The sequence below is a fragment of the Drosophila miranda genome, chromosome 4, assembly GCF_003369915.1.
Source record: "Drosophila miranda strain MSH22 chromosome 4, D.miranda_PacBio2.1, whole genome shotgun sequence".
Classification (NCBI taxonomy): Eukaryota; Metazoa; Arthropoda; class Insecta; order Diptera; family Drosophilidae; genus Drosophila; species Drosophila miranda.
The window spans coordinates 22,505,629-22,563,164 of NC_046677.1; the positions used below are offsets into that span (position 1 = coordinate 22,505,629).

The 57,536-nt window shown below is 41.4% G+C and overlaps 8 protein-coding genes and 1 pseudogene across 9 annotated transcripts; 3 read left to right on the forward strand and 6 right to left on the reverse strand.

Moving 5' to 3' along the window:
- The first annotated feature begins 236 nt into the window (after positions 1-236).
- Positions 237-37,270, forward strand: LOC108163703 (probable G-protein coupled receptor CG31760). The gene is made up of 14 exons (XM_017299143.2): positions 237-281; positions 4,412-4,636; positions 19,241-19,794; positions 21,474-21,660; positions 29,509-29,713; positions 29,773-30,187; positions 30,247-30,545; positions 30,690-30,843; positions 33,897-34,006; positions 34,066-34,210; positions 34,276-34,484; positions 35,395-35,644; positions 35,707-35,894; positions 35,952-37,270. The coding sequence occupies exons 3-14, from the start codon at positions 19,261-19,263 to the stop codon at positions 35,992-35,994; spliced, it is 2,739 nt and encodes a 912-aa protein (XP_017154632.1). The 5' UTR covers positions 237-281; positions 4,412-4,636; positions 19,241-19,260; the 3' UTR covers positions 35,995-37,270.
- On the reverse strand, positions 25,735-26,176 carry LOC108163706 (mitochondrial import inner membrane translocase subunit Tim8-like). Its single transcript, XM_017299147.2, has one exon. It carries the CDS (start codon positions 26,149-26,151, stop codon positions 25,897-25,899), a length of 255 nt encoding a protein of 84 aa, XP_017154636.1. The 5' UTR covers positions 26,152-26,176; the 3' UTR covers positions 25,735-25,896.
- On the forward strand, positions 30,973-33,877 carry LOC108163704. 2 transcript variants are annotated; one of them, XM_017299145.2, is made up of 3 exons: positions 30,973-32,934; positions 32,994-33,028; positions 33,113-33,877. In XM_017299145.2, the coding sequence occupies exons 1-3, from the start codon at positions 31,581-31,583 to the stop codon at positions 33,815-33,817; spliced, it is 2,094 nt and encodes a 697-aa protein (XP_017154634.1). In that variant the 5' UTR covers positions 30,973-31,580; the 3' UTR covers positions 33,818-33,877. The 2 variants fall into 2 exon arrangements, with proteins under 2 accessions (XP_017154634.1, XP_017154633.1); XM_017299144.2 differs by having other exon boundaries at positions 31,001-32,934; positions 32,994-33,877.
- Positions 37,271-38,632: 1,362 nt separating the features above from the next.
- On the reverse strand, positions 38,633-39,046 carry LOC117188758 (male accessory gland serine protease inhibitor-like). The gene is made up of 2 exons (XM_033393095.1): positions 38,935-39,046; positions 38,633-38,878 (listed from the first exon to the last, which is right to left on the reverse strand). Exons 1-2 carry the CDS (start codon positions 39,002-39,004, stop codon positions 38,670-38,672), a joined length of 279 nt encoding a protein of 92 aa, XP_033248986.1. The 5' UTR covers positions 39,005-39,046; the 3' UTR covers positions 38,633-38,669.
- A 134-nt stretch (positions 39,047-39,180) lies between these two features.
- On the reverse strand, positions 39,181-40,141 carry LOC108163705. Its single transcript, XM_033393094.1, has 3 exons — positions 39,981-40,141; positions 39,685-39,870; positions 39,181-39,617 (listed from the first exon to the last, which is right to left on the reverse strand). Exons 1-3 carry the CDS (start codon positions 40,030-40,032, stop codon positions 39,388-39,390), a joined length of 468 nt encoding a protein of 155 aa, XP_033248985.1. The 5' UTR covers positions 40,033-40,141; the 3' UTR covers positions 39,181-39,387.
- Positions 40,142-40,407: 266 nt separating this feature from the next.
- LOC108163980 lies at positions 40,408-41,419 on the forward strand. The gene is made up of 2 exons (XM_017299541.2): positions 40,408-40,601; positions 40,689-41,419. Exons 1-2 carry the CDS (start codon positions 40,541-40,543, stop codon positions 41,081-41,083), a joined length of 456 nt encoding a protein of 151 aa, XP_017155030.1. The 5' UTR covers positions 40,408-40,540; the 3' UTR covers positions 41,084-41,419.
- On the reverse strand, positions 41,092-43,239 carry LOC108161277 (annotated as a pseudogene).
- A 2,242-nt stretch (positions 43,240-45,481) lies between these two features.
- LOC117188835 lies at positions 45,482-45,852 on the reverse strand (the record flags this gene model as incomplete). The annotated part of the gene is made up of 1 exon (XM_033393295.1): positions 45,482-45,852. A coding segment is annotated over one exon (225 nt), but the record flags the coding sequence as incomplete, so codon positions are not given.
- A 1,822-nt stretch (positions 45,853-47,674) lies between these two features.
- Positions 47,675-50,536, reverse strand: LOC108162170. The gene is made up of 3 exons (XM_017296762.2): positions 50,379-50,536; positions 49,450-49,620; positions 47,675-48,028 (listed from the first exon to the last, which is right to left on the reverse strand). The coding sequence occupies exons 1-3, from the start codon at positions 50,431-50,433 to the stop codon at positions 47,823-47,825; spliced, it is 432 nt and encodes a 143-aa protein (XP_017152251.1). The 5' UTR covers positions 50,434-50,536; the 3' UTR covers positions 47,675-47,822.
- Between the last annotated feature and the right edge of the window lie 7,000 nt (positions 50,537-57,536).

The window sequence follows — 57,536 nt, forward strand, 5'->3', positions numbered from 1 at the left end:
TCTCTCTCTATCCCCTCGCCCTGGCCCAAGCCATGGCAAATTGTGCGAGGACTCTGGCAAGTGAAATCAAATCAAACTGATAACAGCCACATCGCCAGCAGGCCAGCCAGGCAGTGCGTGCCTGCGAGAGCGAGAGCGAGAGAGAGAGATGGGACACGAAGGAAACCCGAGAGAGCGCAAAAGCACGAAACGGACTTTTCGTGGGGCTCTGCAGCCGTGGATAACGGAACAGTTCGTGGCGGAGTTGCGAAAGCGTCGGTTGTGCGACACCAAACATAACGGTACTTATCGGTGGAACAACTCTGTCTCCCTCTAGCTCTCCTCTGTGTGGGTGTGTGCTGTGTGTGGGTGGGAAGCCTGTTTTGTTCGAATGAAAAGCGACGGTCCCGTGCGGGCGCCATCAGCTAATTTCAATTAAAAAAAAAACCCCTCAACCAATTAGCCTTGAAAAACAGGCAACAAAAAATACAAAATAAAATGACTAAAAACTCAAAATCAAAAGAATTCAAGCCAGGACTTGGCCGCCGTTGAATAACCATCGAGAAGAGCCGCGAAGAGTAGACCAGAGCCGGGCAGGCTGCGCAGTTTGGCGCCGTGTGGGCGTCTGCCCCAAAAGTCTAAGAAATAAAACCGAAAGGACCTGTGAATATAAAAGAAATACATAAATCCCACCTAGACAGCAGCGTGGCGGTGTGCCGTCCGTCTGCCCCTTCGAGCTTTTTTTACCGGTTGTTGTTGCCGCTTCGGCGATGCCAAGAGTTCGATGATGAGTGGATGTTGTCGACATTTCAGTGGGGCAATTTCGTGTTTGTTGTGCAAGGAAGAAGTTCCCTGGCTAGCTGGGGGGGGGGCACAGATCTCAATCTGTCCAGAGATCGAACTGTGACGAGACTGAAGCGAAGGCTCCAGGCAGCAGAGGGAAGGACAGGCTTCCGCGACTTCGATGTGGAGGCATTTCTGTGGGGTATTTTGGGGGCTTGTTGGGTAAGGAAGAAGTTCCCTGGCTGGCTGGGGTACAGATCTAAGATCTCAAATCTCTTCCGGGACTGTAGAGACGGTTCCAGCCAGGAGAGGGACAGACACGTCGACGCTTCGGCGATGTTGAAATTGTGGCATTTCATTGGGTTTCATTGGTGTATTTTCGAGTTTGTTTGGAAGCCTTGAAAGCCACTGTTTATCATCAGCAGGATCCTGCTTAAATATGATATCAATTCGATTACATTTTCTTAGTATTTTCTAAATATTATGCGGTACATAAATTATAGTCTTTGGAGCTCCTTGAAATGTCTTACTAAAATGTCTGTGGAATGTTTGTTCTTCAAATATTTTTCTCTTTGAATTGAAATGTCTTTCTCTCAAAAATACTTGCTGCAATTTGTCATTAAAATGGTCTCTGAACCGCTTGAGACCTTAGGTTAAATCTCTCTTTCTTGGCCATCATTTATTTAATTTTTTTATCTGCTCTGCATTCATTTTTCATTTCCTACCATTTTATTGCATTTTCATCTTCTGCTCTTTTATTGCTTTAGTTGAAGTTTTTCTTTGCTTTCTTTGCTTGAAGATTTTTTCATTTCCTCTATTTTGTATATCTTAGATATTTTTTCTTTAAAGGAACTTGTTTTTCATTTCCCGCTCACGACTTTGTTGACATTGCAATATTCACCTTTTAGGGTAATATATATTATTATTAAATTATATATATTATTCAATTATAAATATTATTCAATTATAAATATTATTATATTATAAATATTACTATATTATAAATATTATTATTTTAAATATTTTATAATTTTCTCACTATTTTAATATAATTTTGTATTCCATTGGCCGAAAGATTTCCTTCCTCTTGAGAATCGACTGTTTAAAGATTATTAAGTTTCTTCGTAGGACTTCTATACAATGCTCTTTACCCTTTACCCTTTCCCCTCCCTTTCTTAACTTTCTTTTTTCGTATTAAAGCCTTGCTCTTTTCAAACATTCTTGGCTTCTGCTTTATCCTTGCATTCCTCCGCTTATTACTTTTCTCTCGGCTTTAATTTGTTTCTCCAACTTTCACTTTATCCTAGTTTGGTGTTTAGTTTGTTCTTCTTCTGTTTTTTTTAATAATCTACTGACTTGTGCAATCCAAAAGTACTTTTTGTGCTTTCTTTTACTCAATAATTGTTGCCTTTTCTTTTGTCTCAGTCCTGGCATTCTCCCATGTCCAGCTTTCCCTTTCTTTACTCGTTCTACTCCTGCTTTTGGGAGCATTAAAGGTGCTTCGTATTCGCCAAAGACAACTTTCTATAGTTTCCACCTCTTGGGGGGAGTCTCTTTCTCCTTTCCTTATCACTTGTTCATGAAAATCAAAGTCCTTCCGTGTGTCCTGTCAATGTCTAGGCCCATCTGTGAGGATTTCTCGCCCTCTCTCTCTCTGGTGCTCTCTCGTGCGTGCGTGTGTGTGTGTGCTGTTGGTGTGGGCGTGAAAAGTTTTCCTTCCGGTTTGAGTTGCGTATTTGGGCGCCATTTTAACTTCCAACTTTTTTTTATTTACTACAAATTGCTTTGCATTTCTGTTCCTCCATTTGTACCGGCTTCTTCTACTTTTCCACTTCTTCTGCGTTTAATGTGCCGTTGGCAATTTGTTAAGAAATAAAATTCCCCCTCCCCTCCCTTTCATGCACCACAGAAGCAATGAAATATTGTAATTAACTTTGCCTCCGGCCGCGGCGGGGCAAACCGAACGGAAATTTTATTCCATTAATGAGGCGGCGGCAACAGGTCCAACTTCCGCCTTGCCTCCCGTTCCTGCTGCTATTAGGATCCTTAATAAGCGACAGTTCACGGCTAATAAATATTCATAAATATTTAAGCTCAGCTGTTGGTAATTCCCTCCCTGCCCTCCCCCCTTCGAGGCCCTTGGCACATTTCACTGTATTTAAAAAGTTCTCTGCTCTATTCGAAAGTTTTCCATCAACTTCCGCTGTCGCCGTGGCCCCCGTTGTCTTCATTATTAACGTTAATACACGCCGAGCTCCTCGGAGATAGCTCCACTGATGCTTAGTTATGGGCAAAGTGCAGCAGTGCCCGAAAGTTGGGAATTAATTGCAAGACTCCGACTCGAGTGCAGGCATGCGATAGCCATCCCATCCCAGTCCGCAAGTGGGCCACACAATGCTGCACTCTCCGGCCATTAGAACTGGTTTGCTTTTTGGTTGGAAATTGGGGTTTAGAAAGCCAAAACTTGGCATTAAATATGCATTTATTGTTGCGGAGTTTTGTTCTCTTTCATTGAAGATTATATTTAATTCTTTTGTATGTTCATTTGGATTTAAGTTGGGTTTATGGATGGTTTAATTAATTTTTAAATATTTAGGGCCAATACAGATTTCGAGCTTAAAATAAAAAAAATACAGACAGTGGCGGAGTAAAACGTAAACTTTTCAGTTTACTACTGTTTTAAGTGCTTTTCCATGGCAATTTTTCAAACGAAAATCAATTTTAACCGATAAACTAATTAATTTTCTATAAGATATGCTTATTTTTGTAAGCATAACCTTTTTGCATTATTTTGTAGAATTAAAAAAAAGCCTATGTTTCTGGCCATATGGGTATTTTATTTTTGTTTTATTTTTATTTTATTTTTAATTTTTTTGGTTAGGGATTTACATTGAGTTCTAGTTCTGTGGAACTGTTCAATATTCCAACCTCCAAAGCTCGTCAAACAACTCAGATTTATAAAAGTAGGAGTTTAACCAAAAAGGAACCACAGAACCTCAGTGGAAAATGCTTAATTTTCCCAACCAAGGCCAATCGCAAGCTGCAAATGAGAAAATCACAAATAAAGGCACCGACTTCCATACGGCGCTTCATTCATCGCATATTGATTCATTTATATCCATATAGTCATATATTTTATCCATTCATTTTCACATGTTTTTCTCCTTTTGTGCAGATACATTTTCCACATACAAAAATTCCACTGATACGTCAAATTATTTCCATAAAAAAAAACCAAAAACATATTAAAGAATTTATCTAAATATCCCTGGAATTGTTTGACCATTTCATTGAAAACTTTTTCATCCGACTAAGCTCTTTTAATCCACTCCACATTTAAATATTGAACAGGCAGAACTTTCTCTCATCTCAAAAACAAATAGAAAATACTTTTAAAATTCGCCAGCACATATTTCGGGTTAAATTTGTGAATATTTAGTAAATGGTAAACCGAATAAACACAGAAAGATAAAGTTGGCTTGAAATAAAGCCAATTTCCGAGATAAAGACCAAATGGGAAAAATCTATGCCCACCCACAGACAGACACACAGATACGAAAGAACACACACAGAGACACAGACGCACAGCGGAAATATATGAAATTTAATTTAAATATTTGTATACAAATTGAACCTAAAATGGGAGCAGGCGGATGGATCCTAAGTAAATGAAATAACGAGAGACAATAAAAGAAAAGTTCAATAAAAAGTGAGTGCGGCAGGAGATGATGAAGTGAAAAGAAGGAAATCGCTGATAACTGAAACAGACACACGCACAAAAAAAAAGGAAAAAGGAAAAAGAAGCTGTGGGAAAAGGCCACACTTTGAGGAAAACACTAAGAAAATTCCGAGTCATGATTTTCGGTTAAAGGAGGTAAGTCCTTCGAAATGGGTAAACATTTTCTTGTGCGTTTCAAAAGCTTTTAGTTTGAACAATTTTATATATCATAAAAAAAATATTTATCAAATAAAAAGGTACTCATTAAGATATGAAAAAACTAATCAAGTAAAATAATTAATTATAAATTAAAAATTTAAATTATTATTAATTATAAATTAAAAAATATTATGATTAATCCAAAATTATGATTAATTCAAAATTATTATTTTTGATTAATAATTATTATTATTAATTATTGATTACAAATTATTATTATTAATTCAAAATTATTATTAATTCAAAATTATTATTAATTCAAAATTATTATTATTAATTTAAAATTATTATTAATTCAAAATTATTATAAATTCCAAATTATTATTAATTAAAAAATATTTATTATTAATTATAATTAAAAAATATATTTAAGCTTAAATTTTTCTTTGGTTTATTCGTTAGTCTCAGAATGAATCAAGAAAACTGATATTTTAATTATATTTAAGCGAAAATTGAGCAATGAGTATCTTAATTAATGAGCTAAAAAATCTCCAATTACTGCCTCAAAAATACTTCTTAAATTTCTTAAAGCCTCCACAAATTTGTGGCATATTCGCCAGCAGAAAAACAAGAAGAAAAAAACACGTGAAACCCAATTTTCATAATTCATTCAGCGGCTCCCCCAAAGGTCCCCAAAGTACAGAATAGATATTCCATTTCATCAGACGTATTAACAAAATGATGCCCAGCCCCAGTCCCTCCGGAGATTTATATTTAGGTTTCTGCATAAAAGTATATACACTTATGTACAGCTGTATATAGGATACAGGGATACATAATTGAATGCGGTTAAATTATTTACTCGATGAATTTTCAGGGCTCGCCTTCTATCGGGGGAGTAGCAGAGTCTTTTAACCGCTTGCTTGGCCTTTAAAGGTCGAAACATTTAATCAAATTAAACGGCGGCTTTAAGGCCGAAGGACTGCCGTCTTTCTCTCGCTCTCTCCTGCCAGGGGACTCGGCCCAGTCCCAGTAAAGTGTGCTGCAAATCCTGCCCATAAATATTTATGTACCTACACGAGTATCTGTGTGGGCTGTTCGTTCACCTTCTCTGCACACTTGAGACTAAACAGGGGGCCCCCCTGTCTGTCCCTGGAAGAGGCATTGAACCAGCCTCTCTGCATATTGGTATGCAACAATCGCCATGGCAACAATGAAATATAAGAAATATTAATAAACATACAAAGGCTGCAGTTTTTAAATTTTCGGTGAGCAATTGTTGATTTCATTTCACCCAATTTATTCGCTTCTAATTGGCAAATCCAATTTGTTTCTGCCACACACGGACACGGTTTTTGTCCACATAATAATTACGAATATTTGCCAGAAAAAATTAGCATACCGCAATTTTCATTTTCATTTTAATTAAATGAAATTCATTAATTATGCCTGTCAGCGGATGAGAGATGATCCACCCAAACAACTGGTAATTCATGAATGAATCCATGTGTGGTGCAGCACAAATTATAGAGTGTGAAACACGCATGAAATTGGATTTGGAAACTTGTTGGCATCGAATTTGGGGATTTCGAGACAAAAACAAAGTAACAACAACAATAGTAGATAGTTGAAATGCCATAACTCGAAGGTCTGTAAGTTAAATTTTCTATAATTCGAACTAAAACGAGGGGCAGCAGCGTTTAGGGGTTTACAGAGAGTGGAAGTCTCCTTAGGTCCAACATTTTTCTCTGGGTAATAGTGGTTCAAATCTATTTAATTGAAGTATTTCCTTTGCCTTTTGAGATCCTTCCCTGATACAATTCCTATATGCAGGCAATATTGAAGCAAACCAAATCCTTTTCATTTGCTATAATTAAACAAAGTCGCTGTCTGTGGGGATTAACAATGTTGTTCGCTCAATGCGCTTTTCCCACATCAATCAGGGCTCTCGATGGCTGACAAAAGGGGGGTTTACTGCGTGGTAGCCGGCAGAAGGGACGTAGAGACATTACATAAGCCTACTTTGGATCGTTATGGGTGTATGTGTGTGGGTGTGTGTGTGTGTGTGTGTGTGTGTGTGCATATACTTATGTGAGACAGTGTTTGTGTTTCTAGTCTGCTTATGTTCTTAGGCCTTATTAGCTGCTTATTCATTTCCAGAGTCCTCGAGTGTGTGTTTTCCTTTGGGGTAGCCCTCCGCCCTCCGCCCCCTGCCCCAACCCCCCCTCTAGCAGAACTGTGGCACTTTCAGGCAAGAGACAAATGAGCAGCGACAGTGACAGCCAGACTATGACAATGACAATAAATATTAATGACCGTCGGAACTAATAGATATTTAAATAAATGTAACACCATGATGGTGTCATTAAATCGGTATTGAATTGTCGATGACCAGAACCACTCCCCCTCGCCCCCCACACCTCGCACAACTACGGCCCTCTTCTCTTGTTGGTTCTCTCTTTATTATGTGTCGATTGTTTTGGCCTAATGACCCATTTGTAGGCGGCTTTATATAATTGCCTTCCGATTGCCCAATAAAGATCCAGACAGTAAAAAAACACAGTACTCCATGGATTGATTGACTTTTGGTAATTAAAGGAAATATGTTTTGGAGTACAATTTGCTCGAAATTGTAATGAAATTTATTCAAAAAGGGATATTAAAATGAGGAATTGAGGAACGGCGACAGAGTGTAAGTTTCTTCTTTAAGAGGAAGACCATATAAGACCATATATTTCCAGTGAATCTTCCATTGGTTACAAATGTATTCACTGTACTTTCTCTCGCGTTAGGACCCACGTTTCCACACAGTGGAGTGCCCCAGGCAATTGTTGGAGAAAGTCAACGTGACCTGCCACAAAAGTGTTCGTTTGAGAAAGGCAACTTTTGTTGGAAACAAACAAAAAGTCACAAAAAGATGGAATCTTTTTTTTCAGACATAATTATTACTGAAATTCAACGAAAACTGACCTCAGCCCTTAATTCACTTGGTATATTTAAGAAAAAAAATTCATTTTATACCTGCTTTACTTCAGATGAGGTCGATAAATATTCTATAAATTCCCAATTGGTTTCCAATATGGTTTATTCCAAATTTTACTTAATATATTTCCAGATCCGTTAATGTTCTACATAACGAATAGAATCAACATCCCAGATTATGCCCTTGGCTCCAATGATTTGTTTATTTGTCTCAAATTGTTTTTGTTAATCCAAAGATCTCAACAAACGATCCTCCCACCAGAATATAGGGAAAATTACCATTTTTTTTTATTTTACCAGCTCAAAATCAAACCGAATTCAACCTGGGGGTCCCCTGCTCAAGCCCTGGATTTTCTTATATTTTTTGTTCCAAGTAAATCATTTTTTACGACCTCATTTTGCGTTGCCACTAGAAGCCCGTAAAGCTTGCATTTTAAGACCTGGTAGAAACGTGGGATATAGAAATAGGATAGGGATAGAAATAGGATAGTGATGATAATGATAACTGATGTGATACCCTACCCTACCCTCAAAGGGCATCCATGGACTTCCCTCTAGAGGCTCTACTTTACCTCCATGGCGGATGCACAGATACAATATACCTTTACACATCACCCTCTAAAAATACCACTAGGCGAAACCGCCGAGGGCTATCTACATATATGGTATTTTTAGCTGCCTTTGAACATTTGAACATTTATTAAAATCCTCTATTAGAGCAATTAAAACTTGTTCGCTGTTTGCTCATCTTTTTTAAGGGTAAAAAATAGTTTTTTAAATTTCATTCACGCTTTGGTCGAAAAGTTTCCAAAACCAGACGAAGTTTGGAGTTTGGTCTCCAACTAAATTCGGCAATTAGAGATGCAAGGGGGGCGGGTGGTGTCCCCCCTGGAAAAGACACTCACAAAATATAACACCTAAGCCGCAGGCTAATGAATAATCCGCGTTGCCCTGCATTTCAACTTTTCTCATTACTCAAATCTATACGTAATGTATCTGTATCTGTGCATCTGTATCCCTATATACTCGTCGTGGGGAACCTAGAGAACGAAGAGAACCAAATAACCGACAAATGGTCTGCCTTGCCCCGAAAATCTGTGAGAAAAAAACGGCTGGGGGCGTGCATTTTTTGTAAACCGCTCGGGCAGATTCATTTGCATCTCTCCCACAGGCTCCCCGCTCCCATGGGCGTGGCTCAGTGGCTCCCTTTGTGCGAAAGTCAAACGCCAAAGAGCTGCTGCAAACAGCAACAAATTTGTGCTCTCATTTTAATTTAGCTTGTATTTTTTTTTTTTCTTTTTCGGAGCACGAAATGCTTTAAAAAGTTCCCAGAGAAAAGCTGCTGTGGCTGCACTTAATGGTCGGAAAAGTGTGTGAAAACTAGGGGCAAAAACTAAGGCAAGGAACGTGCAGTGGGTCGAAAGGGAAATACATGAAATAGTTATTGAAGACCTCGTTTTTTTGGGTGGGTTTTGCTTTATATTTGAAAGGAGGAAGTGAAAGCAAAATTCGCTAGAGTTTTGATCAAAATTTGCTTGCAACATCCTCGGTCCTTTGTTTTCGCTGCTGCTCCTTCCTTCTCGATGGCTCCCCTGTCCCTTGGTATCAACCAGAACCTGCATCTATCTAGGCAGTTCCTTCCTATGTATTATCTTTGGCAAAGTGCGTGGTAGGGTCATCCTTTAGCTTGTGATTGATGCCGTTCAGCTTGGAATTTACCTTCAGTAGAACGTAGACAGACAACATCCAGGGGGTACGAATTTACGTTGGATCTGTGATCTACTGGACGCAGGACGTACCGCAGCTCTGCCTTTTTTCATGGGTGGTACCGAAATAACGAGCTCCAAAACGGATTGTTTTTATTTGAAATCTTATAACGAACACCCAAAACCCGTTCATCCTTGTATAACATCCCGTACAATAGCATTATTCTTAGCCATGCACTCAATAACAATGTGTCCCTTAGCAAGGACATTAAGCTCCCACTTTAGCTCCCATTTTACGACACAATTACCGCCACTTCATCGAACAAAATGCTTAAGCGCCATCAGAGAAAAGAACTATAAAATTTCGAAGTAAAAAAGAAACAGAATAGAGGTTCAAATGGGAGACTAAGTATCCACCAGATGTCCATCTATAAAAGGGAATAAATTAAGCCCCAATATTGAGCTACAATTACGAATGTTCGGTATTGATTGACGAAAAAAGAGTTGTATCAATTTACAGATTTGCAGATACCACAGAAAATCAAGTATCCACTAAACCACGAGTACGTCCCAACTTTCGAAGCCGCACAAAATTTTGCAAACAACCACAAAATCCACTTGAAGAGCGTATCACGAGCGAGAGCGAGGGCTGCAATTGAGTTGCAGCTGCAGCGAAGTGTCATCAAGTTCAGGCATAAAGTTTTACAACCGCAAAAACGGTGGCAGGGTGGCAGGGCACCAGCAACCTTGCAACCTCGCAACCTTGCAACTCCGGGAGTACTATAATTATTGCTAAAGCATCCAAAAGCACACTTAACCACAGTTGCCTGTCATTTCCAAGCACTTGTTTGACATTTAATTACACTAATTTGTATTTGTATCTGTATCTGTATTTGTGTGCCAACTGCAATCGACACGTCGCGGCGCCCCGCCTTCTCCGTTCCCATTGAATTTTCCTCTGGTGAGTTCATCTTATGTGTGGCATATGGCGGGATTGGTTAGAAGAGGGGCAGAAGAGGGGTTAGAAGAGGGGCCAGAAGAGGGCCAGAATCCGTCAGAGAGTATATCTCGGTTTTGGTGGGAGTTTATATAAATTAAACACAAATTAATTGTAGTCTAATATCCGAAGGAATGCAAGAGATACTTTCTTTGTTAAGGGAAATTCTATCTTTGAAAGGCCTTCCGAGTATCTAAGACCCATGCGGTAATACCCAATATCCTTTGACAGTGGTTTCTCGCATAACTCAACCTTGCAGGAATTTTTTAGGATTACAAATGAAAATAAATATCCAACTTTCCGCCTTGCTTGCCACGAACCACCTTATCGCTCGGTATCTCCGGCTTCCCTTTCACTTGCCATCTGCCCAAAGTTTTACGCAGCTAAAAAAATGTAATCTTTATGGCATAAGGGGCAGAGCAGAATGCAATGTCAGGACATGCCATACCCAGCCACTCCGCCAGACACCACCTTGCACTGCCTTCGGGCTAAAGACATCAAACGCAGCTGCTCCTCCTCCTCCTCCTCCTCCTCCTCGAGCTGGCTGCTGCTCTGCGCTGCTCTTGATTCCTCCTCGAGCTGGCTGGCTGCTGCCATTCCAGCTGTTCGTGTCCTTAGTTTCATTTTTTGGGTGGAGCATTCCTTCCGCCATCTTCAAATTGTGTTTTCTAGTGCATTTTTCCGCATGAAGTGCTCGAGAAAAAAAAGACCAAAAAATGGAGGATAAAAACCTACAAAGCAAAGGCAATATTGGACAACATTTGTCAACAGTTTATAAGTACAGCTACAATTTATTGTCTCTATTGTTTCCCGTTTCTACTATCCTGCCTTCTCTTTTTTGCCGCTGGAAATATATTGCTTTTATTTCTGGGGGATTTAAATACCTTTTCATTAATGTTTCTACTGTTTTCTGTAGCTTAAAATTCGTATCTTGCTGCTCTTATGACCCTGTCTTTATTTATTTAGAACAGGGATTTGTGATAAAATAAATATAAATAAATATGAATAAATAAATACAAATAAAAATAAATACAAATAAAAATAAATATAAATTAAAATAAATACAAATAAAAATAAATACAAATAAAAATACAAATAAATAAAAATACAATTAAATAAAAATACAATTAAATAAAAATATAATTAAATAAAAATAAAATTAAATAAAAATACAATTAAATAAAACTACAATTAAATAAAAATACAATTAAATAAAAATAAATATAAATAAATCCACATAAATAAATTAATGATATTTATATAGAGGGGTCTGCTAAGAGTCTAAACAAGAGTTTTTTAATCAAACTTTGACACTTTTCCCATACGGTTGCAGGCCGGTTGTCCTGTTTTCTATTTTCCTGCCGTCACATATAATCGTTGCAACACTTTTGCAGCTGTTTCTGCCCCTTCTGTAGCATGTAGCACACACGCCTGTCTCTTCCACGAGGCGGCTTAACTTATTAAAAAGCCAGAGAAAAAACACTTGCACCTGTCTAAAGTTTCCACCGGCTGCGGCATGTGGCATGATACGAAAGAGTAAACTTTTTCTATGGATATAGGCTAAATTACTTCCTCGTTTGTGGCAGAAACGCAAACAATATTTGAGCTTTCCCTGCTTTCCCGGCTGACGCAACCCTCCCCCCCCCCCCCTGTCCACCCTCCGTCCCCCCTCCTGGTCAGTGGCTTTATTTTTAGATCCTTCGCATACGCCTTTCATCGCATAAACTATCTCTATGCCTTTTGGGACCTTTTCATAAACACGTTTTTATCTGCTTTACACATTTGTGCGTCTCTCCCTCTCCCTCCCTCCCTCCCTCCCTCTCGCAAAATGGGGAAACCGAAAAGGAGGGTCAAGCGTCCTTTAAGCTGCTTTTAGGGGGCGGGTGCTGCCATTAAAAGCTCCCTTTATAACACCCCTCATCCCCCTCCAAATCCCCTGCCCTTCCTATCAGCCGAACAATTGAGAATTTGAGCAACATTCTGCTGATTTTGTGAGTTTTCTTTGTCATTGATTTTCGATCATAATAATTTCATGTGCTTTATGTGGTGGAAAGCAGCCCCCAAACCCGCCCCCGCCCTCGCCCCGCCCCCTCGCCAGAAGGTTTCCCAGGCAATCCATTCGCAATGCATTTATCCCGCACATTCCCGTTTGATGAGTAGATCCCTGTGCTCTGATTTGATTTTTATGATTTTCTGCTTGTCTCCCCTCCCTGCTCCTCCCTCCCTCCCCTACCACAGCTCTGTCTGGCTCCTGGCTTCGTTTATTTCTTATTGTTTGTTTTCTCTTTTATGACTTTATAATGTGGATATTACGCGTACGTGCAGATATAGCGAATATAGCGAATGTATGCATAATTCCGTGATGCGGTAATTTTTATTGAGAAACGGAATCATTCAGAAAGAAAGAAGAAAAAGCAAGGAGGGTAGAGAGACGATGCGGGGGTTGGCAGGGAGTAAAGTGGTGGCAATCGAGTAACAATTGCTAATTTGTAAACATATTTACGATATATTAATTCCACGTTGGTGTAATACTTATATACAGAGAAAAAAGCAGTAAAAACTGAAAAGTTTCGTGTGCGTATGAACATTTGTTACGATTCATTGCTAGAAGGGAAGCAAAGTATGTATGTGTGTGTAGAACCGATTGTGATGCCTACGAAGATCAGCTCGAGATTCATTAAGGCAAGGGCTAACGAGAGCGAGAGAACGAAAAAGAACGACCGAGGGAGAGCGTTAGAGCAGGCTCGGCTGTAGATAAGCCGGGAACGAACGGTGGACAGAGCGCGAGAGAAGCGCACGAACGAAGAAGGTGGATAGAGAGGAGCAAAAGCATATTCGGTAATTATCTGGTACTGTGGGCAGTGCAAATAGCAAAAAATATTCGTTCATTTACGTTACGCTGCACCGCTGGCTATTGTTTAAGGAATTCGTTGACTAATTTCGAGCTGAGCAACCCAAAAAAAAAACATATCTGATCTAAATGTGTTTCGTACATATGTATATCAAATAAATATATTTCTTGAGCTTCAATTAAATTAATTTATATTTTAATTAAATTTATTTCCCACAAATTTAATATAATATATACATATTTATTTTAAAGTGTTTTATATTTCAATGAAATTTTTCCTATTTTAAACTAAATATGGCTGTGTTTCTTCTAGCTCATTAGAGCTCAAGAGACAATATATTTGCATAATATTTAATATTTATTTTAAATATTGCATTTTTCTGTTATTATATTAAAGGCAAAGACTGCGTTTAGCTCTAACCAGAGTTTATATAGATACACTTATGGGACACGAGGGTAGTAGACAAAGAAGGAGGTACTATGGCATTAATAGTTATACCTTAAAAGGCTTAAAGTTACTCCAACTGATATCAAATAATGCCAGATTTATGCATTAAGTTTGCCCGAATATAGGCAGAAACTATTGTAGTTTTTGAAGCCCCTTCTGCTCAGACGAACACTGGGGGTAGCACTGCTTATGTTTGTGCTGAATAGTTAACTAAAATACAAACACATGGCTGAGAACCCAAGAAACTACAGACCTTGGTTAACGTAGGCCATCGTGGGTAAGGTTATCCACGACTCAACGCACATTCCAGCTTACAGTATATCCCTTTTCATGAAACACTGATACTGATAATCGAAAAACCAAACTAATTTGTGTGCGTGTGTGGGTGTGGGTGGGGCGGAAAGTTGATCCATGTCGAATCCAATGTTCAATCAAGTCCAGAACATTATGCAAAACACATGACAGGCAAACGGCAAACAGCTTAAGGAACAACCAACAACCGACCGACTGACAACTTCACTTATTCCAGTCGAGTTGTGACGTTTTGACCCGCAGGCTGAGTGGCTGAGAGGCTGAGAGAGCCCCGATTTGTCCCACTCAAAAGGAGAAACTCAACCAAAAGAAAAGCCGAGTGAAAGGCGTTGAATCGTCTCGTCTCGTTTCGTTCAACGAAAATGAAATGGCCAAAAAAAAAACCGAAAACCGCAGGCAAATCAGAGGCAGAAGGAAACTCATTAAATTAATGCAAGCCTCAGGAGATTTTCCCTCCTCACAGACCACCCCCTAACCCAGAATTCGTGGGAAAAGCCTCTTTAGCGGCGAAAGAAAAATTGTCCCAAAGATTTGAAATGGTTGATAGGCGGGCCCCGAAATGATTGGCAGGACTGGAGCATTAGCCGGCGGCTTAGTTTTCGATAGTGATAGCAGGACAGGGCAGCATTTTGCCAGTAGATTATCCATGCAACATGCAAAGTGGCAACGGGATTTCCATTTCAGATGTCGGCCAACCGAGGAAAGAGGCAGGCCAGATAAACCAATTTGTTGGCAGCTATTAAACGCTTGTCCTTTTCCCAGTCCCAGTCCAGGAAGAGCTCTTCGTCCGAGTCTCTTTTTCTATCTCGTATTTCGTTAAACAAACACCTGACCAGCAAACATTTATGCTCCTACATTTTTGACATTTTCCAAATTGGGAAAACATAAATTCTTGATGCATAAAATAAAAGGGGGGTCCCAGCCAGTCCAAGCCGAAAAATGTAAATGGAAAATACAACAAATGCGACACACGAAAAACCAAAGTAAATATTCTCTGCTGGGCACATGTATAATTACACTAGTCAGCACGAAACAAGCTGCCAGGAAAATAAAAGAACATTTTAGGAAAATGTTAAAGCTTTTGGAAAATTCATTCGTTCATATTTTCATGTTTTAGACATAATGATTTAGAGAGATATTAGGATTTAAATTAGAAATAGATTTACTTTGTAACCATTCGGTTAAAAATGTTTTCTTAAAAGAATATATATATATATTTTTTTTTTTTTTTAAAAAATATTAATAAAAAGTAAATAAACATAAATAAATAAAATACCATAAATAAATAAAATACCATAAATAAATAAAATACCATAAATAAATAAAATACCATAAATAAATAAAATACCATAAATAAATAAAATACCATAAATAAATAAAATACCATAAATAAATAAAATACCATAAATAAATAAAATACTATAAACAAATAAAATACCATAAATAAATTTTCAAAAATAAAATAATTTAAAAAAAAATAAATGACGAAGAAAACAAAAAAAAAATATTGATAATAATTAATAAAAAATTAAAAATTCCAAAGTCTGGTTAAATCGGAATAAAGGACAAAAATTCAATTTAAAATTCTCTGATTCCGCACTCAAATTCTCCCTCTACCTCTCACACAGAGTAGCTTAGCAGTGAATGTACATGTGCCACTTGAACCTTGATTCCCAACGTTTCGACTGATTTTCTCTCGTGCCAAACTAATAATAATAATAATAATCAAAGACCCCCCAATCAAGTGAGAAGAGCTTTATAGTCGCAAAATGAAGAGAGGAAGGCTTACAGCTGAAACGAGTAATCGTTTTCCAATCAACCTCAAGCACAGCACAGCTCGGCACAGACTTTTGCTGATGAGTGTCGTGTGTTGTGTGCATGTTTTGGATGTGCATGCACTGGCAGGAGTACGAGTACGAGTCCTGCTTACTGGTACGTTCTCCTCTCATAACCAACGTCCGACACAGATTTAGAGGGACTTTCGTTTTTGCTCCTGCTACTGCTCGTTCTCCTTCTCCCTGTGATGCTCCTTCTCCGGCTCGTGTTTATTTTTGCTTGCAAATAAAAAGGATCAACAACAGCTGCCCTGCCAGCCCTGTTCAGCAGCAGCAGCATTTTCGCTTACATGTCTCTTTTTCTCCTTCTTTTTTTTTACTGGTTTTTGGGTTGAGTTGACTTCTGTGGGGGTTTATTTGTGAGGGAGCCCCGCACGGCCGCTCTCTGAACCCTTTCACAGCTTCTATGAAGCTCTCCTCCAGCCACAACCCCTCCAGCCAGCCAGCCATCCATCCACTCAATCCTTTGCATATTGTCCATTTTTCTTCAACATCGCTGCCTCTCTGGGTCGGGGGGTATTTTCATATGGTTCGCTGCTTAGTCATGCTCATGATACGCGAAAAACGGCGACTCGTACTCGCACTCGTCCTCGTCTATGGAGGGAGGCAGAATTTTCCAACTGTAAACAATAAATACTCGCACATGGAGCCCCCGCCCCCGCCCCCGCCCCTGCCACTGTGGGTGGAATCATAATGATGCATCATCCTCCTCCTCCTCCTCATCATCATCGTCATAATCCACATGCTGTCGTCGTCAGTCAAGTTCAAATGGCTGGCAAATTTTTTTTGTACACATTTACCATATACCAACAAATGGCTAATACGTCGAGAAGTGGCTTATACGTGGCGTATAGTCCATAGGAGAAATGTACAAAGGATAATGGAGAGTCCGTCTATATGGGAGTTGGGTGGACAAACAAGTTATTGAGGAGGTTATTCAGGAGATACAATTGTTGGAAATGGCTATACCAGATGTTTCTAAATGTCTCTCGCATTTGTTCATATTTTTTTGAGTTGTAGTTTGGAATAGAAAAATCGAAAAAGAAATTTACAAAATCAAGCAATGATTCATTTATTGGAACAAATTATTTTCTTTCTGAAAATCGCAATAGAAAAGCTGTTGAAACAGCTGTGAACTGAAAAGTTGTGCTGTGCCCACACTTGACGAATTATTGACGAATACTGAACTGCTTAACAGATCTTAAAATCACTTCTTATACTTTTTTATATAACTTTAAAATTTTTTATATACCTTTTCATATTTTTATATTTTTTTATATATTTTTATAATTTTTTATATATTTTTATAATTTTTTATATATTTTTATAATTTTTTATATATTTTTATAATTATTTATATATTTTTATAATTTTTTATATATTTTTATAATTTTTTATATATTTTTATAATATTTTATATATTTTTAAACATTTTTTTTTTTAATTTTGTATAAGTTTGTATCAGTTTTTTGTCAATTTGTCAATCAATTTAAACAAGTATTCATTCCAATCTTGTGTTCATATTTGTTCAATCTGAATCTGCATTCAAGAAGATCCTCTGCAAAAAGATGCAGAAGCAACTTTCTAAAAAAAAAATGGCCATACTAAAACGGATAATATGTAGATATTTTAATAATAATTGTACATGACAATTCTGTAGTCTTTCGTCACTATTTTAGACTAAATATTATTTAATTTATAGCAGTATAAATGTCCCTTTAAATTATCTCCCCTTTCCCTTCATTCCCCTACATTTTCGGCAGAACTTGCCACATATTTCACGCATTCTTGCAGACGCCATAAAGCATTTAGGTAAAGTGCAGAAAAATAGAGTGGAGTGGCTTCCAATCGATATCGACTTTATGGCCATACATTTATATTTTTTTTAGCCCGGCCATTATTATACTTTCTTACAAATGGCAGACATTTTTCTGTGAAGCATTGAAAGCACTGCAAATAAAATCGGTCACGAAGCGGTAGACGCAGAATCCCAAGGAGTTACCTCTTTCTGGCAAAAGCAAACACAGAGCCCTCGACTGAAACTTAAATCCCGAACAGAGTCTCCTCCCCCCTCCGTCCCCTCTAATGCCAAATATGTGTCGCATATTTCCCACTTTTCCCCTTTTTTTCTACGCTTTTTATTTGATATTTACATTTCGTTTGCTTTCATTTCAGGGAAAAGTAGAGGTGGAAGTGGAAGTGGAGGGGGGTTGGGGCATGCAAACACTTTCTTGGGCTCTTCGGCTCTTTATCTTTTTTTTTGCTGTATTTTTATGCTTTTATGTCTTTTGTATTTATTTACGAGTTGCCTGATGGTTTTATGTTGAACCAGTTGTGGGCGTCTGCAGGTGTAAGCACAGATACAGATCTGTCGCTGCTTTCACTTTCCTGCCATTGCCTTCTCTCTCTCGCCCTCTCCCTCTCTCTCTCCCTCTGTCTGCCGTATCGGGCAACGCCTCTCCCCGAGAGTCCTTTACCTTTTAGTTTTCTGTTTTTGCATTTGTCTTGAACACACATAAATATTTCAACAACTTATTTATGTGTTGGCTTAATAATTTTCCTGTGCATGTGCTGAAAGCCAAAGTGGACTTCGTGATGAAGGTTAATTGAGCATTCTGTCAATGGCATAGATCCCATGTATCTTAGCAGCTTTTGGGGTTATGCATATTTCATAAAACTTTCGACGCATTTCTGGAATTAATTATGGGGTTTGGGGTTTTCGAAGTTCCGAATCTTTCGTGAATTTATTTTAACGTTACCTATCGATGTAGTATCGGATTAACTCATGATATCCGTGCAGTTGCAGAATCATGAGTGAAGTATTGACTCCGCAAGTAGGCGTCAACATCGGCAGAACCACATTTGTGACTTGTGCCACGTCTTTTTCGATTAATACATCAATGAATGACACATGAATTTAAACAAAAAGTCACCCATGAATTACGATGACTATTAAAAAGATTTTTAAATTGGTTTTAGGAGGGTGGATCGCGTTGGTCCAGCGCCGTTGCCCTGTTACAGCTGCACATACACAAAATATCATTAAAATAGCCTAAAAGTAAAGGCATAATTTATAATATTAAAAAAAAAAAATAATTTAAAAAATATTAAAATATTAAATATTAAATATTAAAAATAAAAATGACATGATTCATGAGTGATAAATACCGAAAATTACAGATATAAATTTATTGATAAGTATCATTAGAATCTAGTGTTTTAATCCTTCATTTACAATCCTTAAACAGTTCCTTATTTCAATATCTTTAATCTTTCATCTTCCATTCATCGTACTTGATTCTCGTACAGAAAAACAATTAGTCTCCGCCGCGTAAACATCTTGTAAGGCAAAAGCAAAAGCAAAAGCAAAATGATTAAAATTACACTTTAAAAGTCGGTAAAGTCGTCTGCAACTACTAATCCCACTCTCTGGCTGTGGCCCCGTTTATCTCTCTCTCTTTCTGTTGCAGTTGCAAATGCAAAAACAACAATGAAATGCTGGCTCAATGCAGGGAGGCGCAAGAAGAGGCAGCAGCAGCAAGAGGGGGCACTGGATGGTGCCGACAGTCGATGGAGAAGAGGAGGAGCACGACGAGGACGAGGAGGAGTGGCACAGGAGCTAGATGGAATCTGTCAGAGACAGCAACAAGTGGCCAGCGACACTTTGGTGGCAACAACAAGAGCCGGTCCGGCTCTGGTGATGCTGTGGCTTTTGCTTGCGGCCTGTGCGCAACACGGAGAGGCAGCGGCAGCCACACCAACAACAGCCAACGGGCCCGAGGCCACGGCAACAACACTAAACAGCAACACGACGACGACGACAGCCACAGCAGCAGCCACAGCCACAGCATCATCATCATCGTCAGCAGCATCCTTCGGCACAGGAGGAGCAGGAGGAACAGCAGCCTCAGCCTCGGCATCATCCGCAGTTGGCAAATCGACAACCAGCTGGGGAATAGCCGGCATCCATGAGGATCCGTTCAAAGACATTGTCAGGATTGGCGATGGCAACACAGTCACTCGGGTAGGTCCTTAAAGGTTTAGGGTTTAAGATAAACTAATATCCTTTGCAGATTAACAGAAACTAGAGCTGGGCATAGTACAAAAATTCGAATTAAAAATATTTGGAAAAGTGCAAAAATTCCAGATTTATTTTGCAAAAATTTAAATTAAATTAAAGTTTTTTTTAAATTTTAATTCAATGAATTTCAATCAAATCTGATATTAAAAAGGAAATTAATTTGGCTCCCAAAAAAATTGATTTATGTGCCTGATTTTGGCAGGGAATAAATACGGATATTCCAAGCATAAATTAGTAATTTATTAAGGCTTAAATATTAGCAGCCAACTAGGCATAAACGGCCCTTAGATCCCCACTTAATTTATTGAAAAATCGAAAGTATTCCCTAAACACTAGGTGGAACTTTTTGGCTAAAAACTTTGTATCCTTCATTAAGTTTGGCTTAGGTTCAAAGGAACTTCCCACACAACTTAAATCTCAACTTTAAACTCCATTTGAGTGGGGATATACACGGGTTTTACCACAACAAAGGCACAAAAAGCGACTACCAAAAATGCTGAGAGCATTAAACACCCATTACACTGTGGCACTATTTATGAATGCAGCATTTACGATGCACAGTGTAAGCCTTATTTAAGCCGTCATTACGTTGAAGTGCCATTGAAATAATGGGCACAAGTGCGGCACAAGCGGGGGAGGGGGCACAAGCAGAGGAGGGGGCACGCACGTTTGAGGTGTGGGCGGTCGGCACCCTCCACGAACGAGTGAGTGAGTAAGTGAGTGAGTGTTCCGGCTCTCAGTCGAATTTAATTGAATTGCAATTCGCAGACGCGACTTCACTTCAGATTCTGCATTCTCCATTCCGTACCGAAGTGATCTGAGTGGCTATTTAGTTTGCACTTAATGAATGCTCAATGGGCGGCGGAACAGTAAGTGCTGTCAAATACAGTACGTTTCGGGCATATAAAGCAAGTTTGAGTGGGAGAATAGCCCACCCAAAAATCCCACACTTTTGAAATAAAAGCCCTCCACAGACCATCATCTTTTTCCGTTTCCCCACCTTCGAAGTGCCTCTTACACACTCTTCTATATAGTTTCATGCCGCACTGTGCTCTAATTGGAAGTTCGCAACCATTTGAGTGAATTTTCGCTGCGGTTTGTGTGCCTCATTATGAGGCAAGCTAATTAGGCTAAATGGTTATGGCAGAGTCAAGATATTTATGCTCTCTAAACACAAGAAAATTCGCCAAGGAAACCGATGGCCACAGCAGAAATATCCCTCTTCATTTTCCATATCTTTTGTGGATTCAAATCTACAATTCTAGTCGGAAATTCCCCCTCCTATTTCGTGCCATTGCCTTCAACAATTTAAAGTCAAAACAATGAAAACTTTTCCTTCAACAAATTTGGGGGTGGAAAAAAGCCAATAACGTAATTTTCCACTCAAACGATAAAAGGGTCTAAAAACCAAAATGACGATATAATGGTTCCATGAATTTTTGTTTTAGCCTAAAATGTATTTTTAATGCGTTTGTCAGCGGCAGACCACACAAAAAAAAAAACAAAAAAATGATTTGGGTTGCCCGCTAAATACACAGAGAGCCCCCCACACCCCTCATACACCCACCTCCACTGCTAGATAATATTAATAATAATGAGACGATTCCTATACCATTTAACAGGAGGCCATCGAACAATCGCTGGTGACGATACACGACATTGCCACCGAAAATCTGGGCACGTTATGCATCTCGACGCTCTACCGACCCCTACAAGTGCCCATCAATTCGGAGCGATACGAGAGCTCCAGACAAAAAGCCGATTTGGCCGCCTCGATACTCCAGGAAGTTGGCATCATTCGACACGGCGGTGAGTGTTCCCCCACAATGTTTTTTTTTTATATATATATATTTTATCCCTCTATCGATTATTGATTTTGAAGCTTGTTTTTTGTGTGTGTGTGTGTGGGGGGGGGAGTGTCATTTCCGGCTCGGCCAAAGTCAATATGCGTGTCTCACATGGCGGGGCAGAGTTATTGAATATCAGGCAGAGGGAACCCCATTCCATCCCATTTTTATAGCCCACTGGTCAGAAATTAAAGTGAACTCTTGGCCTTTTTTGTGCTGAAATTTCCGAATTAAAATTGGAAGTGCTTCTGTTTTTTAATGGTGGATGGACTGTCAACTCTTTCTGAAATTTGCATAATTTTTAAAATTTATGTAAATAGCAAAAAAAAAAAAAAACAGGTTTTTGGTGCCTGGAAAGCACTTCTCTCTCATTTTTAACAACAAATTTTGGTAAATTTAATTCCAAAAAGTAGCCTCTAGGATATGCAATTCCTTGAAATTCGCTTTATGGAAGCTCGACTGTATTTTCTAATTAATTCCTACATCTCCTAAAATATTAAAGACCTTAGAATACACCTTAAAAATCGAGTTTAATATTTTATGCTTATAGAAAAAGTACATAAATATTTCCTACAGCTCCATCGATCTGCTACACCAATTATCCACCACAAATAAAAAAAACCAATTAATATACTCAATGCATATAAAGGCTCGGCGGGTGTGTAAGATGATATCTTTTCTTTTACTGTCTTTTATTCAATACAATTACAACGTTTCAGTCTCGCAATCGCCGGCCCCCAGCCAAAGGATGATTCTTCTTATCCCTCAAGTGGAAATCTGATAGCCACATTTCAGAATTTCTCTTTCAATTGAACCTTGTAAATTTGTTGTGTATATTTTTGCTTACTGTCATGCATGTCCTTGCCAAGGATCTGCTCCCTTCGGTGCCCCCTTAGCTGCGTTGTGGGTAAATCACAGTGAAGGAGAACACAGAACACAGACCAGACCCAATGTGGCACAATGCGAACTTTAAATTAAATCTCCAGCAAAGGCAACAGCATTAACATGGGGCTAACAACGACAAAAGGACGAAAGGGACATTCCATACACATGTATATATAATAAATAAATATATGTATGTATGTATATATTTGGTAGAAAGTGTGGGTCTGATGCGCCACAAGTGCGTCGTTGGCTGTCAACCCCAATGGTGTCGCGCGGCTGCTGCTGTCAGGACAAGACTTTCATTCCATTCCCATGCCCAACAGCCTTGACAATGCTCATCAAAGGGATACACTGGCAAAAAAAAACAAATATATAAACAAATATCTAATGATTTTTGCAGATTTAATGCAAATTAAATGAGGATTTGGTTACGATGAAAATGGAGGAGAATCCTGGGAAAGTTATGAGCTCTCAACCATTTTGTTTTTTGGTAGTGTAGAATACCATCTGATGGCGTTGCATAGTCAAGGACAAAACGCACAATGAACCCATCGCTCGGTTTCATTCTGGTTTCACTCTTGAGCTTCTGGGATAATCAGGGGAGCAAAAGGCAGCATCTGACTGGGAGTGCTGGAGCGCACAAGTTGCCATTATGGCCATGATTTCATGGCCTCCTCCTGCCAAAAATCCTCCTCTGTCTTTGCCCCACGAGGCATCACTCTCTCTCCATCTCTGCCTCTCTCGGCGTGTGTGTTTCAGTGCCCAGAAAGGTGAGACGTGTCAGCGAAAATCGCATAAAGTGAAAGCAAATTTGCTGCCTTTTGTTGGCTGTTTTCTCATTGTTCCATCATCCTGTTGAGCTCGGCAGCAACAGGAGGCAGCCGTTTGTATACAATTTTCGGGCACTTGTCGCTCGCTCGCTCTCTGCCTGGCTTTTGGTCTCTCCCTTTTAGCGCTCGTCGGTCGGTGGAAATTCTGATGCCACGCATAAATTATTCCCATAAAGTGCCTCACAAATCGAATAAATTTAAGCCAATTTTAAAAGTGGCATCAAACTAAAGCAAACGGAAGCAGCAGCAGTCACTCTCAAAGGGGTCAGGGTTTCCCCTTGGCTTGACTGCGTTTTACCGGAAAATATGACAAGTGCAGAGAGAGGCTTAAAGGCCCAAAGATTTGCTTTTAGGCTTAAATGAAACCTGAAAGGGGTTTGGAAATTTAAGACTTTAATGGAACTATGATGTACGCATGATTTTAAAGGGGTCTTTCGGTGTTAATCAAATGGTTTTCCGTACTCTTTGATGGAAAATTTTCAATAATTGCTTAATTATACTATGCAACAATACTACACTTCCGAAGCGACTTTTTTTTATAGATTTAGGGACTTTAAAAATTATTAAAGATTTTTCTTAAATTCAAGATTTAGTTTATTCCTAAAAACTGATATTTTTCTTGCTTTTTTTCATAGGCTGTGCATCTTTTTTCACATAATTCAAGCATTGGGTGTATTAAACTTTCTAGTTCTGAAAAGCTAAGAAATGCAGTTATAAATCGGATCTAAACACTTTGCAGCTTAAGCTGACTGCCTGGAAAATATTAACCTTTTAAATAAAAATTGATTCTTTTTTGCGGTATTTTTTCCAAAATGTTGACTTTGAAAACTCGGGAAAAGTCGAAAACAATTTATTTCTTCTGCTTTCATACTTTTCTTGTTTAAGTTCATTAATGAGGCATCGTTTAAAGTATCTTTTGTAGAAATCTATGCATAAAAAGTTTGTCCAAACCTCTAAATGCCAAATTTTGCCGTTAAATTCCCTAAAATCAATTTTGTTGTCTAGTGTTAAATCTAAAACCCAATTGGAAACACACTCCAAACTTTTTATAATCTTTCTTTGAAAATTCCTTTCAAAAAATAAAGAAAAACCATTAATAAAAACTGAAAAATTTAATTTGAAACTGTCACAGGACTTGCTCTGATTTTCCATCTCCATTTCCTTGAGCACCCTCCCCCTCCCCAGAATTATTTTCAATTTCAATGCCACAATATCCAGCACTTAATTGAAAGAGATTCCCAGATTCCCCGATTCCCAGCACAGTCCTAATTCGGCCCCAAAAGTGATGACCCCCGTGTGGCTTCCAGGCTCCCCACACTTCAGACTAAACCGAATCTGAGGGAAATTTAATTATTCCTGCTGGGGAAAAACCAAAAGAAAAAGCACACACCTGACAGGAACAAAATACAGAGACAGGCAAAAACATGTCTGTTCCGACTGTAGTTTGAATAATTGCCAATTTTTTGCCCCAGCCATGGCGAAACTTTTGGCAGAAAAGTGGCAACAATTGTTGGGAAAGTTGAAAATGTGTATTCTTTTACACAAAAACATTCCACCTAGCGGCAATAAATTCTAGAACTAGCCAACAACAACAACAACAACAACAAAAAAAGAGTAAAGAATAAGATTGATGATGGAGTACAAGTGAGTACGAATCCGAATGGCGGGGCAGATGATGAATGATGACCCCTGGGAGTGACACAAACATAAGCACATCGTTCTATGAGTTCTCTCCGGATATTGCCGTGTGTTACCTTCTCGAATGTTGACAGCCAGGGCGTAATGTTGTTTGCCAAAAGCGATTTGTTGCTGCAACAGCTGCGTGGCCATCGAGTTAAGCGTCTACACAAATCCCCATGAATAACACACAGGTTTTGTTGGGTTTTTAAGAACTGTAATTTGTAGGCGAATAAACTGAAGAATTGCTGCCAACAGAAGACACTCTTCTCACATCTAGTCGGCGGCACCCCGCTTGTCCATAGCATCGGCAAAGTGTTCGCTGACAAATATAATTGTCTCCAAGACGCGCTCCATGCAGTCACTGAGGCACTTCTCTGTGGTGGTCCCCTGCTCGTCGCACTTCTTCCAGCAAATCTCTTGGAATTCGTGTATATAGGCACAGTCTTGGACGTTCCGTTTGGTCTCCATGGCCTCTATTTCGTGCTCGTAGTCGGACATCTTTTGTGCTTGTTTGAAAATGGGAAAAGTTTTTTCTACAAATTCTGGACTGGATAGTCAATGAGACTGTTGAGCATAGAATCTATCGATTTGAATGCCTTTAAAATCAAAGTACAAAACTCAAAAGAAAAACACCGAAAACGTCTCTAAATAACTCTAGATAGGTTTAGTTTAAAACAGCTTTAAGCCAACATATACGAAAATTGCTTTACTGCTCTTCCTTCCTTCTTTTTGCGTGGTCCTGGGAACATCTTTGCTGCCGATAGACTCCTCTCCACAGACCAGTCTGGCGTCTGCAACGCCTGTTACTGTCGCCTGTTTATGACCTCCACGAAGCGCTTGGCGATCAGCACCGATGTGTCGATGAAGCGGTCCACGCAGTTGCTCAGGCACACCTGTGTGGCCTGGTCCAGCTTGCTGCTGGGCTTTCCGATGCACTTCTCCCAGCAGATCTCGTTGAACTCGTGCAAAAGGGCAGTCACCTCGGCCTTTTGCCTCTCCAGCTGCAGGAACTCGTCCATTTCTTTATCCTTGCCAGACACGTTCTCGTATTCGTCCATCTTTCGGTCGAGTTTTGAGTTTCGCTAACAGAACTTTAATTTTTGTTGAAGTGTTGTAGATTTATAAATTCCGTCAAGCCGTAAGACGAATGAATTAGGTTGTCAGACGATAAAGTCAGGGTTGGAAAACACTCCAGTGTTCCAAAATTGTCAAAAATGTTGATACCATGCGACACACATGACACGACATACCTAAAGGGCTTTGGCCATGTGGCAGGGGACTGGTGGCCCGAGGCTTGACCACGAGCGACAGGCGCGAAGGGGCAGCATCGAGCGGCTGGGCAGCGGCTACTGGATAAAAGGAGGAAGGAGCAGATGCAGTAGGTGTCCACGCGCTTCCGGTAAAATGCTTTCCCCCCCATTAACTACATTTCTGTTTCTGTTTTTTGCTATTCTATAGGATTCTATAGGGTCTGGCAGAGGCTACATGACATGACTGGAAATTTCATGTGAATTATATTGTAGATGCGGCAAGGACTCTTGGGCTTATATCCCTCCTAAAACACAGAAAAGGGTCAGCTTTGTGGTGCACCCAGCATAAGCCTTACACTAGGATTTTCTGCTATTTTAAAATGAATTACCATTAAGTTATGATATCACACTTCTATGCTAAATTAAATCCCATAAAATATCCGACCTTTATCTTTTTTGCACCAAACTAAAAACAATTCTGTTGGAGTTTTGCCAGAGAACAAAGATAGAGTTTTGCCAGAGGCAGATACCAAAGCTGCATCTCATCTCCTTTCACTCCGCCTCTCAAAGGGAAAAACTCTCTGCAAAAGTTTAAGAACTAAAAAAAAAGTGCACATGCACGGTTTATACGGCCCTTTCTCGCTGAAGGAATTGAACTTTCCCCAGATGTAACGGTACCCCGTACTCGGACCAGAGCTGGGAACCAAAGAAGCAGCAAGTTCTGTACACACTAAAACATAAAAATAAGGAAAGTGCCACGGAAGTTGCGGTAATCGAATTTAAATAAGTTTACTTTGTAAACAATTCTCGTTTCGTTCTGCCTCTCCCTCGCACGTTCACGTGCCTCATCTCATGCTTTCTGTCTCCCTTTTTCTGGCTGAAAAGTCAAACAGAAAGAAAAAGAAAGGCGGCAGGATTGTGCAAGACACATTAAAAGGAAGGTAAGGCCTCACCAAACATGAGCCTTTTGTGTTTGTATTTGCCTTACCCACTGTGTAACATACCCTGCACAGTACCAGGGAAAAATATTAGCTTTTGACAACCACCGCCCACACACGACACACACACAAACACACACAAAGAGAGAGGGAGAGAGCGAGAGAGTGGAAGCTGCAGAGGGAAAAGGGCATATGCTGGCCTGCCGCGCATATTAATCATTGTTCTACGGTTGACACTTTTGCCAAGGCTGAAAGCAGCATCAGAGGCAGCTTTTAATGACTGTTCCAAGGCTGCAATAACAGTAACAGATGTTCACAGTTAAACGCCTAAAGTTGCATACGCCACAAAGCAATCAGATAACAGCATCCCAATGCAAAAGTCTGCCATAACTCATGGCCAAATTCCCATTGGTATGGTATTCCTCAAATTGTTTCAGATTTCGTTGCCAAAATATGTGATTTCGGGGATTAGTTGTTCACAATTTAGAGGAATATATCCTTAAAAATGTATTCTATAGTGAAAAAACAAAACAGTATCTCCCATCACCACACAATCCGAATAGATTTGCCATCTCTTTTGCACATACGAGCACGCAACACGTAAATAATTCTTGTCGTCTCCTTTTACCCATCGCCAATGATTTCTTGCTATCTCGTTCCGTCTAGAACACCCACACACAGCTGATCACTGTTCTTTCCTCCCACACAGGCATATATTTCGCGCCTGTTTTTGCATAGGCAAACACACTAACACATGATCAAATATCAGTACAGCGGCTCTGCTGGCCGATGCAGGAAAAATCTAGAAATCGGATATAGGAAAAGTGAATATTGCGTACACACATAGTATGTATGTACATACGAATTAATGGTCAGCGCCAATTGTCAATTGGTTTAAAAAAAATTCAAGAAGAAAAACACGCATACATATGAATAGCTGTTTGGGAGAATTTTTACCTTAGATCTTGAAGCTGCAGGGTCTGGAGTTTTCGAACCAAAAAGTCACGTAGGCCACAAAATGATCTTCACACACTTCATATTTCATATCTATCTCCATATTCGTTTCTTTGGTTAGTCGCACAAAAGAAAAAGAAAAAAAAGTTCACTCACGGCGAAACAAAAGAAATTTTCACCAAAAAAAAACAAAATGGCGGCAAAGCTGGACTTGCTTTGAATAAAAAACACTGATTATACTGCTAAAAACACTGACACAAACGATTCTCAATAAACAAATATAACACTGCACACTTATGAACATTTTGCACACACTTAACACTTTTATCTTTACTTTTACAACGCAAAAAAACATTTTAAAAGATTTGGGCGGGAGAAACGCTCTTCTATGCGATCTTCTAATCGGAAAGTTGAGGGACAATGCTGCACGATTTCTCAGGACATGAGTCTGGCCCATATTCGATACTCAGAATAGAAAAATACTGCCATTTAGTATCGGAAATACCAAAAACTCGTGATCATACGAATATTTGAGTTTGAATGAATGCTTATTTCACCAATTGGAAAGAAAATATACGGTGCTCAAGGTTTAAATAGGAGAGGATCCGGTACCATTTTATTTACCTCGTTGAAATTGAGCTGCGGATTGGGGTAACACTTGAAGTTTGAACATATTTAACAAAAATATACTTATTATTATGGGAATACGCAGAAATATCGTGAAAAAAGGCGAAAGTCCGAAAGGATTTTCCCTCTCTATCCCACACGCGCATAACGCGCAAACGAATGATGCAATAAAATATAAAATGATAAACTTAATTTCAAGTGGATAACGGTATATGAAAATTGCAATAAAGGCACAATGCCGCGCGGCAATGATGTTGTGCAATCACCAATTGAGATGCATTTCCCATTAAATGGCCCTCTTGATCGATTCCATGCCTACTCGATGCCTGGTATCGCTTGGCATCGGAACTTTAGCGCCCATAAATAATAAAGGTTGAGTAATTTGTGAGCGGGCGTAATCAGCAATTAAGTGCAGTGACATGGCCAATTCATTTTGGGGAAATGTAAGTGAAAATTGTAATCACTTTGCCTCCGCCCCCCGCCCCCGCCTGCTGTTGGTCTGCGAGCTTCGTTTCCCATTTAATTTCCGCCGGGGTTTTTCTGTTTCTGTTTCTTGTGCGGCTGCTGCTGCACAGCAATTATTGAAATAAGTTTTCACTTGCAACAAGCATGGGACTGACCCAGATCTTAATTTCCTTTTCTATAGGACTCTCGGATGCGTTAGCCAAGGGCCTGCTCACTGATGACTTCATAACCGGAGCACGCATCTTGGCTTTGAACCTGACAAACGGCGCCGTGCAGTCGTATGTGTGGTGGGTGAGGAGCAACCAGGACAAAGTCCTGGGCGAGACACAGCGCTACGATGAGGAGGGACTGCAAATTGGCAAAAAGCCGGCCAACAATTATCCTTGGTACGTATGCAGAACCACAGAACCCACAGCATTTATTTATTTATATGCTCTTTGGTTAGGTTCGACGATGAGACCAGCACGCCCACTCTCCGCTCACCGAAATTCGCACCTAGCCCACCGAGCAACTACTACAAAGGCTGGTGGACATACCCGTACTTCTCGTGCGCCCCCAGCAAGTGGCTGGTGTCGTATAGCATTGCGATTCCGCCCAGTGGCCGGCATGGACTGCGCGGCTTCATCAGCATCGACATTGATGTAACGTCGCTGCGCGTCAATCAGTGCGAGGCGGAGCCCTATCACTTTGGCAGCCGCAAACAGCAGCAGTTGCAGCAGTACCAGACCATGCGACGTTACCCACGGCTGGCCAGCAAGGCGGCCGCAACGGCATCGGCATCGGCACTGAACGATGTGGGGAGGATCAACGATTTGCAAGCCTTTCACAGCTCACACAAGTGTCATCGCACCTCCATGGTGGTAAGTGTGGGCACTTCATTCGGTTTAATTAATTGTGTTCCATCCATGCTCATCTGCAGTGCGACTATCGGCAGCCGAGCGCGGAGGCATCGACAATAAGCAGCGGCAAGATATTGAGCGCTCTCACCAGCAGCAGTTGGTCCCGGGGCTCGTACCAGTGCCTGTGCAAGCGCGGCTATTATTCATTGCGCCATCCGGATGGCTTCAATGGCACCATCATGGAGATTGCCTGGCAGGAGCATCAGGACAATATAAGCAATTACTATACGGATGTCTTCAAGTGTTTGCCTTGCGCCGCCGGCTGTGACATGTGCACCGGTCCGGAGCCGTGTCTGGCCAACTATCATTGGCCTTTCAGGTGTGTGCTTGTCTGTGTGTTTGTTTGCGCACCGAACATGCTTCATGTTCAAGTGTTCCTCCTGTCAATATGCCTCACCATGACACTGTCCCTGTCGGTGTCTCTCTCTCTCTCTCTCTCCTTCTCTTGATTTCTGTTCTTTAGAATATCATTGTTGACCATATCCATTGGCTGTGCTTGCGGCACCTTCGTCCTGGCCGGCTACCTCTTCCGGCATCGTCGCGTCAAAGTCTTTAAGGTGGCCAGTCCCATCTTCCTGATGATCACACTCATTGGCTGCGCCATCATGTATCTGGAGGTGAGTTTTTCGACGACATTTAGGCCAACACTCTTGGCCCATTAAGGCGGGCCGGCACACACAGAAAACACACAAAACACACAAAGACCATTTGGAAACAATGTCTCTAATGTGACAAAAGGTCTGACTGGCTCCGTTTCGGGCTCATTTATAATTAACCCCTGCTGGCAGGTAGGGAATCTGGGAACCAACCGCAACATTAAACGAGTTCTTATGTGTTTTTAAATGCGGCTTTTAGGCACTGGCTGCCCAAAAGGGTATATGCGGTTTCTAAAGGCAGTTTGTGACAAGGCAAATAAGTTTTAAGTTTGTTATAAGAAAGAAATATGTTAGAATATATATGTATAAGCAGATCGATCCATTGTAAAGACTTAAAACTTAAGATTAGGTCTAAGAAACAGGAACTTTCCAGTTTGATATTCCATTTCCTTCTTTGGGAAGTGTTTCCCTGGAAAGAGCAAACCCCCTTCGACCTGTGCTCGCATACCCCTGGATGGCATTAGCAAACCCACAACGGCAGACCACTCCACCCAGTGGACCCATAAAAGCCCTCTCACAATGGCGACATTAACAACAAAAGGACAAGCCAACAAACCGAAAGCCAAATGGGTTAAGAGGCTGCAAATGAAGAGCCAGGAGCCGATTTTAAGAACAAACTAAATCGTAGACGATTTTCCAATCAAATTATTTGGCAACTGAATGTCAAAATACCAAAAATTATTGAAAGAACTTAAACTATGAGAAGGAACCGGACACCAGGGAATAAACGTGAAGAAGAATTGCCGCCAGCCAGCTCGGACTCCGAGGAGGAGGATGAAGAAGCCCTGCAGGCGGCCCTGAGGGATATTGTCAGTATCCCCGACGTCGATGCGTGGGATTTCACAAATGAAAGGGGTATAGATACGGAAAGAACTTGGTCGGAGGAGCTCAAGCAGGGTCGTAATAAAGAGCGCCAGAAGCCAGCACAAAGGCGAGAAAAAAATGAAAAGAAGCCTCAGCATGGCCCGGAGATGGGAGAAACATCTGACAAAACGATGGAGGGTCGAGATGTGCAAAAGACCTGGTCAGCGGAGTTCAATGAATCGATGAAAACCTGGTATGCGGACCTCAGGGAATCCCAGAAACCAAAAAGGTCCCATTCGCAAACCAGGAAAAGATCCCGCCACAGCTCGGAGGTGGAGTTGGAGGAAGCAGCAGTCGTAAGAGGGAAGAGTCCAGAACGAGAGTCCAAAAAGAAAGAGAGTACTAAAAAGCCCCCGACGAAGGAGCTGGAAGCGGAAAGAACTTCAGCGAAGAAGTTAAAACCAAAGATGGTGTCCTTTGTGGAACCGGACTCCTTGATAAAGCTCGAAACGGAATGCGATGGCTTAGACGAACCCGAAGAACCAGAGCCATCAACTAGCATGGGGCCAAGGCCTTATGCCAGACCTCAAAGCCACGACTCTGTGGAGGCCAATCCCCTGGCTGTGCCCTCGATAGAGTCGGGTATGGGCTTGATCAACCTCCTGGCGGTACCTTTTCAGAGGCCCCTAAGCTACGGCTCTCCTATTTCTGCATCTAAAGTTGTGGATAAAGCTGGAGCGGGGGAAGAGAAGGCCCCAGCGAGTCCAGAGATCCCTTCAGTGGGTCCACGCAATGTTACGCCCAAGGCCAAACCCGCCAACGATGCAGAGGAGGAGCGGGACGGCAAAGAGTCCCAGGTGGAGAGCAAGACTTCGCTGGCGCATGCAGAGTCCATGAAGACATTGACCATCACCGGCCACAGGCACATCACGACGCAGTGGAGGGATCATTGCCACCTGGAGGTGCAGCCCGAGGGCATCGATAAGCCTGCTCGGAGGAAACTGATCGTAGCCTGTGTGCTCTGCCTGTCCTTCATGATCCTTGAGGTGATCGGCGGCGTGCTGTCCAACAGCCTGGCCATAGCCACGGACGCCGCCCACCTGCTGACGGACCTGGCCGGCTTCCTGATCTCCTTGTTTGCCCTGTACATCAGTGCCAGGCCGAACACGCAGCGCATGAACTTTGGCTGGTATCGGGCCGAGGTAATCGGGGCCATGATCTCCGTCTACTTCATTTGGGTGATAACAGGTGATATCGTAGATCTTTCCACAGTGAAAAACCCATCGTTAAACCCCATTTACTCGCAGGCATCCTGGTCTGGCTGGCCATACAACGCCTGTGGGTGGGTGAGCATAATGTGGATCCCAAAATAATGCTGATCACGTCCGCTGTGGCCATTCTGTTCAACGTCATTATGGCATTTCAGCTCCATCACGGACACGGACACTTTGAGCCCGGCGAGGTTGTGCGCCAGACCCGCATCCTGCACAAGGAGCACCCCACGAAGGAGCTGCAGCTGGTGGAGAGCTCGGTGTCGGTGGTGCACGTCCAACCGCCAAAGGAGAACATCAACGTGCGGGCGGCCATGATCCATGTCATCGGCGACATGATCCAGAGTGTGGGCGTCTTTGTGGCTGCCCTGATCATATTCTTTCGCCCCGAATGGTCGTTTGTGGACGCCATCTGCACGTTCCTCTTCTCCATCATTGTTGTCCTGGTGACGATCCGCATTCTGAGGGACGTCCTGATGGTCCTCATGGAGGCCACACCCGACTACTTGGACTACGACGAGGTGCAGCGGGCTTTTCTCTCCATCGAAGGGGTCGAGCATGTGCACAATCTGCGTATCTGGGCCCTGAGCATCAACAAGGTGGCCCTGTCCGCCCATCTGGCCATCAAGAAGGACGCCGATCCACAGAGCATCCTCGAAGAGGCCACTAAGATGATCCACAAGCGGTACCGGTTCTTTGAGACCACCATCCAGATCGAGGAGTACACGCCCGGCATGGAGAACTGCGAGCAGTGCATAAAGCCAGGCATGCGGCTGTCCCGAGGGGATAGCCGTACAATCCAGGCCATGGAGGAGGGGGCCCACAAGGAGGCTGTGCAGAAGGCCGTTGGGGAGTCCTAAGCATCAATTTTGTACTATAAAACAGAATAAAACCATAGAAATAAGGCCTATTTTATATAGTCTCTTGGCCTCTTTACAGATGGTGGCCATATTCCCCTATCTGGACACCAGTTGGTGCATTGTGACCAAATGGTCGCGCCACATGGGCTTTTGCATCACCTACACTTCGCTGTTGATGAAAACCTGGCGGCAAGTACACTCTAGACCCCTGCCTGCCCCTCACAATAACCTATGCCCCGCCTTCACAGGGTCTCTTTGACGTATCGCGTGAAGTCGGCGCACAAAATCAAATTGAACGATCAGCAACTGTTGCAATGGATGGTGCCCATTCTGTTGGTAATGCTGATCTATTTGGGTACCTGGACCATCTCGGCCACGCCCTATGCGGAGGTGGTAAGTGAGAGACAGGGAAAATGTAAGAAAACACCATTAAAAGTCTTTCCATCATCCCCATTTAGATCTACGACAAGCATCACCTGAAATTCAAACAGTGCTCGTACAACTGGTGGGATCACAGCCTGGCCATTGGCGAGGTCTTCTTCCTGGCCTGGGGCATACGCGTCTGCTACAATGTGCGGAATGCGGAGAGTCTCTACAACGAGGCGCGGCTCATCTCGTATGCCATTTACAACATAGCCCTTGTCAACATAGCCATGGTGGTCTTCCAGTAAGTTGGGAATGAGAGCAGCACCTGATGCTCCTGTCCTGTCCTGTTCTGTCCTGTTCTGTCCTGTTTGTGCAACACAATTGACACATGCTGGGTAATCCAACATGCTGTGGCACGCGTCATACCCATTAGGGCAACCGCAAACGCCTGCACCCCGCACTCCAGCCATCATTGGTTGGTCCTTTTAATTAAATTCCTTTGCTTTGTGCGCGCTCGTGTTCGCGTTGTAATCCTTTTTTGTTGGCCTGCCTCTCCGACTGTCTGTCTGTCTGTCTGCATCGCCCTTCCCACGCTTTGTTTGCCTAGACATTCCCGGCCATCTTTCGGTTTCAAGTTGTCTGCGGGTTTACCCGGTTTCTGGGTTCGTGTGTTCCCCAAATTGAAATCCTTTTTGAAGAGCTCTTTTTTTATAATTAATGCAATTTGTTGGCAAACTTTTACAGCCACGTAGGTGAACTGCCAAGGGTTTTGGGGTTTGCTTAGAGTGTTGATTGGGAGAGCCAATGAATGGGCCAGAAATCATAGGGAAAGGTGTGAAGTTTGTGAAGGTTTAGGTGTGCAAAATGGGGCTCTTACTGTTGCTAGGTTTCTGCCAGATAATTGAGGATTCAACCAACTATTTGACACTTTATGGGGCAGAGTTCAGGTGAATATTTGGCTTGATTCTACATTGCGCCTAGCCACCATCTTTTAAGAGAAATTTAAGCCTAATACTTTGTCTCAAATGGACTTAAAAAAAGGGAAATAAAACCATGAAAATCATATAACACCTTGAATAAAAGATCGACTGTATCGTCGAATACCCTTGCTTCCTTAGTCCTCAATCACTACTCCAAAACTGAACCATCAATTCCCAGTTCCTTTATCAAAAACTAACATAAATTGTGTCCTATTTTGCTCCACCAAACAGTGTAATGCTCTTCCCCCAAGCTGGACCCGACTACAAGTACATGCTGGGCTTTGTGCGCACCCAACTGTCGACCACCACCACCATTGCTTTGGTCTTTGGGCCGAAGATATTGCGGGTGTTCAAGGGCCAGGGCGACAAATGGGATCAGAAGGCCAAGGTGAGAAGCATAACAGCTTCGTTCTCGCTGAATGGAGTGGGCCTAGTGGCCGAAGAGTCGCCGGATTTGTACCAGGAGAATGAAGAGCTAAAGGTAAGGGATTTAGGACTTTGGAGGGAGACTTGTGCTAAGGAATTTTGGTATGTTTTTGCTAGGAACAAATCCAAAAGTTGGCCCATCAAATTGAGTTCATGAAGACTGTGCACATGCAGATGAACAACAGGCATCTGAAACCGAAACCGGGCGGATACTTTACCATCACTTCGACCTCGTTCCAGGCTCCCTACAGCAAGAACACGGTTTCCACAGCACAGACCCAAACGGGCAAAGATGAGGCCAGCGGGTAAGTCACTGAAGATGAAGCCTCAAGTATATATGGATTCAAAATTGTTTCGTTTAGGGCCACGCCAACGAAATCCAAATCGCCCAAGGGCAAAGTCTGACGAGGTCAACGAAGTGTTAAAGATTGCTCAATAGAAGTTGTTGACCAGCATGGAACAGCAACGGTCGTAGAGGATGCAATTGCTTTTAGTTTCTACCAAACAGAGCCAGAGATGCAGATGACGGGAGAGGAGCAGCCAGGGCCAGAGGAAGCGGAGCTGCTCAGGCAGTTTCGACGCCTCTTTGCACCCATTTTGGACGACAGCCTGCAGCTGTACTATAGGCTGAATGAGACGGATGAGACGGCTGGGGATACAGAGCACATACGGATCCATCAGACAGTGGCGCAGCTGAACGAGCAGCACACGAGCAGCGAGGAGGAGACAATGGTGACCCACGTAAACAGTCCCTCGCCGCCCGTGGAGGTGGAGCTGCTGCCGCTTTCCAGCTGCCCCAGTTCGACGTCGAGCAGCTCTCTGTACGCCATACACACACCATCGCCGGCGGCTCTTGCCAGCGGCCTGCTGCTCCTGCCCCAGTGTCTGGACTCGCCTTTGCTGTCCTGCAGTCCCGAGTCGCGCACGATCACCGAGCAGGTGCAGCTGCACAGACCACCCCAGCAGCTAATCGAGGACGAGAACAACACCTCGTGCTCGTTGTCATCGAATCTGACGGACAGCAAGACTCTGGATGGTCGTGCCCCCATTGTGGTGTGAGATCTCTCTCTCTCTCTCTTCGGATCTCCATCTTCTCCTCTCTCTCTTAATCGGCTTTATATGTGATTTCGTTTACACTGTCTTAGAGCAACACAGCAAACAAATAGTGAAGGAAAACAGCTTAATGTTTCAACTAGTCTTAAATAATGTTTGTGTGTGTCTGTTTAAATGTTAAATGCGTTCATGCGGTGCGCCACTGAAGTTCTGTAAATAATTTGCAGGGAAATCTGTATGCCATTTAAAGTAAGTTTTTTCCGCCAGGAGGGAGGACTTCTCCCCTGGGAGGACATACCCCATATTTAGTGCTAGTATTTTTAATTTATTTACAATTTTCTATAATTTATAATACCTCTATCATTGTTTAATTGGGGCCTTGAGAATATTAAGATGTTTTGTAAATGCCTTTGACATCAAGTTTATTTTTATTTCTATTTAATTGTATGCTTAACTCTTTGTTATTTTAGTTCAGTTATAAGTATGTGTCACGCGTCATGCAGCAGCACCCCTCGATTTGTCTGATTGGTGGTGGGATGCGTTTCTGCCAGGAATCAGTGATCCACGCCCAAAAAAACTTGGGTCTTAGTGTCGCTTGAGCCTCTTAAAGCAGTATTTTCTATTATTTTTTTAAATTTATGCCTAGCGCTTAGTTATTTTAATTTAGTTTAGCATTTAACAATTTTTTAAGAAATATTTTACTGGTTTCTTCCACATTTTCGCCACAGATTTCCCCAAAAAAGTGCAATATTTTCTCTTAAAGAGTTAAAAATACTTATCTTCAAAAACGCCACCGCATAAACGTAAACTCCATGTGTGTTTTGAATCATTTATGTTTTGGCTTCTCAAACATACACCCACTCATTATCTCACCCATCAACCATAATCTTCATAGTTTTCGAAACCAAAAAGCAGCATTGAGCAAATATTTTTCACTTCGTTCGGATCGCCAGGAAGTTGATGTATATCGTGTGGATAGAGTGGAACAGTAGACAGCCAGATGAGATGGCCGGGCGACTCATAGAGTCCCCCCAGGGCCCCTTAGGGATTTGGCGTTAATAAATTATTCATTTCTCTCATGCACCTAGCGAAACTAAAGGCATATTTAATTCACGTTTTCCTTGTTGTCAGTGCACCCATTTCATAGGACATACTTTTCTTTGCTTTTTAGGGAAATTCACTTGATTTTCTTTTTGTCATACGATCTATATACAATACATAGCCCTTAAGCATAGCAAAGAGAGTCGATTTTAGTGTACAAGAACATAAATATACATACATATACCTATACTATATACAAATATATATATAAATTGGATTTTTAGCGTACAATTTTAAACTGATTAACTGTTAACAGGACCGCAATTTCTCTCCATACAGTTCATAAAACAAAAACAAAAATAATATATTAAAAAAACCAAAACAAAAATCAACAATTTATGGCATAAGCTAATGTTAAATTACAAATATTGTAAAGAAAACATCTGGCAAGATCAAAAACAAAACAAATTAAAAATAAATGTTATAAAAACAAAGGAACAAATGGCTTGACCTTACAGAACGTTTCATGGCTATAAGAGCCACTGAAAGGGATTATAAGAGATTCAAGAGTTCAGATCTAGTAAGAATAGGGGTCCCCCTTTGCCCGCGGACACGTTTGAAACTGAAATCGAAAAGACACTTCCACTTCCAACCAACGAGAGCATTTTGAGGCTCTCTTTAGGCATTCGTGCAGAGGAAACACTTCGTGGAGTAAAAACCAAAGGAAATCCAACAAAAACGACACTTTTTGCTTCCACTTGACTCGTTTTGCTCAGTGGCTGATGCTCAATGTCTTCATAAGAGAGAGCTGCTCTCCGATCAGCCCATAAGCTCGAAACAGAAAACACGAGAGTACCAAAAATACGCATTCTGTTGAGAGAGTAAACGGTGTGCCTCTTTTTTCTCTGTCCTTTCGACGAGCAGACAGCATAGAGAAAATTGAGTGATATTTTTCGAGGTTTTTACAGCCTAGCTTTTTTTGGCCTTTACTTTATTATTTCTATAGAGGCAGCTTCCTTGCATTTATGCTCGCACTCCTCTATCGTGCCGAAGTTATTCTTGTTCGGTCTTCCACAGCCGCCATATATCCACCTTTCGCACTCGTTCTTAAAGAGATAATAGGAATATCTCGGAAAATGGCCATGGCAGGTGAAACCATCGGTGCCCTGACTGGCCGGTTCCAGAGCACAGATCGCTGCAAGAGAGAGTGTTTTAGATGAAGTATAGTCCCCATTATCCCGTTGTACTCACGATCCTTGAGGGCCCGTGAAAGCCCAGACAGGGCCGCGATGATGATGACGACGACGGAAATTAACGTCATTTTCTTATAGGTTTGGACTGCTTCTATCAGAAGCAGATTAGATAGAACATCTAAAGGCGGGGTAAGAATTAGTTCTGGAAAGGGAATTAGCATCGTGGCAAATCGATTTGGTAGCCGAGGCCATGCCAAAGACGCTGCTGGACTGGACAGCCTGATAGTCGCTAATAAATCTCTACTATGGTCTATACTAGTGTATATTTCGATTTGAGGCTCTTTCGCCGAGTGTACAACTTTCTGGCTTAGATTTAGACATGGAAAATGTGGACGGAATGTGTTTCGTTATAAAAAAGTTATCCTTGGCTTAAAATGTAATAAATAAAGAGCAGTGGGTAAAGGCACTATTGGTGGCTGTCTTTTTTTTTTCGTTTGTGGTAATCCGCCTCTTAGCTGCGACGCACAATCCTTGCAGCGGCGCCCATCAACAGGAAACCCAGCAAAAGTTGCAGAGATCCGTGCATTTGTAGCAGGCTAGAGCCATTGCAACTGTCGTTGGAGCAATAGCATTCCTCCCAGTACACGCCGTTCTCGTAGACGCCCCAATTGCAGACGCCCGTCACGCCCGTATCCGAGACAGAGGCACAGCGACGTATCACCTGACGCCAGCGTCCGTCCCCTGGGGAGAGAGAGAAAACAACCATTAAACGATGGATATTCTAGAAGTAACAACGTGAGATGCTAACAAATGAATCCCCTGGGTCCCTGCTGGACCACCTTCATGCAGAAGGAGCCGGGCATGTGGCTCTCGTCGCTGTTGCATTCGATGGCAATGTGTTCGGTGCGATTGAACTTTTTGTAGGCGCCGCAGCTGTCGTGACCCTTGCGGTCTTGGTCCGAGGAGCACTGGTAGCAGCGTATGGCCCAGCTGCCTGTAAGAAAACAGTAATGAATCTCAATTAACAAACAAAACACCTGCCCCAAGCCACACCCTAAGCGGAGATTATGGATGTGGCGTTGGGTTTTTTGCATAACCACCTACCGCACACGGCCAGCGAGAGCAATATAAAAGCACAGCGCGTTATTCTGGACATGGTTGAGCTTCGTATGGTTTGTGCGTTTCAATTAACTTAGCTAAAATGGGGATTTAAACTAAATAAATTGAAAACAAATGGAATGATGTGACCGCGGATTAAAATATACAGTCCGACCCTCAGAAATATACCAAATATACCGTCCAATTTTAAAAATATACCGTAAATATACTGACGAACTCAAGTTCTATTGTACAGAATTTTATTAGCCACATAACTTTAAAGGATTGCTAAATCAATTTTCTACTTAACTGGCTGATTCTTAATACTTGCTTTTATTGGATTTTGCGTAAAATACAACCAATTTGTTTGCTTTGGTATTTTATGTGGACAGTGCTAACAGCCTGTTGGAAAAAGAAACACACCAAGACAGCCATCGATAAGAGCACGAAAACTATCGATACCAGCCAGCATTTTTTGGGCGGTGTTCGCATTTTGTTTTCATTAATTTGTTGTTTGCAGAGGCCCCAAAAAGAGTTAAAACAAACAGAAATATAGACCGTTCAGCATGAAAACCTTTGAGAAATGCGTTCTGGGTGCTGTACTGCTGTGCTTCCTGCTGCAAACTGGTAAGTGCCATATGAGAGCCACCTGCGTCTGCGCCGCGTATATTTTATTAATGCCATAAAAATGTTGTCTCATGTGATTGACCACAGCCCAGGCCATCAAGTGCTGGGACTGCCGCAGCGACAGCGATCCGAAGTGCGGCGATCCCTTCGACAATAGCACCCTGGCCATCACGGACTGCCAGCAGGCCCCCGAACTGGAGCACCTAAAGGGGGTGCGGCCGACGATGTGTCGCAAGATCCGCCAGAAGGTGCACGGCGAGTGGCGTTACTTCCGCAGCTGTGCGTACATGGGCGAGCCGGGCATCGAGGGCGACGAGCGCTACTGCCTGATGCGGACGGGCAGCTACAACATCTTCATGGAGTACTGCACCTGCAACAGCAAGGACGGCTGCAACGGCGCCGGCCTGACCCGCCTCGGGCTGGCCAACGTCCTGGGCGGCACCCTCCTCGCTGTCCTCGTGGCGCAACTCTTGAGGCAATAGCAATAGCCCGCCTAGCCCTAGCCAAAACTAATGTGTAATTTTCAAGTGCCTTTTCCAATGACTCGAATCGAAAAACAAAAAACTTAAAACTTGGAACTCGTTTCCGTCCATATCTCTATGCCGCACAACACACAAAACATTCCGTATATCTTAAGCTCAATGTTCGAATCTCGCATTTTTGTCTGTCTCTATTTTGTATGCAATTTTTACAAAGAATTCTTTAGTTTAAGGATGTGAGGGTCGTGCACTTGCAAATTGTATTCTATTTGTATTGTATTGCCCCCACGAAAAGTAGAACGTTTTGTAATCGAAATAAAAGATTGATGTATACACAAAGATTTGGGATAGCTTTCAGTTTTCAGAGTATTTTTGGCCTTCGAGCCGAAGAGAGTCAAGGATCGGTGGGTCATTCGAATTATAAGCCTGAAAGGATGTTTATTTGGTACTCAGTCAGTAAATGCGTGTGTAATCCTATGATTTGCGAGTTAAACAGCTGTATCTCTCTCCGAGTCGACCAGCTAGTGCCTCAAGGACGCGCTTAAGGATATAATTGGACCGAACCAACATATCGAATAGACATAAATAAATTCATATTACTAAAAAATTATGTATAAATACAAAGAATATAATTATCTTAATCGCACCTGTTTCCTACACAAATTTTAGGCAGACCTCAAGAAAGGTTGCCAAATACATATTCGCGTCTGAATCAGATCGGATCAATATTATAACCAGAATGAACAATTCAATTTCCCATGGCTACGCTACCCCCTTCTACGCGCTTACTCCTTATCTCTCACACGCAATCTTCCTCGCCCCGTGTGCGTCGCCTGGCGGAGGGAAGCGAGATGCAACGGCTAATCTTGGTGTGAGAACAGAGAGAGAGAGAAGTGCGATCCACGTTTACTAGGAAATTAGAAGGGGACCCGTCTGATTGGCGGCAGCACGCTGCTTGACCACGATTTGGTTGGCGATGCGATCCAAATCACGCTGTCCTGTCCGATGGAGCTGAGCTGGCGGCCACCGTCTGGGTGCTTCTCGAGACGGCGGGCGTACTCCTGGTCCTGGAGACCATTACGGGCAGCACCGGCACGGCAGAAATGCGCTGGGTGGACACCGTTGCGCTTGCGATCACCATAGATCTTGATTATGGAACCAACACAAGCAGAACTGCGGTGATACAAATGACGCAGGAACGAGGCGCAACGCCACCATATAAACAGTCGGGATCGTAAGGGGCCAGCTCCTTGAATATGGCCGTCTTCGCGATGTCCATCTGGTCGGGCACCTTCAATTTCCCAGTCTTCTTGAGGAAGATGGCAACAGCCTTGGTAACGACATGCCCTTTCTGTGACACCTGGCTGCTTTCTTGTTAAAGCCAAGCGAAATGTTGTCCACCCTAGAGTCGAGGTTGAACAGGCGATCCTTGGATGTGATTCTGCGCACAAAGGGCAATTTCCGCGACTCGTGTTCTGAGTTGTGAGTCGCCACAGCAGCCGCTTTGCAAGGATGCACATGCAGATCAGCAACATGGGCCAGTGCCTCGGCGAATCTATCACAGTCCAGATGGAGATATATGTCGAAGATTTGGGCCAGCAAACTGCGCGGCTCCCAGCCGTACTTTGCCGGATTCTTTACCTTCAGATCGTTTTGGGACCCGCTAACTGTTTCAGATTGAAATTCAACATTGAGCTGAGACGATCCACGAGTTCGGCGCGCATGAGAGCCTCTTGCTGATGGAGCGGGCGGGAGGGTAGAGCTCAGACAAAGGCGGCGGTGGCGGCTTGGGACGTACCACCTTGGACACTGTCAGCGGTGCAAATGCTGGCACTGGCTGCGCAACAAAGAGTTTTTTCTGATTGTTGATTTGATTTACGATGATCTCCATCTCTTTATGCCACAATAAGACCACTGTCCCACTAGAGACACCTGAAGAGCTGCAAATTGGGCTATGGGGAGAACTGCAATGAGAGTTCCTTTTGGAAGCAGTCGCCTCCAGCGCACGCATTATTATCAAATATGGCTGCCCGTTTGGAGACCAAGCCAGGCCCGATGATCGCCAAACAGCCACGTTCGAAGTGGAGTCCGGGAAGGGCCTGTGGCTTGGCTTGTCTGCTTTATAATTTTAGTTGCTTATTTATTTTTTCAGTTTTTTCATGTTTCTGCTATGCTTCTTTTGCTGCTTCCTTCTTCTCTCTCTGTCTCTGATGACTTCCATTTTTGCTGCATACACACAAATGCATACACGTACGTACTCTTGTGTGCATGTGTTGATCGCTGGCGCGCAAATTGTGTTTCACTGTGTGTGTATTTCCTTGCTTTCATTGGTTGCTTGTGTTTTTGCGAGGCACTCAAAGAATGAATAGGGTATAACGGTTAGAGAAAATGTATGTAACAACCAAAAATATGATTTACAAATACAACAATTTATGCATATACATTTATGTGCATATAAAATCTCCGGCTCCAATGAATGCAGAAACTAATTCTAGTTCAAAGAAATTGTGCAGTTTATGGTCTTCTCATAGCAACCAAGAATAGGTATCGGTGTCTAGATAGGTGATAAATATGATTTCCAATCATGGAAAGGGAACGATTAGCCCATTGTCGACCAGGGGGTAGTTAAATACACTCCACTTAACTTACGAATTTTGAATAATTTTAACGCAGCTCAGGTAAGAGATAAGAAGTTAAGGAGAAGAATAGGTCTACAGATCTACAGGAAAAATTCTTATTATTATTATTGGTATTATTTTCCGCGATTTAACTCAAGGCGTTATCCGGCTTAAATAAAGGGGGTCTAAGTGGGCTAAGCTCGTTTCTTCATCAGTATTTACGGTATATTTTAGTATATTTCTTGTGCTACCGATCTGTGCGCGTCGCTTAAATGTTTTAAACTTTGTCTTTGCGTTGTAAAAATGAAAAAAGCAGTGTTAAAAGTTGTCAAAGCGTGTATAAGTGCAACATAAAATATTAATTTATTGAAATTCGTTTGTGTCGGTGGTTTTCGCAGCGTAATAAGTGTTTTTAGACAAACCAAGTCCCGTTTTGCCGCCATCTTGTGTTTTTGTGGATATTCCTTTCGTTTCGTCGTGATCGTCGTTAAACTTTTTTTGTGAGACTAAATAAATAAGCTAAACCAAAAAGACGAAAATGGAGATATTTATGGAATATGGAGAGATGGGTTTGGAAAATAATATTGTAAATGCATCAGACATAAACGACTTATTAATGCGAAAAGTCGACGCCCTGCAGCTTGAAGACCAAAGGTAAATATGCTCCCGAATATCTATTCATATGTGTGCTTGTTTTTCCTTGATTTTTATTTCAAATCAAATAACAATTTAAACAGGCCATTCATTTGTACATTCTGCTGATATTTGATCATGTGTTGGTGTGTATTCATATGCAAAATGGGCGGAATGTATGCATGTGTTTTATGTGAGAAACATCAGAGAAACTGCCTTGCGAAAGGGACGTGCAAAAAAAGGGGCAAGAACTGTGATTATGAGGGTGTGGGTGTTCGCGACGAACGAGGCAGCAAGAGTTCATTGGCGTTGGGTAAAAGGAGACGACAAGAAGTAATTCCGTTAGGCGAGTTCGTATGTGGGCTAGAGGTGGCATTCGGATTATGTGGTGATGGGAGTTACTGCTGTGGTAATTTTTTCACGATACTTATTCGTATCGTAGCGTATTCCCATAATAATAAATAAATCAGCAGCTCAATATTAACAAGGTAAATATAGTGATCAACGATTTTCTCCTATTTAAATATTGAGCACCGTATATATTTGCCATATTTCGAATGAGAGAAATCCATTCAAACTCAAATATTTTTATGATCACGACTTTTTGGTATTTCCGATATCAAATGACAGGATTTTCCTATTATGAATAGTATCGAAGTATCGATTATCGATGCCCGTACGAAGTACCCGCTACGGCAGCGCTGCTTCGGGCTTTTCTATTTTCGTTTTGTCTCTCCGATCTGTTCGTGTCGCCTAAATATTTTAAATTATTGTTCTGTTGTAAAAGTGGAAATAAAAGTGTTAAATGTATGAAAAACGTTCATAAGTGCACAGTCGAATATTTATTTATTGAAAATCGTTTGTGTCGGTGTTTTTAGCAGCGTAATTAGTGTTTTTAGCCAAACCAAGTCCCGTTTTGCCGCCATCTTGTTTTTTTCCGTGTGCACGTTCCTTTTATTCGTCTTGAACGTAGTTTTAAGTTTTTTGTGAGACTGAAGAAAATAGCTAAACCAAAATGACGAATATGGAGATAGATATGGAATACGAACAATTATCTTTCGATGGCATAAATGACTTATTGGCTCGAAAAATCTGGGCCCTGCAGCTTCTAGCCCGAAGGTAAAAATGTTCCCATACATCAATTCATATCTATAAGTTTTTTTTCCTTCTTGAATTTTATTTAAAACCAATTAACAATTTACAGACGCCATTAATTTGTACATAGGTATGTGTGTATGTGTGTTTGCACATGAAAATGCATTTTTATTCGTTTGTGCTCATTTGTTGAGTTTTCCCTCACAGCGCCATTTGCAAGGCGAATACCGCCACCAGAGCCGTTGCGCTCAGGGCCAAATAACGGGACGCTCCAGAGGCATTGCACAGATCCCCCTTGCAGGTGAAGCAGCTCTCCACCTGGCGGCTGTGTGTTACCGTGCACTCGTTGTCCTTCTGCCCAATCGACTCAAAGTGGCAGTCGCGGGAGACAATGACGCCGGCGCGGTCTGCAAGTGTCGAAAATATTTATTAGAAAAGTGTGGTGGGGCGATGTATGTGTTGGTGTTTTTCATGTGCATAAAAATGCGAATGTATTGTGAGGTTATGTGCGTCGTATGCGAGGAACAGGCGGAGAGTAAGGTGGACAAGAATTGTGAAGTGTGTCTGTGTATATGTGTGTTGCAGATAGAACGAGATAGAAGAGGACCAAGAATTTTTCCGTTACGCGATTCGAATGCGAATTAGAGATGGCAAATTCTTGGAAATGGTTAAAAAGCGTACTAGGAAATTGTGTTAGGGATGGAAGTTCGTGGTGGCAAAATCCTCTATCCCGATATTTTGCTCAATTCAGCGCGAACAAAGCGAGTAAGCCCCCTGGCAGACCCTGGCTCCCTACTATATATTCTATTATATTACATACATATATTTGATTATATTTATTTAAATTATTTTATTCAACTATGCATTTAAAATATTTAATTCTCTTTTGACATATTGCTATATATTTATACATATATGTACATACATACATTTATTTCTATTGATTAAATTTAATGTTTATGGATTTTATAATATGTGTAGGCGTTAGAAGCACTCTTGAAAGAACTTTGTGCCTGAATTACCCGTGTCTATTCCCACATCCTATATAATATACAGTCTTGTGAAAATAATAAGAAAACATGCACCATGGCAGCCCCATACCATAATTAATCCCCTCCCACGTCTTTAATAGTTTTAATTGATTCAGATTTGTGTTTATTGGTCTTGACACATACTGAGTGCGACAATCAGGGTATAAAATATTAAATTTTCTCTCATCCGATCACAGGATATTGCTCCACAACGCTAGCATCATCTTGAATACATTCTTTTTCAATTGAAAGGGAATTTTACTTGATTTCTTTGGACTTAAAATTGCGAAAGGGACGTGCAAAAAAAAAAGGGGCAAGAACTGTGATTATGAGTGTGTGGGTGTTCGCGACGAACGAGGCAGCAAGAGTTCATTGGCGTTGGGTAAAAGGAGACGACAAGAATTAATTCCGTTAGGCGAGTTCGTATGTGGGCTAGAGGTGGCATTCGGATTATGTGGTGATGGGAGTTACTGCTGTGGTAATTTTTTCACGATACTTATTCGTATCGTAGCGTATTCCCATAATAATAAATAAATCAGCAGCTCAATATTAACAAGGTAAATATAGTGATCAACGATTTTCTCCTATTTAAATATTGAGCACCGTATATATTTGCCATATTTCGAATGAGAGAAATCCATTCAAACTCAAATATTTTTATGATCACGACTTTTTGGTATTTCCGATATCAAATGACAGGATTTTCCTATTATGAATAGTATCGAAGTATCGATTATCGATGCCCGTACGAAGTACCCGCTACGGCAGCGCTGCTTCGGGCTTTCCTATTTTCGTTTTGTCTCTCCGATCTGTTCGTGTCGCCTAAATATTTTAAATTATTGTTCTGTTGTAAAAGTGGAAATAAAAGTGTTAAATGTATGAAAAACGTTCATAAGTGCACAGTCGAATATTTATTTATTGAAAATCGTTTGTGTCGGTGTTTTTAGCAGCGTAATTAGTGTTTTTAGCCAAACCAAGTCCCGTTTTGCCGCCATCTTGTTTTTTTCCGTGTGCACGTTCCTTTTATTCGTCTTGAACGTAGTTTTAAGTTTTTTGTGAGACTGAAGAAAATAGCTAAACCAAAATGACGAATATGGAGATAGATATGGAATACGAACAATTATCTTTCGATGGCATAAATGACTTATTGGCTCGAAAAATCTGGGCCCTGCAGCTTCTAGCCCGAAGGTAAAAATGTTCCCATACATCAATTCATATTTATAAGTTTTTTTTCCTTCTTGAATTTTATTTAAAACCAATTAACAATTTACAGACGCCATTAATTTGTACATAGGTATGTGTGTATGTGTGTTTGCACATGAAAATGCATTTTTATTCGTTTGTGCTCATTTGTTGAGTTTTCCCTCACAGCGCCATTTGCAAGGCGAATACCGCCACCAGAGCCGTTGCGCTCAGGGCCAAATAACGGGACGCTCCAGAGGCATTGCACAGATCCCCCTTGCAGGTGAAGCAGCTCTCCACCTGGCGGCTGTGTGTTACCGTGCACTCGTTGTCCTTCTGCCCAATCGACTCAAAGTGGCAGTCGCGGGAGACAATGACGCCGGCGCGGTCTGCAAGTGTCGAAAATATTTATTAGAAAAGTGTGGTGGGGCGATGTATGTGTTGGTGTTTTTCATGTGCATAAAAATGCGAATGAATTGTGAGGTTATGTGCGTCGTATGCGAGGAACAGGCGGAGAGTAAGGTGGACAAGAATTGTGAAGTGTGTCTGTGTATATGTGTGTTGCAGATAGAACGAGACGGCAACTGTTCGTTTTCGATGCGTAAAAGAAGAGGACCAAGAATTTTTCCGTTACGCGATTCGAATGCGAATTAGAGATGGCAAATTCTTGGAAATGGTTAAAAAGCGTACTAGGAAATTGTGTTAGGGATGGAAGTTCGTGGTGGCAAAATCCTCTATCCCGATATTTTGCTCAATTCAGCGCGAACAAAGCGAGTAAGCCCCCTGGCAGACCCTGGCTCCCTACTATATATTCTATTATATTACATACATATATTTGATTATATTTATTTAAATTATTTTATTCAACTATGCATTTAAAATATTGAATTCTCTTTTGACATATTGCTATATATTTATACATATATGTACATACATACATTTATTTCTATTGATTAAATTTAATGTTTATGGATTTTATAATATGTGTAGGCGTTAGAAGCACTCTTGAAAGAACTTTGTGCCTGAATTACCCGTGTCTATTCCCACATCCTATATAATATACAGTCTTGTGAAAATAATAAGAAAACATGCACCATGGCAGCCCCATACCATAATTAATCCCCTCCCACGTCTTTAATAGTTTTAATTGATTCAGATTTGTGTTTATTGGTCTTGACACATACTGAGTGCGACAATCAGGGTATAAAATATTAAATTTTCTCTCATCCGATCACAGGATATTGCTCCACAACGACTAGCATCATCTTGGATACATTCTTTTTCAATTGAAAGGGAATTTTACTTGATTTCTTTGGACTTAAAATTGTTAGAATGTTCCGAATCACCTATTGACCCCCTCTGATTAATAGTCGATCCCTGATAATTCTACCCGGTTTAAAGCATTGAAAAGTGGAATAGAAATTCCAGAACAACTGAATGACTTCTTTCCTTCTTTTGGCTTTCGGTTATTATTTATAATTATTTATTTATGTAAGGTTTGGCTGCAATATAAAATACGAGACCTCAAGCTTTCGGATAGTCATTGACGTGCCTGCGCCTTATGGCTGCGTAACGCACTGTGCCTGCTTTGCATTGACTTTTTGTTTGCCATATGTTAATTGGAACTCGGGGCCCGACCTTCCCCAACCCCCACCCGAACATCATCAATCGTTTGTCGACGGTGACATCACGTCTTATTAAATTGTTGACGTTTTCCGTTCAAGGTGCGTGCCAGTGCGAATGTTGTGTGTGTGTGCTTTGGAATTTGTATGCAGGGAAGAACTTAACTTCAGAGACAGATTTCACTTACCGCTGGTGACCACCTTGTTGCATTTGGTCACTGGCTGGAGCTGTTCCATGGTATTGGGCCTGGCCGCATTATCGCAGTCCACCTGCCGCACGTTGGAGCCAGCATCGATCTTCTCCTTGGCGCAGTTGGGATCCGTTAGGGACTTGCACTGATAGCACTTGATGGCAGTCGCTGTGGAAGAGAGAGAGAGAGAGAGATAGAATTCTAGCTTGGATTACTTGATTCCAAACACTCGAAACGAAAGCTCTGTCAAGGTTGGGGGGAGATTTCAATTTGCTTGTAACCAGTTTGAGCGCCCCCCCTTCCCACGATTCCATTATGTAACGCCAACACAAATTCTCTCACTCTTCCCCGGATATTTATTTGTGTTTTTTGTGTCTTTTTTTTCCGTTTTTGTTTCGCTATGAAGTCACTTTTTGCTTATTTTGTCTTGGCCAAATGGTATGGAAAAGTACGTGAATATTTGTTAAATGGATTGTTTATTGTTTTCCGCAGTTTTAGTATGTGATAAATAATGGAATTTGTTTTTTCTTTTTTAGTAATTCATTGCACAACCTGATTGATCGATCTGGGGAGCATTTTTGGTCGGATTTTTTATTCTAAATACGTTTTATTGTTGAAAATATTCCACTGTATGTCTTGAAACCTGATTAGGGAGCATTTTTGGAAGATTTGTTGTCTTTAAATCTGGTTTTGACTTGTCTCCAATTTGGGTCTTGGCAAAAGGCAGCTTTCTGGTTAGGAGGAATCTCTAAATATCCAACCACAACCTTTAACCCCGCGTTCTTTTAATCTCATTTCACTTTCTAACATTTTCCATTTAACTGGAAGATGTTTTGTATATATTTAAATGCTATTTCGGTTCAAATATTTCACTCAAAAACAAGTTTTCTTCTTGCACTTTCTATGGGGGAAAAACAAGCACTCACCCGAGTGCATCAGGCACAAGGCAATAAGCAAAACACCAAACATTTGTTTCCACATAACTATATATGTTTCTTGTAAAACTTTAGTAATAATATGTTGCAAAAATAAAAGCTCTATAAACTTTTTTGTAGTGCTCTCGGGCTGACGGTCGCTGAACAACTAAAAGCCAAAGGCGTGTTTCTGATTTTCGGGTTCGAACGAACTCGTTTTGAGTGGGGGATCGGATCGTGAAACGAAAAGCTTTTGCATTTCATCTCTCACAAAAATTTCAACGTTTTTTGAGTGAAACTCGGGAACGAGTTATGTCAAAGCGCGATGTCGACCACGCAAAAAAAAAAAACACTATTCTGTTGTGATCGCCAGCTTCGTAGGCGGCTGCCCCCGTTTTGTCTTCAATCCATTGATTGTTCTTTTTCCTTTTTTTTGTGTGTGGTTGGGGTGAGAATTAGTTGCGGTCAAGTATTTGGGATTTTTCTTTAATTGAATTTATTGCTGATGGAATTTAATTGCCAAATGACACAGTTCTCTCTCGCTCTTTGATTTTGCGCTGCTGCTGAATGGCAGAGGTGGAATTGGAGAGGTGAAAGATCCCAAAGACAAATTGGCGTACAGTGCGTTTCATCAACAAACAAACGACAGGTTGACAATATGAAGGCTTGTTGGTGGTACATTGGAGGTGTCTTAGCCCACGTTCACGTGTGACTGACAAAGGAAACGTTTGTTTTATTGGTTGTACAGACGAACATCTCTTTTACGGACTTTCGTGCAATGAAGTTTTCTACATAAAGAATTTATTTCCAAAAAAAATGTCCAACAATTATTTCTGTTTTAAAATTTTTCTGTAGAATGAATCCCCCTTGCGATTTGCTATTTGAAAGTTCGACTGTATGTTTGCCTATAATATTGAAAATTTAATTTTTAACTCGGGAACAAAAAACCCACAAAATTGACAAAAGTATTATTTATCTAATTTGTTATTGTTATTATATAATGTAATTTATGGTTATATAGTTTATTTATGTGGTCTTGTTTCTTTTTAAGAATTTTTAAGTGGGGTGATGGCCAGAGTTTGCTGTTCAGTGAGTAACCGGCAACCGTTCTGGGGGATCGGATATCGCTTTCCTTTGTAGTTGTAAGAACTTGATGCCCCTTCGATGCGCCAGTCTCTGGGCGGCTCTCACTTGCATATTCGTAGACATTTAGTCTTTGAAAATTACATTTTCCTCAATAATTTCTACCGTAATTTCCTTGCGTTACCTACCGCTTATCTCCACGAAAGTTCAACGACCTTCTTGTGGGTAATCCTTGCCTCATTGTTGTCTCGTCTGCTGTTGCACATTGATGATTGCTTATTTTGTTGCATGTTATTTGAGCAATCGACTCGTTGAAATCTCTCCCCCCTTCCGCACCCCCCTGTCTGCTGTCATGGCAATTGGAAATGTTCTTGGCCCGGGTTTACCTTCCGGGCTGGAAGGCAAGCAGCGGCGGCAGTGATAAGAGCAGCCAGGGCCAAACCCAGTGTCAGTGCCAGGGGAGTCACAAATCCTTTTCAATGGCAAAACCAAGCAAAGATTGAAGTTGGGGCAAAAAACTGCGATTATAAAGCTTTTCTACAACTCCCCCTCCCCCCTCTCTCTCGCTGACTCATTTTGTTTCCCTTAAACAGTTTTTGTTGTTTTTTTTTTTTGCTAGAAATAATTGAATTTGTTGCAGTTTGGGGCTGACGCCAAGTCTAATTTACTTTCCTCCACCTGTAAATAAAGCTTAAAGCTTCTCTTTTTTGTTGTTTGAGTCATTTACGCTTTTGTGGCGAAACGAGTTTCAATTGCGCAGCAAACACTAACGTCCAGGAGGAAGGGTGCGGATGAAGTGATGGATGGGTTGGGGGGAGGGTCTGTCAACTAGCATCGAACATCGAGCATGGAGATGCTCAAAGAGCACGCAACTTAATTTTTCATGTAAACATCAAATACCTACTGAAAACAACTACATTTAAAACTGTGCATCTAAAACGGTTTAATGTAAAACTGTGAGTGTCAAACTGTGCATGTAGACGGTTCATCTAAAACTGTACATATAAAAAAGTTCATGTAAAACGGTTCAAAAGGTGAATATAAAACGGTGAATGTAAAACTGTTAATGATAAACTGTGCATTGAATCGGCGCATGTAAACCGGGTGCCGGCAAGGCCCTGTTGTTGTGTGCATTGGGAAGGGCGCTGCTGATGCTCTGTCGCTCTCGTAAACGTGTGAAGAGCATTGATCGGCACCAATACACACACAATGACACTTTGTTCCATTTTGTCTGCTTTTTACACACACACACACACCCACGAACTGCACTGTGTGCGGGCCGAGCGCTGTCTTAAACTGCTTGTAAAACTGTACATAAGAGCTTTACATCTAAACGGGGGCTGCAAAACTGTGCCTGTAGGCTCTGCATGTAGACGAGTTGTGCATGTAAACGGTGAATGTAAAACTTTTTTTTTTTAAACGGTGCATATAAAATAGCTGCTCATGTAAATCTGTGCATGTAAACGGTGATTGTAAAACTGTGTTTGTAAAACGGTGCATACAAAATAGCTGTTCATGTAAAACTGTGCATGTAAACGGTGAATGTAAAACTGTGTTTGTAAAACGATGCATATAAAAAAGCTGTTCATGTAAAACGGTGCATGTAAGCAGTGAATGTAAAACTGTGTTTGTAAACGGTGCTTATAATTATGTGAATGTGTGCATGTAAACGATGCATTTAAAAGTGTGGACCTAAAACTGCACCTCAAAAATGTGCATCTAAAACTGTAAATTTAGTGCCATATTGATCATCATTTGATCAACAAATTGAGTAACTTTTACAGGGCTACAAGTGGGAAAATTTTGCCATTGCCGGTCTCCGAGTTTCATTGATCACATATTTTGCATTAATTTGCATTGAACGACCGCCACTTCGCCACATAATTATGAATGCTGTCTGTAGGGGGGAGGAGGAGGAGTCGTCTATTTTATGGCTTTTGGTTGACTCGAATGTTGGGGCTTTCCCCCGATTTATAATTCCATCTTAAGCGGATTTCGTGTACCTCCATCCCCCAATCCCCCCACCTCTCCCCGCCATTTCCCTGACTTTTTTCTGTGGTCAGCAGCAACAGCAGAAAATTCTGATTGAATTTCTTTTATCATTTTCGTTTATTCTTTTTTTTTTTTATAGAAATTTTTCTATTATATTTTGGGATGATGAGAGGGAAGGGAAAAGGGGAAATGCGGTGTGTGGCAGTCATTGGATCGTTGCATCCTTCGTCCTGGTCTTATTTCTCTCTGGAGAGGTTTGCATTGGTTTAGAATTCAATTATGTACTGGGGGCCAGGCAGGCGGCGGCAGCGACAGGACACACGATACCCTCGGATTATTTCCCCCTTTCCAGACCCTAGAGCCCAGGGTATGCCCCGTGCCTGCATTTCGCACTCGTTTGTCGTCTGCAGCTTTATTTGTTGTGTTATCAACATTATCATCGGGCTGTCCCTTTTCTCTTGTTGCCAGAGGACATGCTGCTGCTGCTGTGTGTCCAGTATCCAGTGTCCTGTTTGCCTGTTGCTGACCTTTTTCGCAATATGATATTTATAGTTATTTCATACTTATTTTATACAATCTGCTATTCGTTGCAGTTCTCCTTCGAAAGAGGGAAATCTTCTTAAAGCATTGGGACAGGGATCCATCTCCTCCGACGACTTGGCCAATTGTCATTTCACTTGGAAAACTTGTTCGGCCAGAAACGAGCAGAACATTTTTCAATTTCATCTTCGGGGGATTTTGCTGCTCTGCATTTAATCGAAGGGAAAACGAGAGAAATGTGAGAAGGAAGCAAAGTCCATTACCGAAAAAAACATAAACAAATTGTTTGGCACTCCTACGAGGCTCCGAGGAAACACACACACACGCGCCCATCTAATCTGTTCAATAACTTGGAAAATCATTGCCAATAAATCAAAATGACTTTGCAGGATATGTGCTAGAAACGAAGTGGATGTGGCTGTGGGATGTTGAATGTCCAGTGCCCAAGGCCCTAGGCAGCCCAAAACGATAAGAAATCAATGTCCGTCTGGCGGCCCCCCATTGTGTCTGGCTCTCAAGAACTCAAGGCTTTAAGGTCTTGTAGAGAAATTTAAAATTCACGCACACACACTCACGCACTTTCCCGGAAGTGGGGGGCGGCATAAATTTCACACTTTATTTTGTGCAACATCAGCAGAGAAAATCTACGAGTAAAATAAAAGGGGTATCTATCAGGGCAGGCCCTTTCCTGGCCAAAGGAGTGGAGGAAATTATGTGAAAAGGGTCTTCGTTTTTCGGTCTGCTCGATACACTCACCGACACTTGAATACGACATACTAAAACGTACACTTTAGGCACCAATATTTCCGGCACAAGACAAAGAAAACGGTGAATTTTAATTTTTCTCAAATCTCTATTCAATTTAGCATAAATTAAAAAAAAAACAAATGGCAATATTCATCAAAGTAGATTGAGGAAAAAAATTTAATAGACATAACTCAAATTTCCGCTCCCAAAAAAAGCGACACTTGAATACGACATTCACATTGAAAAATTTTTTATTTTGGATGTGGATCAGACATTGAATAAATTCTCAAAAATCAATTAGGGTGTCCTTATTACGAGGAAAAAATTTGGGTTATGGTAAGTCCTTTTCAAAGGACGAAAACTCCACAATAAAAGCCTCGAAGGAAGTAGGTCCATCAATAATGAAAATAAGTGACGAAATTGGTAAAACTAGGTGTGTTCTGAGTGATTTCATAAAGAACGGGTCAAATTATGGCAAAAACATAAAAAACCGCACCAAAATTGCTATTTCCGAGACCTCTATGAGATCTCATCTGCGAACCGCATCTAAAAAACACGACTAAAACTCGATTTAAAAATCTAAAACTGTACTTTAAGCTAGTGCTAAAATAATAAAACATGTTTTTTCGAAGACTCCACACCATAAGGGACTGTAATTAATAAAAAACCCCTCAACTTTGTTGCATACTTGATAAACTCGACTTAATGAAAAATCAACTCGTCCACGCCCTTTTTTGGATCTTGCTCACCACAGAATAATAGCGCTCACACTGCTGTGAAAACGATCCAATTATAATTCTTCTTTACTCCTCACTTCCTTTACTTCCTTGAGTCCTTATAAATATAAAAAAAACCCTTATGACCCTTAAAATTTAAATTTTTGTTCCTTTGAAAATGCTATATATCGACAGTCTCTACTCTCTACTTATCTAAAAAATAAAGAAAAACCTGAAGCCGTTACGGGCCGCTCCTAAACGGCTCGTATGATTTTTAGGGACTGCATAAAATGCTGTCTGAAAATTATCCTTGCAGATCCATCTTTCCTCTTTACTTAACAAAAAGAATTACTACGATATCTTTCAACAGTTCGGCGCTAAAATTCTTCAAGTATGGCTGTTTTTCTGTACCAAATTCGGAGATGTGGAACTTGATTGCATTGATTGAAAATATATATTTGAAAGAAAACTGAACTTTTTTTTTTTACATCACAGTAGCACAGAATTTGTTGCTGTTTATGTACTCCTGTTTTTTTTTCCTACTTTTTCCAATCCAAATATCAACAGAACAGAGCCAAAATTTGTACAAAAATAAAGGGTTTTTTTTTTTAAATCTCAATGGATGTGAAATGCTCCTCCTCTCCTGCCCAGCAACTGTTGAAGAACAGCGGGGATACAGGCGTTGATAAACCCTCGGGCGATGGCAATCCTCAAAATCTCGGAAAGGCTTTCTTAAAGGAAGCCTCGCGGCTTGCAAGGAGCTTAAACCCTGTCTCGCTTTAAGAACCCGATTATAATTATTTCGACGGGAAAAGATTGTCGCGACGACAACTGGCAAGAAAACGACGAGAGGACTCGATCAAGTGCCTGGAGCTGGAGCGCAAGTTCTTTACCCCCCAATCGTCCGCCAATGTTTTGATTATACGTTTTCCCGATCCCGAGATAACTTCGGACTTGGTGGCTGGCTTATCCGCGAACATCAGAGAGGCCATCGGCGGCAGCCCGAGCAGCTGCTTGGAGCCACGCTACTGCACGGCTCGCCTGAAGGCAGGAGCGGACGTGGAGGCGACCACAAGCGAGATCAATCGGGTGCCATTCGGCAACGGCTTTCTGAAGGCCGAGCGCCAAGTCTTTAGCGCAGAAGAGGAGGCCAAATCGATCGACACGCGGTGCCTGGAGGTGTCCCCCATATACCCGAAAACATGAACAAATCGGCCATCAAGGCATTGTTTGGCAAGTCCAAAATGGTGGATATGGGCGGGATGAAGAAGGCCACGCGTGCCCTGGTTCGCTTTGCCACATTCGAACTGGCCAGAGAGGCCTTTAGGGACGTGTCGGTGGCAAGTCCTCAACTGAGTGTTCGCTTTCGTCGTGTGCCGAGACACTCCGGCCTGAAGAAGGCCACTACCAGCGATAGCGATGAGAAATGATTGAACGGGAGGTCACGAGTGTGCAGCATGATCGGGATATCCACAAACTGAAGCTACAAATGTCCGATTATGGTGCCATCATCAGGAATCTGCTGGCCCGACAAGTCATTTCCGATATGACGCCCAAAATGGAGGCGAATTCTTATCCGGAATTGAGCATGAATGTGCACACACCCGCCTATCGACTGATGACGCTACCCATTGGCCAGGATAATGATGGTACCGCCAGACTCTCAAATAAACCATAACCAACGACCAAGGAATAGATCCACAGTCTCAAGGGTTAACCGGAAAACAAGGTACGACTTGGAAACCCATATTCATTCTTTCCAAATTTTAAATACCACAATTTCGTACAAGAAGAAACTGTTTCTGTTGAATATTACATCTAAAATTTTTTTAATTTATTACATATTTAAACTTTATTGAACTCTGATTCGGCATCAAAATATGATGTTCTATGTAAACATCGATTAACTTGGAAAAATCAACCGATTTTTAAATATGCGGATTTTTTTATTTTTTTTTTTATTTATTTCTTTACAATTTATTCAGACTAATTTTTGAGCACAATATCAATCCAGTGCCCGCCTTTGTTGGACACCATAAAATGTCCCCTTTTTGCTGCGTTTTCCAAAATTTTTTTTGGAGCGTCTCGGTTT

What these genes read in the sequence shown, in the direction of transcription:
- LOC108163704 (XM_017299144.2), top strand. Translation starts at nt 31,581, where the DNA reads ATGAGAAGGAACCGGACACCAGGGAATAAACGTGAAGAAGAATTGCCG. An exon ending in CTTCATTTGGGTGATAACAG is followed by an intron (nt 32,935 to 32,993) that starts GTGATATCGTAG and finishes ATTTACTCGCAG; the next exon opens with GCATCCTGGTCTGGCTGGCC.
- LOC108163703 (XM_017299143.2), top strand. Translation starts at nt 19,261, where the DNA reads ATGAAATGCTGGCTCAATGCAGGGAGGCGCAAGAAGAGGCAGCAGCAG. An exon ending in GTCATCGCACCTCCATGGTG is followed by an intron (nt 30,188 to 30,246) that starts GTAAGTGTGGGC and finishes GCTCATCTGCAG; the next exon opens with TGCGACTATCGGCAGCCGAG. An exon ending in AGGAGAATGAAGAGCTAAAG is followed by an intron (nt 35,645 to 35,706) that starts GTAAGGGATTTA and finishes TGTTTTTGCTAG; the next exon opens with GAACAAATCCAAAAGTTGGC.
- LOC117188758 (XM_033393095.1), bottom strand. Translation starts at nt 39,004, where the DNA reads ATGACGTTAATTTCCGTCGTCGTCATCATCATCGCGGCCCTGTCTGGG. An exon ending in TTCACGGGCCCTCAAGGATC is followed by an intron (nt 38,879 to 38,934) that starts GTGAGTACAACG and finishes TCTCTCTTGCAG; the next exon opens with CGATCTGTGCTCTGGAACCG.
- LOC108163980 (XM_017299541.2), top strand. Translation starts at nt 40,541, where the DNA reads ATGAAAACCTTTGAGAAATGCGTTCTGGGTGCTGTACTGCTGTGCTTC. An exon ending in GTGCTTCCTGCTGCAAACTG is followed by an intron (nt 40,602 to 40,688) that starts GTAAGTGCCATA and finishes GATTGACCACAG; the next exon opens with CCCAGGCCATCAAGTGCTGG.
- LOC108162170 (XM_017296762.2), bottom strand. Translation starts at nt 50,433, where the DNA reads ATGTGGAAACAAATGTTTGGTGTTTTGCTTATTGCCTTGTGCCTGATG. An exon ending in CTTGTGCCTGATGCACTCGG is followed by an intron (nt 49,621 to 50,378) that starts GTGAGTGCTTGT and finishes TCTCTTCCACAG; the next exon opens with CGACTGCCATCAAGTGCTAT. An exon ending in CAACAAGGTGGTCACCAGCG is followed by an intron (nt 48,029 to 49,449) that starts GTAAGTGAAATC and finishes CGACACTTGCAG; the next exon opens with ACCGCGCCGGCGTCATTGTC.
- LOC108163706 (XM_017299147.2), bottom strand. Translation starts at nt 26,151, where the DNA reads ATGGACGAATACGAGAACGTGTCTGGCAAGGATAAAGAAATGGACGAG.
- LOC108163705 (XM_033393094.1), bottom strand. Translation starts at nt 40,032, where the DNA reads ATGTCCAGAATAACGCGCTGTGCTTTTATATTGCTCTCGCTGGCCGTG. An exon ending in GCTCTCGCTGGCCGTGTGCG is followed by an intron (nt 39,871 to 39,980) that starts GTAGGTGGTTAT and finishes GTTTTCTTACAG; the next exon opens with GCAGCTGGGCCATACGCTGC. An exon ending in GGGACCCAGGGGATTCATTT is followed by an intron (nt 39,618 to 39,684) that starts GTTAGCATCTCA and finishes CTCTCTCCCCAG; the next exon opens with GGGACGGACGCTGGCGTCAG.